The sequence below is a fragment of the Molothrus aeneus genome, chromosome 17, assembly GCF_037042795.1.
Source record: "Molothrus aeneus isolate 106 chromosome 17, BPBGC_Maene_1.0, whole genome shotgun sequence".
Lineage (NCBI taxonomy): Eukaryota > Metazoa > Chordata > Aves > Passeriformes > Icteridae > Molothrus > Molothrus aeneus.
This window is the reverse complement of record NC_089662.1, coordinates 7,901,492-7,967,749: the sequence shown is the minus strand read 5'-3', so window position 1 is coordinate 7,967,749 and position 66,258 is coordinate 7,901,492. Positions and strand designations below refer to the sequence as shown.

Sequence of the window (66,258 nt, the reverse complement as noted above, 5' to 3'; positions counted from 1 at the left end):
GGGATGCACTGACCTTGGCTGGAGGGGCCAAAGTTCTGGTATTGACATGACCATCCAGCCCCAGGGCAGGAACGGTGCTGGGGCAGCTGGACCTGGGCATTCCCAGGGCTGCCACTGCCCTGGCATCCAGGATGTGGGGCTGGATGTAGCCCTGGCACCTTCAACCACCTGGCACTGCACTCTCATGGGTGCTGGGAGACAGACACAGCTTTTTTATTGCTCCTTTTGTTTATCATCAATTAGTCCTCCACTGGGGTTTATAACCTGAGATCAGCAAGTTGCATACACCTTTGTACAGCCTTGGACTATACCCATGACCTGTGGAAGCCCTGCTGCTCGAGGGATGGGAAAGCAACAGGCACAGAGAAGCTTGTAGGGGATGTAGCTGTCCTCCTCCCAGCCCTGAGCTGTGCTCCCCTCACTCTGCACTGCAGGAAGCCCATTTCTCACAGCTCAGGCACAGATTGCTCTGGACACCATGCTTTCAGCTCATTTCTCCTGGGAAATTCCATTTCTTGTGATGAAAAGATAATTACTTGACAAGGCCTCTGTTAACAGCACTGCAGATGCAGAAGCAGGACACCTTGCAAACCTTGTCAGCCAGAGCTATTTTATATTTCTCCTCACTCCCAGGCTGGGCAGTGAGTTCAATCCTGTATCCAGCCGGTTCTCCGCCAGTTTCTCCCTGCAGCAATATTTGGTGCTCAGGGCAGGTGGAGGTGATTTTCACCAGCACAGCTGGACTCACACTTGTCTCACTGCTCACATTTGGAAATGTTTCTCTCGATTGAACAGCTAAATAAGGCTTTTTTTTTTTGTTTTCTTTGTTAGTTTGTTTGTTTGTTTTTGTGATTCCTGCGATTTTAGATCAATTTCCTATCGACAGGGTGCCTTTAACTCACAGCTGCGGCACTGAGAGGAGCGGGTGGGAGAGCGCCAGTTAGCAAGGGCAGCTCCCAAGGGCAGGACGCTGAACCATGAATAAACAGCATGTGCCTGTCCCCAGCACCCTGCTGACCCGCTCCTCAGAGGAGAAAACGGGGCAGTACATAAATAAAATAGTGCCCATCCCCTCTGCCCCATGATGCCGAGCCCCACGCACAGCCCAGCCCCGCTGAGCAGGGGGTGCAGCACCACCGGGCTGGGGTCATACAGGGCTCACAGCGTGTGCTTGGTGCTGGTTCCTTGGGATTAAAGGTGTTGGGAAAAGTTCCCCCCTTCCATGAAGGAACTCGCTGTGACCCCCTTCCCTCCACCTCCCCGAGCAGCTGTCAGCTGTCCCAGCGCAGTGTCCCTGCCTGTTTCACCTCCGGTGTTGCTCTGCCGGCAGATAAACAAACAAACAAACAAACGAACAAACAAAGAGCCGAGCCCTGTGCGGGACGCGGTGCCGGCAGGTGAAACGCCGCTTGGCACGGCAGAGGCAGCCGCCAGGTAAGGGTCTCCCACCTCCGGCACCGGACGAGCCGCCCGGGCATGGCCGAACTGCAGAGCAGCCGCCCCAGCGCTCCCCGTTACCTGGCTCATGCCGTTCCCCATGGCCGACGGCGGGCGCCGGGGGTGGGGACGGGACGCGGGTGTCCTTGTCCCCAATGCTGCCGTCCTCCCCGTCCCCGGGCGCAGCTGCCGTCCCCGCTGCCTGGTCGGGTTTCCGTCATGAAGAGCTTGGCTCCCCCGGGATCGCTGCTCGCTCCCAGCGCGGCCAGGCCGGGCCGGTGGCTGTGCCGGGGCAGAGGGCACCGCGGCCGCCGTCCTCCGCGGCTCCTGCCGAGGCCCTTCCCCGGCTGCTCCGGCGCTGCCGCGCACCGGCTGCTGCCTGGCCGGGAGCAGACAAAGGAGGAGAAACTCCCCCCCTGCGCCGTGGCGTGGGAGCACGGGGCCGCGCTGGCTGCTGCCTGTCGCCGCTGCCCGCGGCCGCACAAGGCTGCACTGTTGGGAGAAGAACAAAACCTTTGTCCTGCTTCATCAAGGAAGGTCTGTGCGGCCACGCGGCGAAGCGGCCGGCAGGATGCCCACCCCTGCCCACGCCATGCCCACCCCTGCATGCACCATACCTATCCCTGCCCTGCCCGCAGCGCGTCCACCCCTGCTCGCACTGCGCCCACCCCTGCCTGCACCACACCCCTCCCTGCCCTGCCCTGCCCGTGCCCACCTGCAGCCAGGTGCCGCAGGATCCCTGCCCTGCCCGGGGAGCTGCAGGAATGTCCTGGGGACTTCGCAGGGCCGCAGGATGGGCAGTGCCAGCGAGGAGCAGGGCTGAGGGGTTCCCCAGCAGCGCCTGTGGCCGGCGGCCCGCAGGGAGGGTCAGTCCGGGGGTCGCGGGGCCGGGACAGGCCGGGGATCAGGCCGGGGCCGCGGTGGCCGTGTCGGGGTGCGGGTGCCCAGAGCGCCCCCTGGCGCGCAGCCGCGCCGTTGCCATGGGGACGGGCGCGGGCTCCGGCGCCCTCGGAGGCCCGGGCGGGGGCCGGGGGTCGCGGCCCGGCTCGGAGCGGGGCCCCGAGCGTTCCCGGTGGGCTCCTGGTTCTGTATCCCAACTCCTGCACGTCCCCGGGGCAGCATGTTAAGCCCCATACGCTCTGTGTGCAGGCGAGGGCAAGGATAGCCCCCCCCCCCCCAAGCTTCCCACCGTGTATGGGGAGTATGGCTGGTATCTATGGGCAGGTTTGGATGCTACAGGCATAATAGAATTAATTAGGCTGGAAAAGACTTCTGAGATCATGGAGTCCAACCTAGGACTGAACACCACCTTGTCAACCAGACCAGGACACTGGGTGCTATTCCTAATCTTTCGTAAAACACCTCCAGGGATGGTGATTCCAGCATCTCCTGGGTAGCCCATTCCAATGTACAAACACCGACAGCCCTGTCCCCTCCTGGGCACTGTCTCCTGCAGCACAGTGGCTGAGCAGGATGCGATCCCACCAAGGAACCTTAGCCCTCACCAGATGTGGATTTGAGCAGCCTGCTCTAGTGGAAGGTGTGCCTGCCCATGGAAAAGGGATGGAATGGGATGAGCTTTTAAGGACCTTCCCAACACAAACCAGTCTGTGACTCTATGGAGGGAGGTTGAGGGTGGTTTGTAACACTGGGTTGACCAGCAGTGGTTCAGGAGTGCTGTGGCTGAGCTGCTGCAGAGTCACTGTGGGCAGCTGCCTGCCCTGGAAGGGGGATGCTGGCTGGCTGTGCAGGAAAGCTACAGCAGAAATGGTGGAACATGGACTGTAAGAGTTGCTCTGTCCTAGCTCCCAATGTTCATGCAGAGAGACAGAAGATTTAAATTGATCCTCTTCCATCAGCTATCAGTGGTATCCACATTTATTTATTTTCCTCTCAGAATATGTGATGCAGTTGATCCCCAGAAGCTTCTCAAGGGCAATTAAAGCAAGTCATACTGTGGGAGCATTTGTTATGCTAAATCTTGTATTTTTCTTTCTACCCAGCTGAGTCAGAACAGCTGCTTAGCAAAGGATCTGAAGAGCATTCAGAAGCAGAAAGGGAAGCAGGAAAGCCTGAAGCAAGAAAATGTGCCTTTATTCTGAAGACCCTCAAAATGCCTTCAGAGTACTATTTGTTTGTGGAAGAATTTTGCAAGAACCCTGGCATCACTTGGGTTATGAAACTGGTAAGTGTGTGCTCTCCCTAGGAAAGTGAGAGATGAATGGGTGCCTTCGTTCTTCAGAGGGAGAGGAAAATATGCAGGAAACCCTCAGGAAGAATTGGGCAGAGAAAGGTAACATGGAGCAGTGCTCCTGGCCAGGTTTCTGATCAACATGTACCACCAAAACACTGCTTCTTGTGTAAGAGTTTATTTCAGCAGCCAAAAGTCAGCTCAGTTTATTTGTAGAACCAAAGTTAACTCAGTGGTGAAGGTATAAAGTGCAGAGCTCTGTGTGGAGGAACAGACTGCTCCCAGGGGTTCTGGCTGAGTTCATGCTCTGAAATCTTTCAGTTCAGCTGCAGGTGTGCAAGAAGGTGCAGGACAGGTGGCTAATTGGGCTTCTGGTTAACAAGCATTAGGGCAGCCCCCAAAGATGGAGCTGTGAAAACATCTGTTTGGATTTAGAGAAATCCCACTGTGTTAGATGTCAAGTCTGGTGTAAACTTACTGGGTGGAATTCCATCCTGAGACTGTGAAGAGATTACAGGAGGCTCCGTTATCACAGAAGCCCAGAATGGTTTGGTTTGGGATGGAGGGGATCTTAAAGTTCATCTCATTCTACCCCATTGCCATGGGCAGAGACAATTTCCACTAGACCAGGTTGCTGAAAGTCCAGCCCAATCTGGCCTTGAACACTTCCATGAAGGAATATCCATTACCAGTCTGGGGTGGATTTGGTTGGCATGAACTTCTCTCTGTCCTGCAGGTAGAGAAGGGCAGCCTTATGCTCTGAGCCATGTTTGTGCCCCCAAACCTGGAGCTGTGCTGAACACTGCAGCTTCTACTTCAGCCAGTGATCTGGGGATTGAGGAAAAATTGTGTTTCCCTTAGAAATTCTGACAATATAATGTGACACTGAGAAATGCCTTGCCTGTGCCAGAGGATTCAAGCCATTTAACATCCTAAGTGTTGTGTGGAGCATAATTAAAAACACACCCCTGCGAGTGAGCAGTCCCTCTGTTTTGTGCAGCAGGTCTGGTGAGGAGGCTGGGACAGGAGGATTTGCCTTACCCTTGTGAGAAGTGACTGGGAGGTAATTATGCAAACTAACTCGTGAATTACAACCAGGAGGATAGCAGCTAGTGATTATCTAACTCTACAAATGGGAAGTGTTAATTGGCAACAAAACCCTTATATTAAGCTGATTTTCTGCCCCACAACCTCAATTAACATGGTAAATAACCAGAACACAGTAAATAAGGATATGTGAAAAGCCTGTGATTACTGAAATTATACCAACAACTTAAATAGATTGTGGCTGACCTCAAAACTTGCAGGCAAGTAAAAATAAACTCCGTGTTGCTCCTTCTGTTGTTCTGTGCTCTGGAGCAGCCCCCTGTTGTGACGTCCTGGGTTGTCCATTCCCCCACTCAAGAGGCAGCAGTGGGTCAGGATGTGCCCAGTGCCACATCTTGGGGCTGGAGGGAGCTGGACCTGGGCAGCAATGTGGGAGCTGTGCTCCTTGGGGGCCTTATCTGGGCCCCTCCTCACCCTCTTCTATGCAATGTGCAGCCTAGGCTGTCTTCAGGGTTTTTCTGCTCATTTGCCGTAGTTCCTACCACCTTTTTTGTCTTTCCTGTTTAATTAAGTTCTTCTGTAACATACACAAATTTAAAATGGGACTTAAAATTCCCAACAACATATGTTGCGTTACGTGTATTTCTGGAAGCGTGTGACAGAGTTTGTTTATTTGGTGCTGTGGGAGTTCCCCATAGGCTGCCTGCTCTGCCTTTCCTCCAGGAATCTTCCAAGCACAAACATGAGGGGGTTTTTGTTGAATCTCCCTGCCCCCATAACCTTAAATAAACATGCTTGCACACGAGCAGCTGATGAATCAGGTTATGCAGGTCTTCTGCAGTGAAGTTCTGGAAAACTGCAGGAAATGCTAACGTTAAAGCCACTAAGTCTGCTCTCCCATCTGTAGGTTGGCAAGTCACAAGGTGGAGGAATGTTCCTGAAAACTGAAATGTATAATTGATTGAAGAAGGTGAGAATGACTGTCTTTTCTTTGGGAATATCCAACAGGCATTTTGTTCTTTTTTCATCCTCTCCTTCTGCCAGTGCTTGGTCTGTTCTCCCATGCTGCCCTCCTGCCATGTTCCTTCACCATTCTCCAGGCTAACAATAAAGGTATTTACAATGGATTTTCCCAAATAGATGGATACTTCTTTTGGGATGTGATTTCTTACACTTTGTGCACATATTTATATATTAACTTCCAATCTCAGGTACATCTAGCACTAGGCAGCTACTGGATTTTATGATAGATAGATAGATAGATAGATAGATAGATAGATAGATAGATAGATAGATAGATAGATAGATAGAATGTACACATATTTTATAATATATTTATACTATAGATTCTTTCGGTGATTCTGCACAGGGCCAGGAGTTGAACTTAGATCCTTGTAGGTCCCTTTCAACTCAGGATTTTCTAAGATTCCAGCAGGGTAAGAAAAGGAGTGTGCAGTTCTACTGCTTGGCATTAGATGCATCAGATGAACCCTGTCACTTCCAACTCCTGCAAACACCTACAGGACTCGTCCAGCCCGTCACTGCTGCAGTCACCCTGTCTCTCTCCAGTCCTTTTTCACTGGAAAACTGGTGTCATCAGATCACTGGAAATGTCAGTTTGACAAATCAGCTCAGAACAAAGCTGAAATGTCACTCCTGGTTTTACTGTTAGTGGTTGAATTTTGGCAGCCTTTCTTCTTCCTTGGGTTCCCAGAATGTAAGGACAGGGTGATTCACAGGAGAGAACTATTTGATTTTCAATGTGTCACATTTGCTGCTGTATTGAGTTTGATAGCTTTCATTTGATTAACACATCTTCCCAAAAGTTATGCCACCTCAATTTGATGGTTTAGGAGACAGAAAAATCCATCAGTTCTCTCTGTGAAAGTTCAGCAGAGTTCACACTCACTCTAAATGATCAAAAGCCTTTCCAGAGTACCAGGTGCAGAGTACCCTACCCTTGGGGGAGGGTGTGCCAAGGTTTGCAGGCATGGTGATGTGAAGATCTTGTTCCAAGCCCCCTGCCATGGGCAGGGACACCTTCCACTACAGCAGGTTGCTCCAAGCTCCATCCAACCTGGCCTTGAGCACTTCTAGGAATGGGTGTTAGCACCCACCTTTGAGTGGTAACTGAGGTTCTTGTTAATAGATCCCTTGGGGTGAGTTAGAATGAAACAACACTGAATGACCAGTGTACATATATGAGGCAGGTTTGTTTTAAAACAACTTAAAAGAAAAGGAAGCATACAGCTGTTTTATTTTCTATAAAAATATAAAAGTGAAAACATAAGAGAAAGAAAAAAAGAAAGAATAATAAAAGATAGGGGAGAGGAAAAATATCACTACCCAGGTATCCAGTGATGAGATTTGATCAGTGCAGTTTCACTGTCCATGGTCTGCATGATGGTCACAGTCTTCACCTATTAGGAGCCCACACACAACAAAGACTTCTGTGGGTTAAATGCATTCAGTTTTAGGGGAAAGGCCTCGATATCTTCCTTGGTGGGGGGAGTTTACACTGTCACATGAAGCTGTGCCTTACAGGGAGGGAGGAAATTGGCATGACACCAAACATTAGCCCACCTCTGCAGGATCTGCTTATCTGCCTTTTCCCTTATCTGATGCAATAACTTTGTTGAAGTGGGTTATCTGGGAAACAGTAGATTGAAGGGCTCAGCCAATTTATCTTAGCAAACTTTGTTTTTTCCCAAGGAGGTGTTCACAGCTTCTCTGGGCAACTTGTTCCAGTGACTCACCTTAAGGTACAGCACTAGCTCAGGGCAGTTGTTCTTTCCTTTTCCATTACTTTGTTGATTACTTCTGATTTTTACTATTTTTGATCAGATAGCATCATGCAGTGTTGGATTTCAGCTCAGGTGGCTGAAAACTGGGAAAATAGTTAGGGACAGACAGGGAAAATAATTAATTGTCACTGGGGCACAGAGGACTGTCAGAGTGAGAATTGCATATTTGCTTGCTCAGTGTCTGTTTGTTTTGGATCTTTATTTCAGCCCAGATGCTCCTCTCACAAACGTGGCAGCACAAACCTGCACCTGACTGCTCCTGGCCAGGGAGGGGACATGCTGCCTGCAGGCTATTCCCTGCTGCTGGCTGTGGCATCTCTGGCAGGTGCAGGTGAGCTGACCTCACCCTGGCAGCTGCCACGTGTGCTGCAGCCACCTCACTGTGCTGCCTCTTCTCCTGACACACAGCCAGGTGATTTCCTTGGTAGCAGCTTTAGGCATGAGGCTGGGCCAGCCTTCTGCTTTAATGCCACTTTGTGCATCTATAATGTGGATCTTTTTTACTTTAAACTCAGTAATGGTTAGTGGTTAGTGCACTCCTGAGAGGTAGATGTATCTTAGCCCTTTGCTTCTGAGGCCTCAGAGGGACAGCAAGGCTGGCATTGCTGTACACAGCTGTCACTGTTAAGCTGCCTCTCTCAAGAGGTGGCAGCTGAGGGAGAGAGAGAGGGAGGATGGAAGGAAAAAAATAGGTTGTCAGATTCCTCATGAATCTGAGAATGGTGTTTGAGCATAATGGAGGATGGTGTTGAACATCCCATTTTAAGGGCTGCTCCCTTCTATAAATCTCTCTTGTCAGTAGGGAAAGGAGAGTTTTTGCAGTACCCTGATAGCAGAGAGGATGTCAATTGCTGCTGGGGAACTTCTGATGGAGACCTGGGGACTGTTTTCTCCTGTAGGTGCATAGCAGTTAACCCTGGAGAATTTACTGCTGAGTGTGGCTGGGGGCCCCAAGCTTCTGATCTCTGGCCTTTCTCTCAGAATTCTTGCTGGGCTGTGGAGATTATGATTGGAAACAAATCACGTGGACTAAATGTGTGCTCATCTGTTGGGAATGACTTTGTGTAATTGTTTGGATGTCTCAGGGCTGCAGGTGGGTGATCAAGCAATTTGGACAGTGCTTGACTCCTAAGTGTGGGCTCATTGGAGGTTCTCATTGTGGATATGGACAAGCACTTTCATCAGAAGGGGATTAGCAGTGACAAATGCTACTTTGAGCTCCTGGGCTGTGATATCCCAACCCATCAGGACCTGAAACCCAAGAATGTGTTCTTAAGCAGACAAGGGATTATAGTGCCAGGTCACCCCTGGTACAGGGGTGTCTTGTGATGCTTTCACACCTTGCAGGTAGGGGTTTGCAGGCTGAGTGAGCTGGTGTGGTGCAGCAAGTGAGATCTACAGCTGTGTGAACTGGTTACATGAAGGAAGCTGCCACCTGGAAGCATATAGCTGCTTTTAACCAGAGTTTCAGACTTCAGCTGGGTGCAGCACCATATAACTGTCTCATCTCTAGCCCTGTTGTGAAACCCTGCCAACTTGGCTATTTCTGGAAGATGTTCCCCTCCAAGTACCAGCAAATCACAAGTATCAAAGCACTTGCCAGAGATGGAGGGTTATGATCATCTCTCCTGCTTATGTGTCCCACAGCACTGCCCCATCAGCACTGATAAACTTCTCCCCAGAGTGGTTTGGCTGCCAGCAATGAACATCACCAGGTCCATGGTGCACTGACTGAGATGCAGGCCAGGAACTGAGGGTACTTAACAACAAAAAGCCCTTTTAAAACAAAATTTTACTCTGTTGGTTTTGTTTGTTTTTTAACACAGGTTTTCTCCCTAGTTAAGTGAAAAATATTTATCATGAAATTCAGCTGAAATTCTCTGAAATTTATCTACTACATTCGCAACCCAAGTATTGCAACAGCAGGAACCCGAGAACGCAACTGATTTGTCATTACAAGAGTTGAGAGAAGCAGAAACAGCAAATAGCACTACAGAAATGACAAGCAAAAATATGATTATTATTCTTTCAGTCTTAGTCATGTAAAGAGCAAGCAGAAGCATAGGTAAGGCCATTTCCCTTAGAGGTGACTTATGTTGATGGTGCTCTCCTATGAAATGTCTCTAATTTAACTCTTCCTTCTAACAAGATGTGGTCACTGGTATTACTTGTTACAGCACTGTGTCCTGTCAGCCCAGTATTTCACATGGTGCCACTGGGGACAGTTTTATTTCAAATGAACAAATAAATTAAGCTAATTTCTGGTCTGGGATAGCTCTAATGTGCACAATCTACTATGTTCACAGCCTCAAACAAAATTACTGCTAAGGCAGCCTGCAGGTAAAGGGCCAAAGTAACTTCAGTTAGTCAGGAAAGAAACTAATTAGAATGAAAGTCCTTGATCACATAATCACAGTGCTGCTGGGCTCTCAGAGAGATATCTGAACACTCTGCTGGGAACCTGTTCCCTGCAGACACCCACATCTGCAATTAAAAAGGGTTAATGCTCATTCTGTGAATCTTCCTCATCACTTACTGCTTCAGCATGAATTTTTTTTTCACTTTTCTTTCTGGAAGCCAAAGGGATTTTTTTTTTCTTTAGTATCATCAAGAACAGGAATAGAAACTTTGCAACAAGCTCAGAATGTTCTTTGGCTCAGCACATGGGAAAGAGATTTAGGGTTGGATTTCCTATTGCTTCACACTCACTCCTGCCTGCTAGCAGGGTAATGATTTTGTGGGCAGGCATTTTTCTTAATGAGCCATTGGTAAAACTGTCTGTTTCTCCCTAATTTACTGTTATATCTCCTCAGCTGGGTTCTGGAGGTAAACACTTCACCTTCCCTCACTGCCAGCTGCCAGCGAGACTCTGAACTCAAGTTCATCTTCTGAAAGACTCACTTTGCATTGTGATCAGGGAGAGCAGGGGGGTGAAGATGTTTATCACTTTCTGAGGGGTTTTATTACAATGTTTGGGATGGATGGTCTGGTTTCATGATTTTCTTGGCAACTGATCATAATCCTCTAACCTTCATTGTGATTAAATGACAAATATCCAGAAGCAGAGCAAAGTAAGGAAGCAAGTTGCCCCTTCAGAGTGAGAAAACAAGGCAGCATGGGGCTGCCAAGGGACTGGAGCCCATGTTGGAGCCAGGACTTGCACAAGAGCTCTCTGTCAGAGGTCCTTGTGCACTGTGCCTCCTACTCGTGCTGCTGCTGGAGCACTCTGTTCCCAGCAGCTGGTCCTGCAGCATTTTGTCATTGACTGCACAACCCCAGATATTAATAGCAGAGAGATGTACCCTGCTTTCAGCTGTTCAGCTGTGTCCCTGTTGTCTGGGAGCTGATTCCTGCTTGCAGCTGGGGTATTGTCATTGCTCAGGTACTTCAGGCCATGAGTTTGATGCCGTAGGCTGACAGGGAAGGAGCAGCATGGTGGAGGCTTTGACCTGGGCTGGAATGACAGGCCTGTCAGCAGAGGGGAAGATCTGGGTGTTCTGTGAATGAGAACATCATGGCAAGCTCACATTTAGGTGCAGAATTCATCCAGTGCTAGCAGGTGTCCTGCTGGGTCCTGATGCTGTTGGCACAGGAGGGGAATGCACATCTTCACTGGGGAACAAGAATGGGTGTGTGAGCTCTTATAGAATTAGGACACCAAAAAGACCAAATATTTTCCAAAAATGACTCTCTGCAGTCGCTGTGACTATTTATTGGGCACTTTCCTGAAGCTAGTTGTGTATTTTACTGATGGGAAGCAGTATTTGGATTCTCCATACTTGGAGAAGCTGACACACACTGTTCCTTTTGCCATGCACACCTCAGTGTGTCCAGCATCATCTTTGGCTGTGGATTCTAACTAACAACACATGAGCAGAGCTTCACCTGAAAGTGAAACATCACCTCACCTCTACAGGCAGGAAGAGGAAGGTGCTGTGTAACCTGTCTGTTAATGCTTTCATTGTGGCTGCTGTGCCCTAGGAAGAAACAAATGAAGCACCTTTTCAGGAATCTGGCTGCACAGCAGAGTGTGTGGTGCTGATCCCAAGCTTGGGGTGGGAGATGCCCTCATGGAAGAAGTCCACTCTCCCCTCGTGTCGGGCAGCAGCAGTTCCACTTCTCTCTGGACACCACTGGCTCAGCACAAGGCATTGGCTCCCTTGCTTCTGAGAGTTTCCCGGTTTGGAAACTGCAGTGGGCTGGAATGAGGTATTTTAGCTGACACAGGGATGCTTGGCTGCTCAGCTGGCCCTCTGCACTGCAGAGCTTAGTTCTGTTCCATGTAAGAAAGCAAAGGGGCTAAACACATTCTGCACAGCAAAACAAAGCTTTTAGGGCAGGCAAGCACCTGATCCTCCTCCTGCTACTACTATGGAAACATGTCAGAGCAGAAAACCTGTTGCCATGAGACTGTAAAAATAACCCTGCCATCACATTATGGAGACACGGACTGGCTGCACCACATGGCTTATGTAAGAGCAGCTCCTGCACTGGGATGTGGCACTGTGAGCTGCCTCCTGCTCCCAGGAGACAGGCAGCCTTCTGAAAAAGCTGCAGGCAAGACAGTTCGGGTAGTAAGTCTGTTATTTTTAGTCTGTGTGTCTGAAATATCAGCCTGAAGTGGACAGAGACACATTTAGGGTATGTAGTGTCAGCAGGAGAATTTTAAAACTAGGACCAAGCAATGGTAGTTGGGTTTTTTGGTTTAAAGAAATCACATCTTGGTTTTAAGGGGTCAGACACAGGGTATTTTTTGGAACTCTGTGTAATTTGAAGCGTGTGTAGAACTGGCCAGGGCAGGAGAAGGCCTTGCTGAGTTGGAAGGTGGTCAGGGAGCCAAGGAAATGGTGATGCTGTATTTGAAAAAGGAAAGAGAGCAAATGACCAGGCCCAGGAGCCAGGCCCAGCTCTGTTGCTCATGCAAGATTTGGCAGAACAAGTGAGCAACCTCAGGGCTGGAGAAAGGACAACAACTATGTTTACAGTTCTGAAACTCCATTCAGAAATATCTCTACAGAAGTTCAAAGAATTAAGGGCTTGGCTGGACCCAGACACTTCCCTGTATGCACAAAAAGACCCAAACTCACTTGTGCATTCAAACAAGTGTGTAGTCATGTACTAATTATCATTATTTTTTAAGAAACTTATGCTCTTGACCAAGTTAAGCACTTGGGGGAGCACATTCAGAGGGGGGAGGGCAGAAAACAGCAAATTTCAAAACTTTTGCAGAAACTACTACTGGTTACATCAATTGTCCTTTTACTACAGGACAAACTCAGTGACTATTCCTGCTCAGCTCTCCTCAGGCTGCTTTTTAAATATACCCAAGTTTTATTCCTTCATCCAGTCCTGAAAGCCTCATTTCTGTCATCTCTTGCCTTCCAACAGTGGAACATGTTTTCCCAGCAAGACTACAAGGATGCTGCCTCCTCCTGCTCCTCCCTACACATCCTTAGAGATTCCTGACATGCCTCAGATGTACAGCTTTGCTTTGTTTGAATGCACAAGTCCTCCTCTGTGCTTCAGGCATGTGGAGGATTCCCAACCCCTCCTACTCCTGTTCCCAACGTGACAAAGGAGCAGCTCTGAAGCCAAACCCCACAAGAGTTCACATAAACCCCCAACAAGGAACATACACATGGAGTCAGGAATGTCCCACTGCTGTGATTTTAATGATTCCCCTTCCACCCCAGCTGGGAGCTTTAGCCCAGCACTGTGTCCAACATGGCTCTGCCACCCAAGGTCCAGCACAGAGCAGGAAAGGGTTTGTGGTCCAAACAAACTGCAGAGTTGTAGCTGAGGAGCCAAACAGTTCCCACCTCACCTGGGGGGGCTCTGGACACACCAACATCCTGCAAGTCCCAATGCCTGTGGCTACTGAAACATGAGCCCCCAGTGACAGCCAAGCACGCTGAGACAATGGCACGGCCACCTCAGCTCTCCAGGATGCGGTTGATGAGCTTCATCTCCTCAGCAGACATGGGGTTCAGGTTAAACCCCTTCAGCTCAGGTTTACCTGAGGAAAACACATTGAAAACATCAGGATTTTGTCACCAAAGAAGTGAAGCAGCTCGTGGTAAACTCGAGAGGGGCTGTGGGGAGAGCAGGGACAGCCCTGGGAGCTGAAGTGGGGTCACCCCATCACAGGGTCAGAGGTGGTTTAGGGTGCTGGTGGGTGGCTGCTGGGGCAGGGAGAGAACTGCAAAACCAGGGGAAAGGAGGCTGCAGGAACACATGGAACTGAGGAATCTCCTGATCCACGAGTCTGCTCCCAGGCAGGTTCCAGTGGAAGAGTTTACCTTGAGCTTCATAGAGCCGGTTGACCTTCACCCGCAGCTCTTTCCGGAGGTTGTTTATCTCCTCGTCCAGCTCTTCCTGGTCTGGGATAAGAGGTGGGAATGAGGAGGACTGTGGTGGGCTCTGGGATGAAGTCTCAATTTCCCACGGGACACAGCCCAGGCACAGGGGGCTCCCACCCTGCCTCCGCCACCCCCGGGGCCGAGCAGCTTCCACATGTGCTTCCCAGGGCACAGCACGGACCAGAATCAGCCCCTCGAGAGGCTCTGGGCACCTCAAAGCCCATCCCCGGGCAGAAATCCGTTAATTGAGCCAACATCTTATTAATTATGGTGCTTATTAAAACACTTATAGTTACACGGAGCCCTCGCGGTGACCTCACCCTGCCGCAGCATCTCCCGGGTCTTCGCCTTCGGCAGCTCGATGAACATGCCCCCGAAGCACACCATGGCCTTCTCTGGGGAACAGGGGGAACGGAGGGGAACGGAAAGAAACGGAAAGGAAGGGAAAGGAACCGGCTGTCAGCGGAGCCGTTCCGCGACCCGCGGCCACGAGGTCACGGTGGGCGCAGCCAGCCCGGCCTCACCGTCGGGCTCCGGGTCCTTCTGCAGCGCCCGCAGGGCCTCGCGGTTGCGGTTCCGCTTCACGTCCAGGTCCACGATCTGCAACGGGAGCGAGGGAGGCAGGAGCGGCCGGGACTGGGGGCTACCGGCGGCGGGACAGAGCGGGGCACGGGGGGCCCGCCGGAGCTGGGTCGTACCTGCTGCCGTGCCGCCAGCACGTCCTCGGCCAGCTCCTCCACCTCGGCCAGGTAGCGCAGCACGAAGGCCGGGTCCCGGGCCATGGCGGGGCCGAGCGGGGCCGCCACCGGGGCCGCTCCGGGTCCGCCGCCGTTCGGCTCCGGGCCGCAGCCGCAGCCGCGCGGGCGGGTTCCGCGGCGGGAAGGGCCGGGCTCAGCGCGCCCTCTCGCGGCCGCCGCCGGGAGCGCCGCCCGGTTGGGGCGCCCCGGGGTGGCGGCGGCTCCGGGGCGGCGGGGACCGAGCGGGGCTGCGAACGCGGCGGGGACCGAGCGGGGCTGCGAACGCGGCGGGGACCGGCCGGGCCTGCCGACACGCGTGCCCGGGGGCGCCAGAGCGGCCGTGAGTGGCCGTGGGCTGGGAGGGACGTGGCCGGTGCCAGCGCGGGATCTCGTCCGTAGTGCGGAGTAACGATCCCGTGGCTGGCTCCGGGCTGCCTCTGCACCGCCCCGCAGAAGGATGGAGGGTGCGGTGTGGCCGTGTGGCGCTGAGCCCCAGAGTGGGGTCCTGGCCTCGCAGCCGGCCCCCAACCCACCCCGCTCGCCACAGCCCTGAGGGACAGCGGCTGAGAGCCCTGCCTTGCCTGGTCCCCTTGGGTGTGAATTATTTATCGCTTTTCACAGCCTCGCCCCCAGCACCACCGTCTGTCTACTCTTCCTCTCTGCTTCCCAGCACGGTATCGCTGTTGGCAGCTGGGCCCTTGGAGCATCAGGTGACCTCTCTGTCATCCCAGAAAGCAATAAAGGGCACTCAAAGCGTGGGGTGATTAGCTCAGGTTTCCTTTGGTGCAGCTGGTGGCTCATCTGTAGCTCAGCGTCCAGGACCTGCCATCCCCAGGGACTGGAGCCAATTGTGGTCTCGGCAGCTTGACTCACCCTCAGCCAGCCCCGATGCCCCCCGGTCTGTGTCAGGCAGGGGCTGGTCCCGGGAAGGCTCTGGCAGGGGACCGTATCCATCTGCTGCCCTGAATGACCCCTGCTGCAGGAAGGGAAATATATTGCCCCTCAAAATGCTTTTTATCCCTTTCTTTCTGCCCCATCCAGCCATGAGCAAGAGGAGCTGGAAAAATGGGATGTGGAAGATGCAGGGAGACCTGGCACTGATGATGAGCACTGGCAGATCCTCACCGTGTGCACTCTGCATTGGGAAAGGGGCCCCAGGAGCCTACCCAGGGCTGGTGGGTAACAGGGGACATGGGTTCTCATGTCCCATGTCCCTGCTCTGGACAGAGCCCTGAAACAGAATTGCAAGGTTCTGAATGCAGCCTTGTCCCCAGCTGTCCATCTCTGCCACCCTGTCTCTGCTGCTTACCTGGTGATGATGGTGGGGGGACCTCTGATCTGTTTTAGGTCAGTGCTTTGAAAGGAGGGAGCCCCAAACCTGCCTGAAGCACAAAACAGGAGCTGGGGAGAGGGGGACCCCCAGCACTTGGGGACCCTGGCACATGCACTTCATTAAATTTGACAAGGAGCTCCCCAAAAGTGATGACCCCAGTACTGTGGCCCCTCTGGGCTGCCTGAAATGAGGACCACAGGGGACAGGGATGGAGGGAGCGAGGCAGCAGCTGGCTGGTGGTCACCACACTTCTGTGGGCAAATAATCCCTTAAGGGAGATTACCCAGATCGGAAGATTACTGGCCCTAATCCCATAAGGTCATTTGTTTCAGTTAACTGAGATCCCTGTCTGTGGCAGCATCAAATGAAGTACAGCAGCTTCAGGGAGCAGTGGGAGCCAGTGCTGGGGCACACACAGGCACTCCAGGCTGGGAATGATCCACACTCGGGTTAGATTCCTTCCTGACATCAACCAGAAAATGTACTGGGATTGGGGCTGCGTGCCAGTGCTGGGAAATGCTCATTTGTCAGTGGGAGCAGCTGGCTGGAGATCTGAAAAAGCAGGAAGGAGGGAGGGAGGGCTTTCAGAGTCTGGGCAGGAGGAGTGGGGATGGGGATGGGGATGGGGATGGGGATGGGGATGGGGATGGGGATGGGGATGGGATGGAGATGGGGATGGGATGGGGATGGGATGAGATGTGGCATGGGAACAGGGATGGGAGCAGGCTGACAGTGTCCTGGCAGAAGTGGAAGGCAGCAGTGACTCTGGGGTTGCCAATGACAGTGCAGTGAAGGCAGGGTTTTGGCAGGAATGTTGGGCTGCATGGAAGGGCAGGGACTGCTCTCCCTAGGAAGGTGGGGCCCAGCTCAGCACAGCTGAGGGATCACTAAGCCATGGGCATCTGGAAAACATTCTCAGGGCAGTGAGAAGTGGCTGGTGCTGCACTCTGCGGCCGGTCCCCAGCCAAGCTCTGAGCCAGCCACAAATCATCATGGATTTCTCCTCCTGGAGCCAGCGCCAGGGGCAGACATTCTGCCTGGAAGCTGGACTCAGACTGGAACCAGAGGTCCATTTGGACCAGTTCCCCTGGGAACTGGGCAGTCAGAGGAAGCAGCCACCCGTCCACTGCCGGGAGCTGCTTTGCTTTGCTGTGTGTTTTGTGGAAAGAGCAGGTTTGGTTTCATCATGTTCCTTTTTCTTCCTTGCAGCCCTTTTCTGTATGCAGCCAGAAACCCTCCCTGCCTGCTGGCAGCTGCACAGGAAGCTTCAGGGATGTTTATAAGGTTTTTTTTCTCTCTTCTCCTTTCATGTGGCTGCTGGGGCCTGTTGTTAAGATAAATCAGACTTCAAACCACGGTCTCCATGTTCTCAGGCTGTGGATCTTTAACTGCTGCTTCAGAGGGGGTGTTTCAGGGTCAGGTGAGAAAGGTGGGTCTGTCTCTCCCTGATTTCCAAGTCCCCTCTCCCTGGCACTGTGCCCACCATCATGGCAACGTGGTTTGTGCTCCATCACCCAGCCAAGTCAGAGAGTCCCCAGGGACCAAGCCCAAAGAGGTCTGGAGTGGCCAAATGTTGATAGGAGCTCTGGCCAGTGGACCCCATCCCTGGAAGGGGCCCTGCCCTGCCTGTTTGTTGATGAAAGGCTGTTTTCTTCAGGCTTTGGGATGCTGGGAGCATCCCCTCCCCCAGGCAGGCATTTGTAGAGGGGATCTGTCAGGAGCATCTCAAGGTGAGGTGTTTCATTATCGATGCTAATACATGCAGCACGAGGAGAGCCTTGCCGAGGGCCCGGCCACTCCCTTGTGCTGAGTAACATCTTCACCCCCTGGATTTCATCCCAGGAATCCAGATTTACCCCACCCCCCGGGTTGTGCTGATCCCTCTGGCCACCTGCAAGGCAGGATTTGGAAGTTAGCTGGGTTTCCCAGGATCAAACACACTCCCCCTCTCAGTATGCCACGGTGTGCTGACCACGGGCCAGGCTCCAGCCAGGTTCCTCCGCAGCAGGCTGAGCCTCGGGGGCTGAGCCAGAGCCGGAGCCCGGCCCCGTGGGCTGGGGGCTGGGGCTGCCTCCAGCAGGCAGCTGCCCGTATGCAGTCACCGTCCCTGGAGACCCGCCACAAAGGAGAGAAAGCCCTTTCCCCTTTCCCTCGCAGCCGTGCCGGGGATGCCGGCACAGCGCTGCCCCTCGTGTGAACACGTATCCCGTATCCCGGGGTGCGGCCCCTCGCTCTGCCAGACACATTGTGTCCAAACTCCCGCGGGCAGCAAGCGCAGGAGAGGCGGAGCAGGCAGACTCCAGTGGCCTTGGTACTTTCAGGGACGTTCCCAGGGCTGGGGAATAACATCTGTAACTCTTTCACGAGTTTTATTTCGAGATCAACAAAAGCCTGCTACAAAACCCCATCACTGGTCTTCTCAAAGAGGATACAACTTCTTTGAGCAGCCTGGTCTGGTGGAAGATGTCCCTGCCCTTGGCAAGGGGTTGGCACAAATTCATCTTTGAGGTTCCTTCTAACCCAAACAATCCTCTGATGATTCTATGCCTCTCCCTCCAAAGCAGGGCTCAGGTCCTGCTGGGACCCTCTCTGGCTGTGTCGGGCAGGGTTTTGGTGGTCCTGCGGTCCTGTCTCAGCCCAAAGAGAAGAGGCACCCACACCTCCACCCACCCGGACCTCAGGCCAAGCCTGCACCCACAGTCAGGGTCTTGCCTGGACTGAGCCTCGGGGCTGGGGGCCCGCGGGGGTACCCATGAGCTTCCCGGGAAGCCCCGGTGCTCGGTGTGCTGGGAAGGGGAGGTCGGACAGCGCGGGGAGCGCGGTTCCGCGGGGACGGGGTGGGTGCACCGTGCGGGGCTCGGCGGGTCCGGGCGGTCCCTGCCGGCGGGGACCGGGGCTGGGGGCCGGCCGGGGGAGGGGCCGGTTGCCCTTCCCAGCGCGGGGCGGCGCCCGGCGGCACCGAGCGCTCCTCCGGGACCCCGCGGCGCCGGCGGGGGGGCGGCTGCCCCTTCCGGCGGGGGAGCGGCGGGACCCGCCGAGGGCTCCCGGCGCCGGGCGGGGGGGAGCCGGTGTCGGCGGGCGCGGGGCGAGGCCGGCGGGGGCGGGCGCTGCCGGGGCGGGCTCCATCCCTCCGGAAGTCTCTCCCGCTCCCTCCTTTCTCCTCCTTTCCCCCGACAACATGGCCGCGAAGTCGGACGGCGGCGGCGGCGGCCCGGCCGTGCTGCTGGAGAGCCCTGAGGGCGGCGGCGGGCGGCGGGAGGCGGGCGCGGAGCCCCCGGCGCGGCGGTACCGGCTGCGGGACGGCTGCTGGGTGTTCTGCGCGCTCCTCGTCTGCTTCGCGGACGGTGCCTCGGACCTGTGGCTGGCGGCCCATTACTACGTGCGGGGGCAGCGCTGGTGGTTCGGGCTGACGCTGCTGTTCGTGCTGCTGCCCTCGCTCGTGGTGCAGATGCTCAGCCTCAGGTGGTTCGTCTACGACTTCGCCGCCAGCACCAAGGACAGCGGCGGCGGCACCAAGGACAGCGGCCCCCGCGGCTGCTGCCGCCTCTGCGTCTGGCTGCTGCAGGGCCTGATCCACCTGCTGCAGCTGGGGCAGGTCTGGAGGTACGGGGGTACCCGGGGCGTGGGGGTGCCCGGGGGGTGGGGGCACAGCGGGGATGGGGCGGCTGCAGGGCCTGATTCACCTGCTGCAGCTGGAGCAGGGCTGGCTGTATGGGAGGTATGAGAGAACAGGGGGCACATGAGAACAGGGGGTATCGGGGTGATAGGGGTGCTGAGGGGATGGGGATGCTTCTGGGCTTGACACACCTGCTGCAGCTGGGGCAGGTCTGGAGGTACGAGGGTACCTGGGGGTGAGGGTACAGGGGGCTGGGATGGGGCTGCTGCAGGGCCTGATCCTCCTGCTAAAGCTTGGGCAGGGCTGGAGGTATGTAGGGAGGGGGGCACATGGGGGTCATGGAGCCAGGCAGGGCCTGGAGGGAGCGGCACAGTGCAGCAGGGACATGGGTGGAGGCTATAACAGCATGGAGACTTCAGGAGGGGTTGGCAAGGCATGGGGAAATGGGTGGGGATGGAGAGGTGAAAGCAGGGGCCCAGGCAGCTGGGGAGGCACAGGGATCAATGTCTCTGCAACCCCAGAAAGATGGGTGGTGGAGAAGAGCTCTCAGCCATGGGCACAGGGGGGTGTGGGTAGCAGGTGTGGGTGTGGGTAGGAGCTGTGGCTGTGGGTGAGGAGGCGCAGCCCAGCTCAGTGCCACAGCCCTGCCATGCCTGCTGCCAGGTGGTGCTGGGCCTGTTGGGGACTTGCCTGGCCATGGCAGTGTGGTCCTGGGGGTGTGAAGTGACCATGCTGGGCCCTGAACACCTCGAGGCTCCTGTCCTGATCTTACTGGATATGTGGGGTGGTGGGCAAGGAGGTGCTGGTGGTTCCCAGCCTGTCCAGGCTCTGCTGCTGCCCCATCCCAGTCCTGGGGACTGGCTGGGGGTGTGGGCAGGGCAAGCAGCAGACAGACAGGCTGGGGGGGATCAAGGCCCTTCACCCACCTCTCTGCAGACCCCCCAGCTGCACAAGGTGATGTTTTCTTGGCACCTTCCCCGCTGTGCTGCAGAGCCAGCCCCGTGCCCTCCCAGCTCCAGCCCCGCGCTGGGGAAGAGCCGGGCTGGGCACCAGCAGCTCTGGAGGAGCCGGGGCCGAGAGGGCAGACAAAGGCAATGCCCGGAACAATGCCTGGAGCCAGCAGCACTCCCTGCTCGGGTTTCCATCCTGTTTCCCCTCCTGAGTGCTGTAGTAGAGGCTCTTTGCTTGTTCCCTGTTGGTGTCTGCATGTTCATTCCTCTGCTGCTCCTCCTGGGATGCTCTGGGTGTTTAACTTTGTTTGACAGAGCAGCATGTGCCGTGCTCAGCACACCTCCCTCCCCATCCCCCTGACAACAGGGCCACTCTCAGGGTACTCTGGCTGCAGGGTGGGTGCAAAACCCACATTGGTGTGTGAGGGAAGCTGGTGAGGGAGAGGACAGGAGCTCTCTGGCCCTGCCTGCAGCTGGAGTGAGCCTGACACACCTGATCCCAGCCCAAGCTGGAGCTGAGCCGCAGCCGGGGGCTTCACTCCTGGGGGTGTCAGTCCCGCTCTTGGATCGGCTGAGCCATGGAGACTCCTAAGCCAATTAAAGCGGTAACTCTCAACACTCACCCTCCAGGACATGTTGGTCTCAAGCAGCAGCTGAGACTCTTTCTAATCTCTGGATTTGGGATTAGTTGGGGGTGACCAGTTAAATGCAGTTTGTTAAACCCATTAGTGGGGTTGGATCCGGTGCGGTGCAGGAGGATGTGGCAGTTAAAGAAGTGTTGGATAAATGCTGCAGGTGGAAGAAAGGATTTTCCCTGGTCAGAGCACTCTGCCCCTTGCCAAACATCTCCCCCTTCGTAAATTACCTGCCTTCTCCCTCACCTCTGCAGATGCCACCTCTACCAACCTCACTGCACAGCCCTGAGCCACACCTGTGATAAAGATCCCAATCCCCAAAAAAAAAAGGCTGCTTCCCACCTGCTAAAGCATCTCTGAGCACTGGCTCTGTGGTTATTCCTAATTAAATCTGTTGAAATTAGCAGTCATTGGTATGTTCATGGTGCACATGCACAAGCTCCATCACGGGTGGTCTCTGGAGATGCTGCTGGTGGCATGACCATGTGCCCGTGTAAGCAGCAGCAGCAAGCGCCTGTCCCCAGCTGGTCCCACACCATCACTGTGCTTGTGGGCCATGCTTGGATGGTTTTGCAGCTCAGGAATTGTTATCCCCTCACAAAGTCCCCAGCTTCTTCACCAAAGCAGCTCTGCAGGGCAGGGATGCTGCTCATGCCAGTGTGCCTCCTGCCTGGAAGTGTGCCAGGGTCCCCTGCCCCCTCTGTGGGCTGGCAGCTGGCCAGAGTGTGCTGCAGGTCCCACTGGCCTGGGGACAGCCCTATCAGTGTCTGTGTTAGCCCAGGGTCACACATGGTTTGGCTGCCTGGGGTCACTGGGGCCAGACTGGCAGTTCCCTCTCTTCCTGAAAGCCCCCATCAGCCCATGCACCCCCATCCTCTGCTGGCTCAGGGACCCAGTGCCACCCCTCAGTCCTGGTGCCAGTCTGGTTGCAGTCCAGGAGGGCAAGGTCATCTTGGGTGGGCTCATGAGGGGTGGCAGAGCTGGGACCTGCAGGTTTCCCCACCACTCTGCTCCCTAGAGCTTTGCGCTGTGTGTGTGGGGGCAGGAGCCCTCCCAGCTCTTGGGGCCCCCAGCTTTGGGGTGTCAGCTTGTCCTGCTGCAGGACCCAGTGCTGGCAGTCCCCACCTGGCCCTGGTGCAAAGGACAAGGGGTTTTTAGGGCCAGACAAAGCCTTTCCCTCAGCACAGGTGCCCTCAGGTACTTCCATCTGCCCCGAGTAGCCAGAGCATCTTGGGGTGTGGGGCTGGTGGGACAGTGGCTGCGGTGACATGGGCACATGTGCAGCTCTCCCTGATGACCTGACTTGGTAGGATGTGTAAGGGATTAAAATGGCTGTAACTGAGAAGCAATTTTCTCCTTGTTTAAATACAGGATTAAGGGATGAGATCCCAAATTATCTTCTAGGAAAATCACACTTCCCTTTGCTCGCTCTGGGACCAGAGGGTCCCTTATCCTTTTCCATCTGAGGATGATGATTAGGGGATTTGTTTGCAACCAGATCTAGGCTTTTCTCCCCATTCATTTCTTCCAACACTTGAGAACTGGACTCAGTAGTTGGGAGTTGGGGGCAAACAGTGACACTGGTGACAAATCCAGCTGTAGTGGGGCTCTGACAAAACCAGGGCCCAACCAAGCCACCACCTTCCTGCTGCAGGGTTTTTGTTGGATCACTCTTTGCAATACAAAGGAGGGAGCAATTAGCCCTGAGAGCTCTTGCTGTCGGTTTCTGCCTCATCATCAGTTTTTTTGAAAATTAAATGATTTTTTTTCAAGTGATTGATTCTGTGTTTCCCGTGCAGCTGCCGTGGCGCGGGGCTGGGGAGTGCCCGCCGTGCTGGCAGTGCCGGGATCGCTCGCTGGGCTGAAACACCACGGCATGATCAAATGCAGAACAAATAAGAATCAACATTTCATTCGGGAGAGTTGATGGGAGATGAAATCTCATTTTAATGAGACCTATGGAACTGGCAGACAGAGGGATAATTGTGCCCTTGCTGAAAGCTGGGGAGGCCACGGGTCACTTGTTGCACAGTGCAGGACCCAGGGCTGGGGCTCTGTATTGTGTGTGGGGGCTGCTCTGTGCCGTGGACAGTGGGATCACTGATGAGCCCAATTATCAAGACTAATTACAGGGACAGGATGAGGTCACCAGCTCCCAAACCTGGTTCATGCATGGGCACCCTGGGACAGCAGTGATGCCCTGCAGCAGCCAGGGCTTTACATTGCCTCCCCTGTTGTTTCCCCATGTGCTGTGCCTTCCTCCCCTGGCTGCCCACTGCTTTGCTGCCCACCAGAGAGGAGGGTCCTTCACCCAGCCCTTCTGAGAGGCCGTGGCCCTGGTGGTGCCACAGTGGCAGCGCTGGCCTGGCTGCCGTGAGCAGGTGGCACTGGGATGTAGATCTGTGCCAGGGGCCAGGAGCCAGGTGGCCACAGCCTCTCCCCACCCCAAGCAGTGAGGGACAGGCTGCAGCAAAGGCTAAAATTAGGTGCTGCCCCGGAGGTGGAGGTTAAAACGTCACTTTGACACCAGCACAGAGAAGCCGGTGGGGGCTGGGAGCAGGGCTGGCAGGGCAGAGCAGATGGCAGCAGGGTGTCCTGAGGGCTCGGTGGCCCCAGCTGATGGCCCTCAGTGTGCTCTCCGGGCTGTGCAGCCCCGGGGGTGGGAGCACTCTGCTGTCCCTGCAGCGGGAGCAGGGCTGGCTCCTGCCTCCTCCTGCTGACAGATGAGCTGAAAGTGCTGTGATCAGGCTTTCTCCCATGCTCTGGGCTGATGGAGTTGTCTGGCAGCACATTCTGGAGCTGATGGAGAAGCCGTTGCTCTGCCAGAGGATTTTATTCTCTGGGAGGAATCTGTGGCCCGATGTCCTCCTGCTGCACCTGTTTTCCTCCTCACCCGGCTCCCTTCTCCTCCTCGCCAGCAGAGCCCTGGCCGTGGTGCAGGCAGGACTGCCCGGGGAAGCCCTGCCTGGCCAGCCCTGCGGCCCCTCCCGTGGTGCCAGATCTGGCCCGGTGCCGTGGGGAGGGTCCCTGGTGGCGGTGACTCAGCCGGGCGTGCGTCGGTGCCACGCACAGCTCTGCTGACCCCCGGCCGACCACCAGATGGCCGGGACCAGCGTGTGGCTGCGCTCGCATCCCTGCCAAGAGCCCAGGCAACACCGGCATGAGCGCCAGGAGCTTCCTGTGGGCAGCACGGCACAACCAGCTGGTTCCTCTATCCTGGCCGGGGCAGGAGGAAGCACTGTGGGCTCTGCGCCAGCTGGGACCAAAATATCCCTTTTGAGAAGCAGCCGGATGTGGTGCTGGGTTGGGGCAGCCTGAATCCATGGGTGGCTGGAAAGTGAAGCTGGGGATGGGGTTCCTGTGGGGCAAGGATTGGGGTGATGGGTGGGTAGGCACTATATGGCTGGGTGGGCAGCATGGTGAGGCCCAGGGCTCTGGGGTGCTGAGCTGGCTTTGCACAAGCTGCCCCTTCCCAAATTGGAGCCCTGGCCTAGGACAGGGATGTGTTTGTCATTGTTGCTGCCCTGCAGCTCCTGGCACCCCTGGCCTAGGGGGGCTTTCCATGGTCCCAAATCAGCAGGAAAGGTTGGCAGTGGTCACAGGGGCATTCCTGGTGTGGACAGAGTGGGGTGAGCTCAGGTGGCAGCGTGCGCTCACCTCACCCTTGGCATGCCCTGCACAGGTACCTCCGCACGCTGTACCTGGGGCTGCAGAGCCGGTGGCAGGCCGAGCACCGCCGCCGCCACTTCTACTGGCGGATGATGTTCGAGAGCGCGGACATCAGCATGCTGCGGCTGCTCGAGGCCTTCCTCAAGAGCGCGCCCCAGCTCGTGCTGCAGCTCAGCATCATGGTGCAGCAGAACAGCATCGAGCCCCTGCAGGGTAAGGGACAGCGCTGGAAGGGGACAGGGTGGGGAGAGGGGAGAGGGAGGTCCCGGCTCATGTGGGCTCTCATGGCCGCTCCCCGCAGGACTCTCAGCCTCGGCCTCGCTGGTCTCGCTGGCCTGGATGATTGCGTCCTACCAGAAGGTGCTGCGGGACTCGCGGGAGGACAAGATGCCCATGTCCTACAAGGGCGCCGTGGTGCAGATCCTCTGGCACCTCTTCACCATCGCCGCTCGTGCCATCGCCTTCGCCCTCTTCGCCTCCGTGTTCCAGCTCTACTTTGGCATCTTCATCGTCACCCACTGGTGCATCATGACCTTCTGGATCATCCAGGGCGAGACGGATTTCTGCATGTCCAAGTGGGAGGAGATCATCTACAACATGGTGGTGGGCATCATCTACATCTTCTGCTGGTTCAACGTCAAGGAGGGTCGGAGCCGCTACCGCATGTGCATCTACTACATCATCACGCTGTCAGAGAACGCCGCCCTCACCATCCTCTGGTTCCTCTACTACGACCGCAAGGCCACCTCCGACTTCAACGCCTTAATCCTCGTCTGCGTGGTCAGCTCCAGCTTCGCCCTCGGCATCTTCTTCATGTTCATCTACTACTGCCTCTTGCACCCCAACGGCCCCATCTTCAGCCACCGCTCCGTGGGCTGCATCTTCCGGCAGGAGCCGCCCCCGGTGGTGCCGGGGTCCCCCGTGGAAGCCGTCACCAGCCCCCCGCGCTCGCTGCCGCGGACTACAGGGGGCGAGCGGGACGGGGCGCCGGGCGAGCGGGACAGCTGCGTGCCCGTCTTCCAGGTGAGACCCTGTGCCCCGCCGGCGCCGGCCGCCCGCGCTCCGCGGACAGAGGGGCCCGTCATCCGCATTGACCTGCCCAGGAAGAAGTACCCGGCCTGGGATGCCCACTTCATCGACCGGCGCCTGCGGAAGACCATCCTGGCGCTGGAGTACGCGTCGCCCACCACCCCCCGCCTGCAGTACCGCACCCCCGGCGCCCCGCAGGAGGTGCTGGAGTACGAGACCACCGTGTAGGTTGCGGGGCGTGAGGCTGCGGCGGGAGCGCCGGTGCCACCCAGGCCACCCTGTGTCTCCACAGCTGTTTGCCTTCCTTCGGGTTTGCCGGCGCTGCCGTGTCGCCGTGCCAAGCATCTCGTGGGCGGTGGCCGGGGAGGTCTCTTGGTGCTATCCCCTCCCCGCGCTGCCTTCCCGCAGCCCAGACCCGTCCCACCCGACGGCGGCCGCCCCCACGCCCTCCAGGGCTCGTCCTTGCCAAAATACCTCACCGGTGCCTGAGCCCAGGCGGTGGGTGCTGTGGCCCATATCAGTGGTGCAGGATGGGGACCGGGGGCCCCCTGGGATGCGGGCTGGGGGCTGGCAGCTGCCAGGGGCATGGCGGGGCACGGTGGGGCACAGCGGGCAGCACACAGGTGCCTGTGCCCCGGCGGAGCCGTGGGGATGGAACGTGGCTGCACTGGGGTGTGCATGCGGCTTGTGACCCCCAGGGAGCTGGGGCAGGGACAGCCGGGGTCCATCCAGCCCCCCCCATGTCTCCCACTTCCCCCAACTCTGCCACATCAACCCGAAGTGAGCCCCTTCATATCCATCCTCAGTCCCCCGGCTCAGGGTTGAGTCATCTCCCCAACTCCGTGGGGTCTCCAATATCCTGTGGGGAGTAGACCCTGGCCTGGGGGGGCCCCTCGTGGGTGGGCACGAACCTTGCACCCCTGGTTTGGAGCTGGGTCCCCAGCTGAGGCCAGGATGGCTGCACCCCATCCTCCCCCCCATCCCCACAGGAACTGCTTCATCTCATTGGGTTTGTTTTCACCTGAATGGTGACATTTTGTGTGACATTTTCTACCTCCGCTGGGGCCGGGGGTGGCAGGGCCTGGCTGGCACCACTGAGGGGTTTGTGCGGGGCCGCCGGCGTTCCCCGGATCCCCCAAAGTGGGATTCACCCCCAGCCGTTCTCCCCTCCTGGGCTGGCATCCCTTCCCAGCCGGGAGCATTTCCATTCACTCCTTCATCAGCATCACCCCCCTCCAGCTCTGCAGTATAAACCTGAGCTGGGACCCTCCCTCCCCTGACCTCACCCTGTGTCCCCCCTGCCTGTCCCCAGCCCCTGCCCCGCCTGCCCCTGGCTGCTCCTGCCTCCCCAGAGGAGTGGGGCTGCTCGGGCTTTGGGTTTGAATGTGTCCCTTGTCCTGCCCAGATCCACCGGCCCCCACCGAGGGGCTGTGCTGAATGTACCCTGTGCCCCCTGGCCGGGACTGTCCCAGGGGTGTGTGTGTGTGTGTGTGTGTGTGTGTGCGTGCGTGCGTGCAGGGGCTGGCAGGGGTTTGCAGGGCAGGGGAGCTGTTGGACCCCCCAGCCTTGTGCTGCCCCCCTTGCCCCCCACACCCACGGCCCCCGTGCCTTCCCTGCATCGCCTGTGCCCCCGCCACGGCTCCAAAGGGTTCTGGCCTCTGGCTGCCCTGAGCCACAGTGCCAAAGGGCCCGGGCTGGGGAGCGTGGGCAGCACTGAGAGCCCCTCTATGCCATGGGGCACTGTGTGAGGCACTGGAGGATGGGAGGAGTGGGATGGGAAGCTGCACCTGGGAGCTGTTGGGATGTGGGGTCCCTGAGGGCCAGTGTGGGTGCCCAGCCCTGTGACACGGCTGGGCTGGGAGGGGTGTGGTGGCAGTGGCAATGGCATCACGTTGCTTTTGTTTCCCATTTCTTGGTAGCTGGGGTGACAGCAGGCTGGGCTGGCCATCGCTGGGTTCACTGGTGCTAACTGGTGCTAACTGGAAGCCTTGGAAACTCTCTAGGAGGAGGGTGCAGAGCATGGTTGGGGCTGGGCAGTGGGCTGGGGCCCTGCCACCTGCACCGCTCCTCCACTGCCACCGTCACGGCAGCCCCGGGGGTGTGCGCTGGTGGGGCTGGAGCTGTTCCGGGGGTGTGCGCTGGTGGGGCTGGGGCAGCCCCGGGGGTGTGCGCTGGTGGGGCTGGAGCTGCCCCGGGGGTGTGCGCTGGGGCAGCCCCGGGGGTGTGCGCTGGTGGGGCTGGAGCTGCCCCGGGGGTGTGCGCTGGAGCTGCCCCGGGGGTGTGCGCTGGTCGGGCCGGGGCAGCCCCGGTTGGGGCGGCTCTGGGGCGGGGTCTCTTTTCCTCAGGGAAGGTGGGGGCAGCAGCCAGGGGTACGGAGGGCTCAGCGCTGCAGGCATCAAGCAGTGTCACCGCAGCCCCTGAGCGGTGCCCAGGGGGTGGCAGCTCCTCCCTGGGTCCGGCTCACAGAGGATCTGGGGAAGGGCCATGTGGGGACTGTGTGCCAGCACGGGGCTGCTCCTCTGGGCTCCCCCTGCCCCTGTCCACCACAGGGTAGAGACGCCATTTGGGCATGCCCTGCACGCCGGGGTTTGTGTGGGGACCCCAGGGCCACGCTGGTGGGTCAGAGGGACACTTTTCTATGCACTCAAGCCACGGTACCCTCAGCCCTGGGCTGCTCTGGGCAGAGGATTCTGGCCACGTGTGGGGTTCGGGGGGACCCCTCAGTCTCACTCCTGCCCCAGGCCACCCCCCTGTCCCTTCCTTGCCTGTGCCACAGCAGCAGCAGCCAGACCCAGCACCCTGTCCCTCCCTGCCTGCCGGCGTGGCAGCGCCTGGCATGGGGACATGACCAGGGGCCAGGATGGGCACAGCTCCAGGGGTGCTCGAGCTCCCACTGGGGATGGCGAGGTTCTGGTCCCTGGGGGTGTCACCCAGGGGTGGCAGCAGGGCTGCTCCAGCTTCAGGGAGTGAGAGAAGTTCGTTCTGGCAGGGGCTGCCGCGGGGTCTCAGCCACATCCCTGCACCCCCTGGCGCTGGGACCCGGCGGCTGCTGTCACGTACTGTAAATACTCTGTGTGCCACCTTCTTCTCTGGGACCCTCGGCGCGGGCGGGGGCGAGCGGGAGGCCGGGGTCCGTCCCGAGACTTTTTTGTATACCACAAACTTTTTGTATATTTTTAATTTTGCTGCAACATGAGATATTAAATTCATTTCAATAAGCCCTGCCTGTGGGATCCTGTCCTTGTCGGCACCTCCAGCTCACAGCTGGGGCTCCAAAGCAGGGCAGGATGGTTCCTCTCTGTCCCGGACTGCTCGGGGACATCATTAGCAGAGCAGGATGGCTGTAGCAGCGCTGCCTGCCTGGTGTCGGTGGCCCTGGCGTGGTGGCCGGCAGGGAAGGGGTGCGCAGGCAGGATGCAGCATCTCGGGGAGGAAACTGCCGGACACGGCCACTGCCGGGCCAGCCTCCTCCCTGCCCCTGCCGGAGGCCCCGATCCCCGGCAACCCCCAGACTCACGGTGGGTTCAGACCCCGCGGGCAGCTGTGGGGACAGAGTGCTGGAGGCAGCTGTGTGGGCTCCTGCCAGCACTGCTCCCAGTGCCAGGGCCATTCCGAGTGCCAGGGCTGTTCCCGGCGCCAGGGCCCTGTGCAAGCAGGACAGGATGTGGGCAGCGAGGGCTGGGAGCCCCCAGGGCTGCCCCATGAGGACGGGGCTGATGTGGGGTCATAGGGAAGCAGAACCAGCCCAGCCCCAGGAAAGAGCCCCGCAGTGAGGGACAGGGGCTGCTCCAAAGTGGAGTCCCACAGGCACCATCAGCACCTGCTTTGGTCCCAGCACCTGCTCCAGTCCCATCTCAGCCCACTTCAACCCCAGTCTGCCAAATCCCAGCCCCAGTCTCGATATAAATGTGAACCCCAGCCCCAGTCCCAGCACCAGCACCAGCACCAGTCCAAGTCCCTGCTCCAGTCCCATCTCAGCCAACTTCAGCCCCTGCTTCTGCCCAAGGAACAGCTCAGCCCCTATCCCAGTCCCAGTCCCTGTCCCAGTCCCAGTGCCAGCCCAGTCCCAGTCTCAGTGCCAGCCCAGCCCAGCCCAGTCCCAGCACCCCCCAGGAGAGGCAGGAACTCGCATCCCAGCGATCCTGGTGGAGTTTCCGACACAGGAAAGCGCCGCGGCGCCGAGCGGGGCAGAGGGGCGGCCGCAGCACCGCGTCCTGCCATGGACAGCGAGGCCAAGAAGGGGAAGAAGGTGCGTGGGGCTGGGGCTGGGGTCCGGGGGGCTGGCAGGAGGGGGGGAACAGGTGACATGCACAGGTTTGAGAGGCCCCGCACCCCTCCCACAGCACGGCGGGGAGAAGTGGAGCCACCCAAATAGTGCGAAGGGCCAGCAGAGAGGTGCTCAGCTGTTGTCCCCCCCCCGCCCCAGGTGCTGGGTGCCACGAACCCCGTGTGTGGGGGCCAGGGTTGGGTGGCCGGTGCTGACCCGTCCCCGTGCCCGTTCCCCTGCCAGGGTTTCGTGTCGCCCATCAAGCGGCTGGTTTTCCCCAAGGCTGCGCGGAGGGCAGCGCTCCGCAGCAGCGTCTATCGGCGCCCGCTGCACTCCGTGCCCCTCTACCCCCCCGACTACCTGATCGACCCCCAGATCCTGCTGCACGACTACGTGGAGAAGGAGGTGAAGGTAAAGGGATCCCCAAAATTGCCCGGGGTCACTGCTTGCTTGGGGTGGGGTTATGAGGCCACCACACCGTGCTGAGAGCCACACTCAGAGTGGCCAGAAGGGTCTGCGTCCCCTCCCAGCTCAGACAAACACCCAGGAAGGATGAGGGTGCGCTGGCGGTACGGGGAGGAACCCCTAAGTGCAGGATCTCCCCGAACCCCAGGGAGATGTGTCCTGACCTTGGGGCCATGCCCCAGCCTCCCCAAGCTGCCCTGGGCTTTCCCTCCCCAGTTTTTAGGTCATCTGACATGGGTGACATCGTCCCTGAACCCCTCCAGCCGGGATGAGGTGCTGCAGCTGCTGGACACGGCCAGGGTAAGAGGGGTCCCCACTCCCCAGAGGGTGGGCACCGGGTACCCCACCCTGCCGGGTGCCCCATGCAGCCCCCGCGCTCTGTTCATGCAGCAGCTGAAGGAGCTGCCGCTGCAGACCACGCCGGAGCAGGACAGCATCCTCAGCCTCTCGGCGCGCTGCCTGCTGCTCACCTGGCGCGACAACGAGGAGCTCATCCTGCGAATCCCCACACACGAGATCGCAGCCGCCTCCTACCTGCGCGACGATGCCCTGCACCTCCTCATCCTCAAAACCGGTGCGGGGGTTCGGCCGGGGGCCACCAGCCGAGCCCCGAGTGGCCGTGAGGGGCTGGAGCACGGCGGGTGATGGGTGTCAGAGTCTATCAGGGCGGCAAAATCCCGCCTTGTCCCTGTCTTGGTGTGTCCCACCCTCTCCTACATGCAGAGTCCCGAAGGGGTGTCCCCGACCCACTGGGGCTCCCACATCCCCATCCCTCTGCATCCCACTGGGCTGGAGGGACAGGGAGGCCAGGGCAGGGGCTGGGGACCCGGCAGGGTGGGCAGCGCAGCCCCCCGCCCTGACGCCCTGTCTGTCCCCGCTCCCCCAGGCCTGGGAGTGGACCCGGTCCCCGCCGGGGCGCACCCCGAGGCGGCCCCGGCCGGTTTGCCGGAGGCGTTTCCCGCAGAGAAGAGAGCGGGGGGCTCGTGGCCGGAGGGGCGGCTCGGGGGCGCGATGGAGCGGCGGCACACGATCTGCAGCCTGGACTGGCGGGCGGCGCGGGGCGGGCAGGAGGCCCGGCAGGGCGGCAGCCTGGAGCGGCGGCGGGGCGGCAGCTGGGAGCGGCGGCAGCGCGGGCGGCCCTCGGGCAGCTGGGAGCGGCGGCAGCCGTGCGGCGGCAGCTGGGAGCGGCGGCGGGCCGGCACCGCCGGCGGCAGCTGGGAGCGAGGCACCGGCTTCGGCAGCTGGGAGCGGCGGCACGCCGGCAGCAACCCCCTGGACCCCCAGGAGCCCTGCCCTGACGCTTACTCCAACCTCATCATCCTCGCCGTGCCCAACAGGGTGAGCGGTCCCGGCGTGTGCCACCCACCGGGGGCTCGCCCACCTTGCGGCACTCACTGCCCGCCGCCCTCCCCGCTGCAGGATGCTGGGGAGGAGTCCTGTGCGCTCATCTGCCAGGTGTTCCAGATCATCTACGGCGACCAGAGCATCGAGTGCGTGGACAGAGCCGGGTACCACTACACCTCCACGCCCACACGGCCCTGGCTCTCCAGCAGGAGTGAGTGGATGTGGACAGGAGTGCGAACATCAAGTGGAGTGTCCTGGGGCTGACGGATGGGGGTACGTGGACACATTGTGGGGGGTTTGTCTCTGCTATGAGGTCTCTGCTCTCTCTCCCCAGGCGAGAGCTGCCGCACAGATGGGACATACGGCTACGATGCTGACTACAGCTGCTGCAGCTCCTTGTGAGTCTGGCTCCCCCAGCATGCCCTTGGATTGGGGTGGGTCCCCCAGGGTGCCCCTGGGTGGGTACCCCTGCCCTTGGTTGGGTGCCAGTCCCCACTGCAATGATGCTCCAGCCCCATGTGATGGTGGGTGCTGTGCAGTGGGTGGCGGGCAGCTGGGCACACGGGGGGCACAGGGACACACTGACCCGTGTCCTCCCCCAGCAATGGCTCCCATGAGACCTTTGAGGCGTATTACAGTGGCACCTCCTCACCCTCCTTCCACCGCTCCCACCACAGCCTGGCCACCGCCTGCAGTGGCAGTGACCAGAGCGGCGCAGGGCTGGAGCAGCTGCAGGACTACATGGTGACGGTGAGGGCTCAAGGATGGGCACAGGGACAAGCAGCAGGCCAGCAGTGCCAGCAGCTGGGGCAGGAGAGGAGGCAGGTCTGGGCTCCCTGTGCCATAGAGCAGCAGTGGGACACAGGGTGGGGGGCTGGGGACTGTGTGCTGCTGGTGTCCCCAAGCCAAACCCGTCCCTGTGTCACCACAGCTGCGCAACAAGCTGTCACCACAGGAGATCCAGCAGTTTGCCATCCTGCTCCGTGAGTACCGGCTGGGCACGCCAGTGCAGGAATACTGCACGGAGCTCCTGCGCCTCTACGGGGACCGCAGGAAGTTCCTCCTCCTGGGTGAGTGTCTGCAGCCACCCTGTGTCACCCTGGGGATGTCTGTGCATCCCCTGGGGACATGGGGCTGGCGCTTCAGGGCATGTCAGGACCCTGTTGCTTACTGGGGGCAGGATGGGACAAACCAGTAGGGCTGGCATTGCCCCCCTGGGCAGCCCCCCGAGGCTTACAGTGCTTCTGACAGGAATGAGGCCTTTCATCCCTGACCAAGACATTGGGTACTTTGAGACCTTCCTGGAGAGCATCGGGATCCGGGAGGGCGGGATCCTCACCGACAGCTTCGGCCGCATCAAGCGCAGCATGAGCAACACGTCGGCCTCGGCCGTGCGCAGCTACGACAGCTGGTCCCTGCGCTCCGAGAACGAGTCCTTCAACCGCATCATCACCGACATCACCCACGACATCGAGGCGCTGGCACGGGATGAGGAAGAGGAGGAGGAGGAGGAAGAGGACAACTACCTGTGAGCCAGTGCCAAAACCCAGCTGTGCTCTCTCTGGTGCTGCATCTCCAGGAGCAGGCTCAGCAGGTGCCCAGCTCTGCCCCAGAACCAGCGAGGGTGAATTTGTCACTGGGAGGGGACAGGCCTCTGCACTGCCCTGTCAGCTCTTGTCAAGGCTGTTGAAATCACAGCCGTGGCTGTGGGGGAGACACATGTGCTGTAATTTCTGCAGATTTCAATTAAATGCTGGGGCTGGGAGCAGAGCAGGTCCTTCCTTGGGGAAAGGCCCTGCCAGAGTGCAGGGGTTGCTGTGGTGTGGGGGTAGGGGCTGCTGGTCTGGGCTGGGCACCTGCCCACTCCAATGTCACCTGGAGGTCACCACCACTGTCAGGGTGCTGCCGGCTGTTCCTGGCTGGCACCCGGGGATGCTCAGAGCAATGGAGGGGGTCAGCAAGAATGTGCTGGGAGAGGAAAGGGCTGGTGGCCGCAGCTGGCCCGCTGCTGCCTGCGACGCTTGTGCGACACTCGTCCGGCCGCGGGCTGCGGGTGTTTCACAAAAGGAAGTTCCTGCCCCGGACCCGGCTTCCTGCAGTCCCGCCCTGCAGCCCCTCCGCCGCCGGGGGACCGGGCAGTGCTCCCGCCTCCCGATGGACCTCAGCTGATGTTCCCTGCCCGCCATCCCCGGGCCGATTCCCCCTGACCACTGTACCCCAATATCCTACGGCTGCTGACCCTTGGCTGATGGCCCCGAGCCAACACTCCCTGGCCCAGCGTCCCTTGGCGGGGGCTACGGGACAGCGCTGCAGCCCCAGGGAGCTCTGCGGGCAGCAGACTCTGGGGCTACCGGAGCAACTTATTTTTTCTTAAAAAAAATTTACATATGCAAACCCTCATGAGGTGTGACGCTCTCCCACCCTGGCTGCTTCCTCTGAACGCGAGCAGCCCATGGTCAGGGTCACACAGAGCCGTGAGTCCCCTTGCTCATGCTGCCTCCATCCCGAATTCAGGGCCTGTCCAGGCAATCCCGAAGAAAGGCTGGAACACTGCGGGGCTGGGTAGGGCTCCGAGAGGAGCTTTGGCACGGGAATAGCGGGGCCAGCAGGGACACCACAGAGCCGGGGATACCCGGACGTCTCTGAGCTGTGCTTCACAAAGCCAGTCCCACGCACCCCAGTGTGCCCTGGACACCCTCATGTCCTGCATCCCATCACAGATGCTCAGGGCTTTCTTTTCTCCTTCCTGGGACAGAGACCCAGGCTGAGGCGGTGTCCTGTGCTCCCCCGGTGCCCCCGCCCTTCATGGCCCTGCATCAGGCGGGTAAACATCCTGGGGCTGCTCCGGGGTGCGGGATCCAAACCCGTCCGGTGTCCCGGGGACGACAGACGGACAGACGGGCTCTGGCATCCGTCGGGGGTCCCTAAGGGCAGTGGGATCAGTCAGGCTGGGATGTCCCTGCGGGTGGGGTTCGTGGGATGGTGTTCCCCGCTCGCAGCCCGGCACGGGAGGCACCGGCCGCACCCGCCCCGTCGGAGTCGGGGGCGGGACCGCACCGGGAGGGGCGTGGCCGTACCGGGCAGGCGGCGGGAGAGCAGCGGGGCAGAGCGGAGCGGCGGCGGCAGCCGGGGCGCCGCGACGGGGACTGGGAGCGGGACCGGCGGCGGGGACGTGCCCCAGGGCGGCAGCGAAGGTGAGAGCTCCGGGATCCGAACCGTGCGCGGAGCCCCGAGGGCGGCGAGGGAGCCCCGCAGCCGGTCCCGGGCAGCCCGGGGGGTCCGACCCCGCGCCGGGCCGGTCCCGGGCAGAGCGGCGGACCCTGGGTGGCCGGGATGAGGCGATGGCCGGGAATCTCAGGGGTCCCGGTGCAGCCCCGACGAGAGGGTCCCTGCCGGTGGCTTTGCAGGCGCTGTCGGGGACCGAAGGCACGGGCAAGGGCAGGGGGCTGCGGGCAGCCTTGTGCCGGCAACGAGGGCACCTTCTTCCAACCTGGTCCTCAGGGCTGGGGACACCGCGTGAGCCCTGGGACCTGACTCTCCAGGGTGGGACACATCAGGAATGCCAGCTATGCCACAGGAGCCGGGGGGAATGACCCTTGGACCGCCCGCCCGGAGTTTTTGTGCTCTGTAGGGCTGGATGGAGTAGGACAGGAACAGCAAATACCTGCATAGTGATGGTGTGAGCCACGTCTGAGTTTAAACTGGGCACCAGTGGGTTTGCCAGGATGGATCTGGCACAGTCCCCAGCCTGTGCCCAGTGAGGGAGATGAGCTGTCCTGTCTGCCGCCGCTGCTCCTGCTCTGCCCTCGGGAGCAGGCCTGACCCAGGCTTTGGCAAGCAGGGAAAGACAAGGAATGACCATGGGCTGCTGTGGGGGTGACAGTGATGTTCCTCAAGAGCTGTGCTCTGCACGTCGAGGGTTCAGCCCTGAGCTTCCTCCTTCACTGTCACTGCCAGCACCTTCTGCTTTCTCTGCACCCAGGTCTCCCCGGCCAAGGGAAGTATACATTTGCAAGGGGTTTACCACTCTTGCTGCTTCTTGCAGCTTTATTTCCCACTGAATTTCTTGGTGTGCTTGAGAAAGCTGAGCATTTGTCTTTGCCCTGGACTGGCTGTGTGGGGCAGCTCCCACCCAGCAGAGATCAGGGGAGCACAGTGTGGAGTGCTGACCTGTGGTGACGGGAGGGCCATGGGCACCAGGGGTGCTCTGTGGGAATCCCCAAGCAAAGCTCACCATGATCAGGGCCCCTCTGTGCAGAAGATGCTGAGTGTGACTCTGCTGCCATGGTGCCCCGTGCCTGCCCCCTGTCCCGCATCCCCCAAAGGGCAGGGAAGCTGCTCCATGGCTGCTGCTGTTGTCTCCCCAAACTTCGACTCCAATGACATCTCCAGGAGTTCCCTTTTCCTGTGGAGTGTCACTGGGCATCCCAGTGCCCTGAAGCTGTGGGAGGAGCAAAGTTTCCCTGTCACAGCAGAGCACTGGGGCCCTGTGCTGTGGGAGCTGATGGGAACAGGGCTGGACTGGGGCTGGAGTGGGGCTTTCACCTCTGTTGCAATGGCCTCACTTCCCTTTCCTTGGCTGCAGCATGGGTTGTGTGAGGTCAAAGGAAGCTGGTGGCCAAGAGAAGATGACAAAAACTGACCCTGACCCTGATCCTGGCCCCACCATCCATCAGGGCCACTATGTGAGGGACCCCACAGCCACCAACAAGAGGGTGAGTGATGAGAGATTTCAGGGCTCAGCTGTCACAGGGGCTTCATCCCTCTTCTCAGCAGTGCCACCAGCACTGAGAGTGGAGCCGGCTGAGGGCACTGGCAGTGCCCTGGGACAGGGACTGGGCTATGGGGTGGGAGCCCAGGCCACACTGAGGCAAAGCACAGAGTGGACCTGATGGGAATCCAGGAATTATGGAGAAAGGGAGAAAAAGGAAGGTGTTGGGAGGGGGTGGAGATGCTGGTGCTGGGTGGGTTGTCATGCCAAGTGGTGCTGGTGCTGCCCCTCGGGTGCCCTCCTGCTCCTGCCATTGCTGTTGGGGCCAAGACCCCCCATGGGAAAAGGGTTCTCTGCCACCTGTGATGTCACTCTGTGGTTTTGTTGCACTTTCCAGAACACCAATGTCCCCAGCATGGCTGTGCCCCTGCCCGAGGATGGTAGGTACAAGGGGGCTGCAAGGGGGTGCAGGGGGTTGGAGGCAGCGTGGGGCAGATCCTCTCTGACCTAGGGGTGAGCACTGCCAGTCCTGGAGGGATGGGAGCTCTGGGCTCCCCTGAGGGGCCAGACATGACATGATGAAGATGGAGGTGTTGGGGCTGTGGGGGTCCTGGCCAATGTCCTGGCCAGTGTTCATGGCAGGAGTGGCTGGGGACCCCATCCCAGCATGGGGAGGGTGCCCAGGGAGCTCCCTCGCTGCAGGCCTGGGGGACAGTGTGGTGCTGGCGCTCTACGACTACGAGGCCATGAACGCTGGGGACCTCAGCTTCCAGAAGGGCGAGCGGATGAAGGTCCTGGAGAAGTAAGTGCTGCTGGCAAACCCCTCTCCTCATGGCTTGTGTGGCCCTGTTGGGATTTTTTTCAGGAATTTGCCCTGGAGGATCTTCTGGTGCCCAGGTCCAGGTGCCAGGAGCCAACCCAATGCCACTTCTGTCACAGGTCAGGGGAATGGTGGCAAGCACGGTCGCTGGTGACAGGACGTGAAGGCTTCATCCCCAGCAACTACGTTGCCCAGGACAACTCGCTGGAGACAGAGGAGTGAGTCCATCCCTTTGTGCCAGATCCTGGCCCCATGCTGTCCCACCCCTCCCCACTGCCACTGTCCCTGTTCCTGCCTCCTGTCCCGCCCCCAGCCCTGCCCCACTCCAGCACGGCTGGGTTCCCTCGTTCCCTGCTGCAGGTGGTTTTTCAAGGATGTCAGCCGCAAGGATGCGGAGCGGCAGCTCCTTGGCCCTGGGAACATGATTGGCTCCTTCATGATAAGGGACAGCGAGACAACCAAAGGTGTGAGGGGTGTCCATAGCACAGTGGTGGGGAGCAGCTGCCCAAAGGGCTGCCCTCATCCACCTTTGCCTGGAAGAGGAGCTCCCTCCCCAGCCCTGGGGATGCGCTGTGCTGCAGGGAGGGACTGGGGGGCCCATGCTCTGCCTGGAGCTGCCCCTGCAATGGCCTGTGGTGCTGCCACATCCACCGCAGGGCAGGGATGGGGGATGTGTCCCTTTGGGGCTGCTTTGGGTGTTTGGGAGCAGGCCTGGGGCTGAAGGGGTGGTGGTGGGACGGGTGCTGCTGGCTCCGCTGGGCGATGCTCTGTGCAGCCGGCATGGCCAGGGGCAGCAGGAATGTGATCCCGGGGGAGGTGCCAGCTGTCCCCTCCCCGCAGGCTCCTACTCGCTCTCGGTGCGGGACGGGGACGAGCTGCGGGGCGGGGCAGTGAAGCATTACAAGATCCGGACTCTGGACAGCGGTGGCTTCTACATCTCCCCTCGGAACAACTTCAACACGCTGCAGGAGCTGGTCCAGCACTACAAGGGTGAGCCCTGGGGTGCCCGGCCCCCCTTCCCAAAGGCAGCCGGGCAGCTGGGGGTGTCCAGAGGCTGAGGGGCTCCTGCCCATCACTCCTGGTCTCTGACTGCAACATGCAGTGACTTCCAGACCTTCCCCTATTGCCATGGCTGGCTGTCACAGCTGTGGTGCTGGTGTCCCTGCACACCCAAGGTGGCCAGAACTCCCCTTGAAGCACAGTGTGGCAGTGAGACAGGCTGGCTGATGGCCCTGGATGCTCCCCCAGGTCAGAGCGATGGGCTGTGCCAGAAGCTCACCCACCCCTGCCGAGTACCCAAACCACAGAAGCCCTGGGAGAAAGATGCCTGGGAGATCCCTCGGGAGTCACTGAGCCTGGAGAGGAAGCTGGGAGCCGGGCAGTTCGGAGAAGTGTGGATGGGTGAGAGTCAGGGGGAGGTGGCTGGGAGGATGATGAAGGTGATGGTGAAGGAGGAAGGGTGGGGGATGTGTGAGAAGGTGGAGGGATGGTGGGGTGGAAAAGGCAGGGAGGGAATGGCCTGAGGGAGAGAAGCAGAGGGACATGGAGATGACCCCACCTTAATGCAGGGGCTGGTTGGGGCTGGGCATGTGGGGACAGCCCTGGGCTGTGTGTGGCCTCCAACCTTCCCACAGCAGCTCAGCAGGGCTGGGACTTTGGCTCCAAAGCCCAGTGCTCCCGGGGCAGTGTGGGAATGCTCTGTTGTGCCACCCCCAGCCACCTACAACAAGCACACCAAGGTGGCAGTGAAGACCATGAAGCCAGGCAGCATGTCCGTGGAAGCCTTCCTGGAGGAGGCAAACCTGATGAAGACTCTGCAGCACGACAAGCTGGTGAAGCTCCATGCAGTGGTCACCAGGGAGGAGCCCATCTTCATCATCACCGAATTCATGGAGAAAGGTGCAATCTGCATCCTGAGTGAAGTCTGTGGGCACTCAGGTTCCCTGGGATGGTGCAGGATCAATCCCTTCCACATCCCCAGGCTCGGCTGTGGGCTCTGCACCAGCTCCCAGGACTCTGGGAGCAGTTTCTGCTCCTGCCACAGCTGTGGGGCAGGGCGCTGGGAGAGGGGATGTGGTGACAGCACTGGGAGAGGAGGGACACCTAAGAGGGGACAGATGAGTACAAGCACTCTGCAAAGCAGGAGGGAGCCTGCACTGGTGCTCTCCCCTCAGCCTATCCATGGGAGTGGGATGGGGGATCAAGTGTGTTTCCAGAGTCCCCTTGTCCTGCTTGGCTCCTTGGGACCCTGTGCCACCCTAAGGGTGGGTGCAGGCTCCAGCTAAACCAACAGCCCTGGCACCTTTCCCTGTCTGCAGGGAGCTTGCTGGATTTCCTGAAGAGTGATGAGGGGCACAAGCTGCCACTCCCGAAGCTGATTGACTTCTCTGCCCAGGTGAGGAAGGAGCAGACCTTCCCTAGCTCTGAGTGCCCCTTGCACCCCTAAAAAGCGTGAGTGAGGAGCCTGGGAACTTACCTGGAGCTTGTGCAGGGCCAGCCAGGAGCCTAGCCTGAGCAGTGCTGGGGATGCAGTGAGGTTTCCTGTGGGCAGCCACTGCCTGCTCACCATCCCCATCCCACTGGCCTCACAGGAGCAGGGCTGTGTGAAAGGAGAAGTGGAAGCTTCCCCTCACCACGCCAGTATCTGCAGCACTCAGCCAGCCCACCTGCACCTGAGCAGTGCACAGCAGAGCTGCACAGATCCTGGAGAGGATTGGCTACTGACCTCTATGTCTGCCACGGTTCCTGTAGCCCTCACAGCCCATGGGTGACTCTGCTTTGTGGAGAAAGTGGGGATGAGGATGGGGCTTGTTTCCACAGCTCACATTTGCACAGTCCCTTCTCTGGAATGTGCTGGTGCTGGTTGGTGTGGCCCAAGCAAGCCTAGGGCAATGTTATCAATTTCTATAATTGATAACTATTGATACTGGTAACTATAATTTCTAATTTGCTGCTGCTGTGGCACTTACCTGCAAATCTTACCTGCATACTTGGCCAAAGCCCCACAAACCCAGCATGGCCACACACCCACCCCACCCCCAGCACTGCTTCAGGACAGCACCACCGTGGTGTGAATCCCTGTGGGTTTAACAGGAATCCTGCAGCATGATCCTGTGTGCTCCCAATACCCAGGAGGCTGAGCCAGTGGAGGGAGCATAGCAGGCTGTGTTGCCCCAGGGGAATGCCTACGGAAGGGCTGTGGTTCAATAAAGTCACCAGAGGGCTGTCACAGCAGGGGAAAGCAGCTGGAGAGGCAGGAGGACTCAGAGATAATTATTCCAGAGATATTTTCAGGAGCTGACTTTGAGTACAGCAGAAGGGGCTGTTAATCACTTCACGTGCAGCCTTTTGCACAACCACTGAGTCCCTGCTGCTTCTGCAGTGCCCCTGGGTGAGGACTGAACCCAGGGACCCTTTGTGCTGAGCTCCAATATTTCATAGAGGCACCTGAGCAATAGGAAAGCCAGGATGGGAGCGCTGTGGGCTGAGACCAGGTCACTGGCTGCTGGAGCTGGCTGTGCTGGGGTCTGAGCATCAGCTGTGCACTCCTGCACCATCTGCTCTCAGCAAGCTGCCTCGTGCCAACCCCAGCTTGGCCCACGGCTCTGAGGGGCTGCTTGGAGCAGCTCTGGGGAGCAAAGGCTGAAGGGCTGTCACAGGCAGGCAGCAGCCTGGCCCCTGTGCTGGGGCTGAGTCACTGCGGGCAGCAATGCATCTGTGGTCATGGAAATGATCCTTCCGCTCTTGCCTGGCTACTTCTGTATTTAGTGGGGAGAGCTCTGTGGGAGCTGCACCTCACCCACAGCTTGTGTGGCTGTGATAAGGAGGGAGGGTCTCCCCTCTGGCTGCTCCAGCCCCTTCACATTCTGGATTCTGGTCACATCCAGAATGGGGTAACAGGACAGCTTTGGAGTTTGGTTGTGCACACACCAGGTCACCTCTGCCTGATCAGGCTGAGACTTGCACACACAGCACTGAGTGCAGGGACTTCAGAAGGCACAGGGGTGAGGGGGGATTGTCAGGGGCCATCACAGCCATCCTGTCCACAGGCAGAGTTGACTCTTCAGAAACTAGTCTGGAAGAACTCAGACATCTTCCCCTATGCTTTTCTGCCCCGGCTAAGGAAGCTCTGGAATGCTGACCCTTTCCGCAGCAATTACTGAGCCACTGTGGGTGTATTTGGAGACTGGTCTCATGTCTTCCCTGAGGAGAGAATTATTTACTCCTCCTCCACATCCTCATGGCTGTGGATGAAGCCCACTTACACCTTGCCCTGCAAACACTCACACACTCTGGTGATTATATGATTTTCTCACACAGCAGCTTAAAGGTGTCATTGTTGGGCTGCTCACCCAAACCCCAACCTCTTCTGTAAGGGATTTCCTGCTTGGAAAGCAGTTTCCACACAGGAAAGTCACAGAATGGTTTGGGTTGGAAGGAACCTTAAAGCTCATCTCATTCCAACCGCTTGCCACAGGCAGGGACACTTTCCACTAGACCAGGTTGCTCCAAGCCCTGTCCAGCCTGACCTTGAACACTTCCAGGGATGGGACATCCATCTCCTGCCGTGGCTCAGCCTCCTTTCACCTTTTCTGAGAGCTGGCCAGAAGCAGTTGACTTTTTTGGTGCTGAGGGTGTGTGTGTTATTTCAAGCAGCCTGTTTGCATTTGCCTTGTTCCCCTGTGGCAGATTGCAGAAGGAATGGCTTTTATTGAGAAGAGGAACTACATCCACAGAGACCTGAGAGCTGCCAACATCCTGGTGTCAGCAGTGCTGGTGTGCAAGATTGCAGACTTTGGGCTGGCCAGGGTCATTGAGGACACCGAGTACACGGCCCGGGAAGGTGCTGGGGGTGAAAGGTTGGGGGTTCCCTTAGGGCCCCTTGGCCACCATGGTGGTCCTGACCCCAGGAGGGATGTTCTGGGTACATGGGCAGAGGGAAGCTCCTCTCATTTGCATCACTTCACTTGTTCCTCTTCTGTTTGTTTCTTGTTCCCCATATTTCACCACCCATTTCTCAGCAGTTGGGGTTGGGCTCATGTTTCCCATTGGATCTCTTTGCCCAGGTGCCAAGTTTCCCATTAAATGGACTGCACCAGAAGCCATCAACTACGGATCTTTCACTATAAAATCAGATATCTGGTCCTTCGGGGTCCTCCTGACTGAGATCGTTACCTATGGACGCATCCCCTACCCAGGTAAGGAGGTGAAATGCCTCCTCTAATTTGATTCCAAAAGACACATTCCACCTTCTGTGCCCCATGCACGTGACCTGAGCTCCTCCAGCTCCATGGGAAAACCCTATAAATCCTTATAATTAGGCACCACTCTGTATTTTATACTAATAATTATTTTGGTATCTTTTTCAATGAGGAATTACTCTGTAAATGCTACCACAAATGGACCATGGTGGATCTGGGGTGGCACAACAGGCTGCTCTGAGGAGCAGCTCTGCCCTCAAACTGACTTTTCATTGGAAGCAATGGCTCATCACAGACTTAGCATTTTAATTTATACAAAGTGATTTTAATTTATACAAAGTGATTATAAACCCCATCTGTCCTGTGGCACAAAACTCCATCCTACAATAACCCAGCATCTCCTTTGTCCATGTTTGCCTGACCAGGAACAGTTCCCCCTTTCCACTAACCACTTTTAGCCTCTCTAATAACTTTTCCTTTCCTGGAAACATTGCCCAAAAGGAGAGAAGTTTTGGGTTTGGGAATTTTATGGCTTTTAAAGACACCAGTGATAAAGCAGGTGATGTTCTCCTGTCGCCCCTGTTTTCCAGGGATGTCCAGCGTGGAGGTGATCAGGGCTCTGGAGCGTGGCTACCGGATGCCCCGCACAGAAAACTGCCCTGAGGAGCTCTACGACATCATGATGAGGTGCTGGAAGATCAGACCCGAGGATCGCCCCACTTTCGAGTACCTACAGAGCGTTTTGGAGGATTTCTTCACTGCGACAGAGAGCCAGTACCAGCAGGAGCCCTAGCATGGGCTGCTTGGGGCGGACACTTCCAGCTCTTTCCTGTTTCACCTGTGCCCTGCCTTCCCTGCCAGCCTGGCCCAGGAACTGGAGGAGCACATGATGGAGGGAGAAGAGACGTGGCCACACCTTGTGCCCTTCCCAGCAGCCTGAATGTCCGTGGGGCAGTGGCTCCAGGAAGTGCTGGCGGGACAGTGGATGCCCAGACCCCAGGAGGATGGACAGGGATGGGGCCAGGCCTGCTTTTGCTGCAAGGAAAAACCCAGATCAGTATTTTTTTTAATCCTTCTGAGATTTTATCACATTGTTCTGCAGAAGTATGTGCCTTAGGTGCTGGCCTTGGGGAAATGCCCTGCAGTGCCTATGCTCCCTGTGTGATTGATCCCAGGGGATTCCCCCAGGACACGCTGCAATGCAGCCCCTGGGCTCATCATCAGCACAGGTTGGGATGTCACGGACCCTTGTCCTCCTCTCTCCCTCCTGGTTTCCTTCCCCAGTATTTTCATGGCAGCCCCTGTGCAGAGGGCAGGCTTCCTGAGGCTGTGCCACAGGGCCAGATGGACATAGACAGGACTTTTCCAGACCATCCCTGCATGGATCCCCCTCCGCTTGCCTTGGGAGGAACCTCTGGAGCCCAAAGCTATGGCAAAAGGAATCTTCTCCCCCATGGCAAAGCTTATAGGCAGCATTTGTTGTCTGCTGGGGCATTTGCAGTGTCAGCAAGGGCCGGGTGCTCCCTGCACACTCACTTTATGTTACTGTTTATTTTTAGTACTTCATTAGGTTATTTGGAGAAAAGGAGTAAACAGTATTTTTTTAAGACAGCCGTGTACCTCTTACTGGAGGGAGATTGGTGCCTGTGATAACATTTTTGATACCAAGAGGCAAACGCCATCGCTTCTGCTTTGGGATCTTTTATTTTGTAATCAATAAAATATTTATCAACCTTTCCTCACCTGGCCCTTCCTGCTGCTCCGCAGCCCGGGCGGGGAAGACGCGGATAAGCCGGGGCCCGCAGCCGGGCAGACCCGCAGCGCCCTCTGATCAGGCCCCGGGCCGCGGACCGCCCGGGTGGCACCGCAAGGACCGGGAGGAACCGGGAGGTTCGGAACGCTCCGGGCACGTCCCGGCCCCGCCGCCCTCACCAAACATGGCGGCCGCAGCGTCGCGCCCGCTCCCCGCGCAAAGCCCGCTGCCCTCAGCAAAGATGGCGGTGCGGCCCGCCCCTTCCCCGGCCGGCTCCGCGGGGCCGGAGACCCGCTGGGGACCGGAGCGGAGACCCCCGCCCCGACTCGCCCGGCAGGAGGGCTGTGCCGATCCGGGGCTGCGCTGGGCCCGGCCCCGGTAGCGCGGAGCGCGGCCGCCCGGCGCTGTCCTGTCCGCCCGCCGCGGTCGCCATGGCGATCGGCCCCGCAGCCAACCGCGCGCCGCTTCCGGTGACGTCAGCGCCGACACGTGGATCCAAGATGGCGGCGTCGGCGGCGATGGTGAGTGCGGCGGGGCCCGGCCCGGTCCCGCGTCCCGCCCGCTGTGCCCGGCCCGGACCGGCGGCGCTCCCGGCGCGGGGCTCGCTTCGGGGGCTGCGGCCGGATCTGCACCGCGCTGGGAGGGATGCGGGCCCGGCCCCTTGGCGGAGGAGGCTCCCCGGTCCCGCCCGGGGCCTTGCAGCTGCCCCGCGTCTCCCGGCGGTGTCACCTGTGGAGGGCAGGGCTCGGGCCGCCGCTCGGGGCCCAGGGGAGCCCAGAGAGCTCCTGTCCCGCCTGCCCCGCCTGCCCCGCGCTCCCTCGGCAGCAAAGTTGGCTCCCTTGTGCTGTTCCAGGCCGTGTCGGGGCAGGAGGGGCCGGGTGGGGGCTCGCAGCCGTGTGGGTTGCAGGGAGCACCGGCACGTCCTTTGCCTTCCCTTCCGAGCTGCCAGCCTGGGCCCGCAGCTGGTGCCAAGCACGGAGCCTGTTGCTCTGTGTGGTTTCACAAATGTTTGGTGGCGGTTGTCGGGTCCGGGTTTGAGCAGCTGCTTGGTTTCCCGCGTCCCAGCATCCCTGTTATTACCATTGAATTATTCCTTGAATGCTCAGAAACCCGAAGGTGTTCCTGGTGGGCATCAGTGCCACCTCACAGAGCAGAAAACGAGCTGTTGAGACATTTGTTACCTGCCTTGAAGTCTTGTAGGAGTCAAACGGATTTCCTCCTTGCTTTCATAGAGGGTATTTTTGTGGCAATGCATTGCAGGAATAGCGGTGTGGATAAAGGATGTGTGCTGATACAAAGGTCGCTGCTGGCTGGGCTGTGAGGTGACTCATGGAGAGACTGGGAGAGCCAAGGTTTTCCTTTCATTTGCTTTAAGCATCTTCATACCCTGCTGGCTTTCCCCCAGGCACGGGGGAGGGAGTGCTCAGCTGGCTCTGAGAGCTGGGGATGGTCCTACTGGGAATTTCCTCGTGGCTCTCTGTTGTGTGAAGGGCAGAGGAGGCTGCCAGCAGCTCTCCTGGTGTCAAAGGAGCTCTGAAGTCAATGTGAATGCAGCACTTGTCTCCTTCTGAAGGGCTCTTGTGGCTCCTCCAGTGCAGGGTGAGCAGGGCAGGGATGTAATAAAGATGTGCTTATCCAAACAGGTGTCAGGAGGCAGCCCATGGAAAAGGGGATGAGGGTCAGGGTGCCATTAGCACTGTTCTGTCCTGCTAATGTGCCTGAGGGCAGAATGAAGGTTACATGTGTGAGAGAGCTTGTTGGGTTTTTTTGCTCTCACAGAGTAGTGGGTTGTGGCTTTCCTCCCTTTCTGTGACCATTTTTAAAAGGGCTTCAGGAAGCAGAATGGAATGGGAGAGCTGTGTGAATCCATTTGGACAAATGGCTCTGCACAGGTAGTTTTCCCTGTTTTTCTTCAAAGCTGTCTTTGAAAGTTAACAGCTCTTGATTATGGCTCTTTGATGTCCCTCCTGCCTTTCTCTGCCAAAAAGAGATGGGACAATTCATGATATCCATCACTGTCACTTCCTACTTCCTTTTCATGTCTTTGAACAAATCCTGTGTTCTGTTCTTCAATTCCTGTGTGGATTGTGAAACTCTTAACACCTAAACCAGCCCTGGTACAGCACTGGGCTCAATTCTGCTGCTTGAAATTGCTGCTGCTTGAGAGTTTCTTCAAGTTGTTGACAGTAACCTGGGCAGGGATGTCCTGGGTGCACATGGCCAGGCCATGGACCCTCTGGAGCAGCTGGAGCTGTTGCAGAGTGCCCCAGGGAACAGCTGCTGTTTCCCCTTTCCCTTAAATAAATGTCAGACTCTGGCAGTGGTAGCTGGAGGGACCACAAGTCCTAGGGAGGGACAAGTGTGGTAATAACTGGATATTTTAGGGCCTCTTTATGCTTGGTCAGACTGGGGTTTAGAGAACAAATCCTCTGTTTTGGCAGTGTGGTTTGTGAGCCCTCTGTGAATTCACTGTTTTAAGTCTTTCTGAATGGGATAAACCTGGGGTTGTCTGCAAACCCCAAGACTGGTGATAATTATCCAGAAGGGCCTTCTTGGAGAGGGTTTGTGTGTGAACTTTTGATCTGAGGGACAGGAATGGGTGATTGTGCTCCTGCAGTTACTCCTTTTATTTAGCTCATATTCTCCTAAGACAGGGTGTCCCTGCATGTCTGCATATGGGAATATAATCAGGCTTAGGCAATCTGAACTATTTTTGCCTGCTTGCAGCTGGGTTTTTCTCAGTCTGAGGTTATGCATATTTGTTGCACCATGACACGATTTCCTGGCACCTCAGATGCAAGATTGTCATTGGAGGGGGTTTTTTGCATGGTTTTGAAATGTAAATGGAAAAGGCTGTGAAGTTGTGTGTCCTGTTTGCTGGAAGTCTGGGCCTTTCCAGGGCTCTGTGACTGAACCAAAACAGAGCTCTCTCCTGGAAGTTCTGACCTGGCCCAGGAGAGAACTCATCTTGCAGGAATCCCCCGTGTGAGGCAATCACCTGGCCAGGCCCATGAGTCACACAGATGGTTTGGGGGGTGTCCATGTTGCCATTTCTAAGCTGCTGCCTTTGTTTGGAGAAGATGAGGCACATTTGTCAGTACAAGAACAAAGGTCCTGATGAGTAAGGCCCCTGGCTTCAGCTTCCCTGTGCTCTGCCAGCTCAGGAGCCTGCACTGGGCATTTCCTTCATATTTCATTCCCAAAGCTTTCCCCACCTGTTGCATAGCAGCTTTCCCCTTTCTTGCTACCAACTGTTCTTTCCTGGCAAGGCTTTACAGAGTCACCCTCTTGTCTTTCCTGTTGCTGCCTGAGTCATCATCATCTGTATGCAAAGACAGCCTGATTTCTGCCAAAATTGTCATCAAAAATTTCATCTTCTGCATGCTCATGTGTCTCCTGAGTGCCTGCCAAAGTTCTGTCCTGGTCTTTTCACCTCCCAGCCTGCTGGGGCACAGGTGGCATTGGTGTGGTTCTGGTTTTGGAGTAACATTGTGTAGGTCTGTCACTTCAGTGACAAATGAGAAAAGGGCTGCAGGTTCCTGGAGTGCAGTGAGGGACAAAAGTGCAGATTCCTTCCACTGCTTCCCCTGTGCAGGAGACATTTTCCTACTCTGTGGAGAGCCACTTAGCACTCCCTTTAAAGATTGGAAAGGCAAAATTTAGTGAAGCACAGAAAATAAGCCCCATGTTGCCTGAAGGCAGATCAGTACTGAATGTCAGGCACTTTTAACGAGAGTGTTTCCAAGCTGGGGCTTTATGCCTGCTCCAAGTGTATTTGGCTATGCTTAGAATAGATCTGAAAATCCCCTTTGTAAGCAGAAAAGATCACAATCACAGCGTGGCTTGGGTTGGCAAGGTCCTTAAAACTCATCTTGTTCCATGGGCAGGGACACCTTCCACTATCCCAGGCTGCTCCAAACTCTATCCAACCTGGTCTTGAACACTTCCAGGGATGGGGCAGCCACAGCTTCTCTGGGCAGTCTGTGCCAGGGCCTCACCACCCTCACAAGGAAGAATTTCTTCCTAATATACAATCTAACCCTACTCTGTCAGTTTAAAGCTGTTCCCCCTTGTCCTGTACTCCATGGTTTATAGTCTCTCTCAATTTTTCTTGTAGGATCCCTTCAGGTACTGGTAGGCCACATGTATCTGATGATTCAGTATTCATATTTTCTGTAGGTGCCTAGCATTTGCATCTTAAATTTTAGACTTTCAACCCCCTGATATTTCTGCCTTTTTTTTTTCTCATCCTGTTCAATTCCGCTAATTCTGGATGCTCTGGCTGGGGTCCAGGTACTTTCCTTGCCTTAAAATGAGACAGGAGGAAGGTGATGAAGAAGAAGGGGTGTGGGGGCAATAAACACAGATTTTTTTATTTTTTTTCCCCCAACCTGAGGAAGGATCCCCATTGCAGAGCTGCTGTTTGTCATACCTGGCCTGTGGAGTGTTCCCTCTGGTGCTGTCAGACAGACTGACAGTGCTGAGGACACACGGGGACAGTGGGGATTTGGTTTCTTACATCTGCAGCATTAGCTCAAGAGTTGTCCCAAACCAGGTTTTGTTGGTTTTCCAGCGGTGCCATACACACAGGGAATTCAGGAGAAGGGACTGAAGTCAGTAGTGCTCTGAGATTATACCAGAGCTGATGTCCTAATCCAGGCAAGCTGCTGCTGGCTAATACTCTTTAAAGCTTGGTTTTCATTTCACAGCCTTCCTGCCCGTGCTCAGCTGGGTTACCTGAGGTAATGGGAGGGGCTGAGGAGCAAGCAAGGTGTGTTAAATAAAGGGTTTGCTGTGCCTGTGTTAGGGTCTGGGTTCTCCTGGAACCCCCACAGTGCTGATTGAACCTTCCAGCCTGACTTGTCACCCTGCTCCCTAAAAAAGAGCTGAAAAAGTGATTTACCATGTTACTGAGCTGTGCTGTGGCCTGGAGGGGTGAGGAAAGCAGAGTGGTGATGTGACTGTCCTTTGGTGCAGTTACTGGTGTCACACCTGACTCCACAGTGACTGCTCTTCTGCAGGTAGTGGCCTGTGAGCAGCCATCTGTACTCAGCTGCAGGGTAGCTGCTGCTGTGCAGAGCTGACACACTCCAGAGCCAGGGCTACAGCCCTCTTCTCTATTAATCCATGGAGTTTTCTAGCACAGGGAGCTCAGTGGGGGTGAGCAGAAAAGTAAAGTGATGGCCTGCTTGATGCCCCATGGTGCAGATAAAAATGGCATTTTTCTTATGGTTGAACAAAGCCAAAGTTTTCCTAATTGCAGATGAAGAGGCAGAGACATGCTGAGTGGAAAGTGACGTGATGAGGGTCACAAAACAAAGCTAAGAACAGCTTTTGTGAATTTAATTTCTGTTTAATCACCTGACTGCACAGCCTTTCTAATGTCTGGGATGAACATTTCCAGTGCCCATCTCTAATGCTGTTCCAGTGTTTCTGTTGTATTTTACTGTTCCTTCTCCTTTTTGCAGGAAAGGCTGAGATGTGTGCTGGGTCTGCTGTTGTTGTTGCACAGCACAGACTCATTCTATGTACCTGGGGTGGCTCCCATCAACTTCCACCGCAATGACCCCGTAGAAATAAAGGTAGGATAAACTCAGTGCTGTGAGTCTGTTTGCTTTGGGGGTTTTTTGTCTTTTGGGTTTTTCTTTTTTATACCATAGCAGCTAAGATGGGCTGCAAAGCTAAATTTGGGGATCCTGTTGCTCAAATTTTGTGTTCAGATATGTCCTCTGTTCACAACACTCAGGTCCCACTATGATTCCTGTTCTTGCCCCTGATCTCTTCTACCAAATTCCTTCAGCAGTTGCACCAAAGTCCTCAAGATATTGCTCAGTTTGGGAAAAGGGTCCCTTTCTCACTGTGGCTTTGAAGTGAATTTAATTTCTCCAGCATTATACTGACTCTAAAAGTACTTATGCAGATTGTGCCTTTGGGTGGAAGGTGGATGGTGGAATAAGGTTTGAATCAGACCTTCTCAGTACCCAGTTTGCTCATGTTGTGCTTTCAGGGAAATTCATGAGAAGCTCTTCCCAGGTGGAGGTGTTTGTCCTTGAGCCTTGCAGATCTTTCATCCCAGCCTTGCTGAGTGCTGTTCCTGTGCAGCATTGCTGGTACTCAATGACAGAGCTGCTGCACCTTCCACAAGGAAGCCAGGCTTTGCTTTCAGACATCAGTGATTTATAGCCCATTTCATTTATTTTTTAAAGCTGTGGCCTCTGTCTCAGCAAATCTAGCACCCTTGGGGCTGCTGAGGTTGGCTGCTCTCACGTGAAGCACGGCACAGTTTTCTCTTTGGCCACAGACTGCCAGACATAGGCTATTTTTAAGCAAATGAGACTTGCCTGTGGCTACAGTAAGCTTCCCAGAAGAAGAGGGTTTTGGAATAGCTGTTCTCAAAGGGATTTCAGGAGCTAAATGCTTCCTCAAGTGCTTAGGCAAGTCAGTGTGTTTGCCAGCACTTTTCCAATAAACAAGCTTGGCTGTGTTACAAAACACTTCTGTTTTTCAGAGCAACTGTGGTCTTGGCTGTTGTAGTATGTCTCTGCACTTCCCTTGTACCCTGTGATTTGTGGAAACTCTCCAGGAATATTTGTGGTTGGTCACCTTGTCTTCCCAGACTGATGGCTCTTTGGCTTTCCTTGCAGAGATTAAAATTGCTGAACTCTTCCTAGCACAGGAGGCCAGACCTCTAGGTCCAGTGGGATATGAATTTTTGTTTGAGGAAATCTTGTATGAAATGTGATTCTTGAATCTCTTTTGAGCTCTTTGTTGTTTCTTAGGACTCCACTGAGACATAAATTTGTGAAATCACCATGTTTTGTTCTTTGAGTGTTTCTCTGAGAATGAATTGCTACTGGAAGTCTCTCAGGAACATCTGTCTCTGTTACTATTTTTAATAGTAGTAGTAGTATCTTCTGGAAGTGGGCTTTATGGAAGGTGTCTTGAAGTAAGCATCAGCTTCTGGATGATGCTGAGAGGACAGGAAATTATCTGGAGTTTTTCCTGGGGATAATCCTTCCATTCTTCCTGCAGGCTGTGAAGCTGACGAGCTCCCGGACCCAGCTGCCCTACGAGTACTACTCACTGCCCTTCTGCCAGCCCAGCAAGATCACCTACAAGGCTGAGAATCTTGGTGTGTACCTGTCAGACAGTGGAGGGGGGTGTTTACAGGGGTAAAAGCAATTGCAAATGTCCCTTCTGCTGAGCTGAGAGAAGGTGCTTCCTCTGATTCACTGCATGATGGCTGTCTGCAAACAGCAGTGTCCATGTGTTGGACAGAGGAGGTGCCTGTCCTGATGGAGAGGGTGTAACCTGCTTCATAAGCAGGGCTTGATACTTCCACCAAAGTAGCTGTACTAATTTGCAATCTCATCGTTGCACCTGGGCTAGCAAAGGAGCCTTGCTGTGGTCCCTGCAGCTGCACAGTGCCTGGCAGCAGGATCAGCAGCAGGAAGCCTGTCAGTCTCCAACTCTGCCTGTGTTTTCCTCTTTTCCAGGTGAGGTTCTTCGAGGGGACCGAATTGTAAATACACCTTTCCAGGTTTCCATGAATGTGGAGAAGAAATGTGAAGTTCTGTGCAACTTTCCCAACAAGCCAGTGACTCTGACAGTGGAGCAGAGCAAGCTCATCGCCGAGCGCATCAGGGAGGATTACTACGTCCACCTGTGAGTCACTGAGGCATGGGTTTGTGTCGGGGGGATTCAGTGCTGTGAACAAATTTGATCTGAAATCTGTTCAAATTTGATCTTTTCAGCATTGCTGATAACCTCCCTGTGGCAACACGGCTGGAGTTTTATTCCAATCGTGAGGAAGAGGAGAAGAAGAAGGAGAAGGATGTGCAGTTCGAGCATGGATATAGGCTTGGCTTTATGGACGGTAACAAGGTAGAGAACTGAGGTGCTGTGTGAGGGTGCCTGGAGGAGATCTGGGTGTCTGTCAGAGGTCTGCCAGAGTATCAGAATTGGGAATGCAACCAAAAGGTTTTATTAATAGTGAAAACATGAGAGAGGGCAGAAGAGGGTGGGTGGGAAGGTGGGAAAGCTAGGAGTCCTTGCTTTTATTCACTATGCAACTTTGGACAGGCTCATGCAGTGGCTTCCCCTCAGCAGAGCAAAGGCACTGTGCCCCCAAGACTGAGTTTTCCCTCACTGAAGCTGTTTTCTGCAGTTGTTGCTTCTCAGCTTTGCCTCTTCCTCCATAGGGTGCTGATGTTTTCTTTTATGTCACTGTTTCAGTTCTACCTGCACAACCACCTCTCCTTCATCCTTTACTACCACAGAGAGGATGTGGAAGAGAGCCAGGAGCACACCTACAGGGTGGTGCGCTTTGAGGTGATTCCCCAAAGCATTAAACTGGAAGGTAAGAGACCCTTGAGGAGGGCAGCAAAGGGGAACAATCTCCTGTATGGACAAAAAGCCAGTGATGTATCATAGTGCCAATTGTTGCTTCACAGGGCACAGAAATGAGTCTAAATTACAAGAATAATAAACCACTTTGTTATTAAGGAAGTTCCAACAATAGAGATGTATCCATGAGCTGCAATCCATGGAAAATCAATTCCTGTAAAAAAATCTGAGTTTGAGGTTTTGGGGTTGGATTTTTTTTGCACTGTGTCATCTGGTATGAGGCATGTCTGGCATTCTAGCTCTTGCTGTAGCACAGATCTCCCTGACTGGGACACTCTGTGCTGGTTCAGGGACACACAGGATGTTTGGAACTGTTCTGGGGAATTGAAAATTAAAAATAATGGTTAGGGGAAAGCACTCCTACCTCAGTGAGCCCAATGGAAAAGGGTGTCTAGAAGGGCAGTTGCTCATGGTGTGGATCACCCCATGCAGCTCCCTCTGACAGGGCAGGCACTGCTACAGAGGTCTTGTTTCTCACCATATCATATGGAATAGAGGATTTTTTCATGGTCTAGATCCTTGGCTTCAGAACCTCTGGCTTTTATCCTTCCAGTTAAGGAGAGCCCTGTGCATAGCTTTCCTGAAAGCTTGTTAATGGTGCTCCACTGCTGGTCAGGAGAGTAGTTTTGCAAACTGCAGAGCAGGTGAGCAAGGAGCGAGTGCTTCCCCACCTGGAATTACTGCAACCCAATGCCCTCAGGGTGATGCTCAGTGGGAGAGGTGGTGCCTGAGGGAAGGGCTCACTGTGTGCTCTGCTTTCCTTTACAGACTTGAAGGCTGATGAGAAGAGCATGTGCACCCTGCCTGAAGCCACGGGCTCTGCCCCTCAGGAAATAGATCCTACTAAAGAGAACCAGTTGCTCTTCACCTACTCTGTGCACTGGGAGGTGAGGCAGTACTAGGGGGCTGGCTGGCAGTGATGCTCCAAGTGTCTGTCACTGGAGTTGTGGAAGACATTGGGAATGTGCTGGTGTGAGAAGAACTCTCCTGTTCTTTCAGGAAAGTGACATTAAGTGGGCTTCCCGCTGGGACACGTACCTGACCATGAGTGACGTGCAGATCCACTGGTTTTCTATCATTAACTCGGTTGTGGTTGTCTTTTTCCTGTCAGGTGAGTGGATGTGTGGGGAGGGGAAGGCTTTACCATTATCTGCAGGGAATTTTCTTTAAGCCTTAGCTGCAGGTGGCTCAAGGAGCATGTGGCCACATCTGAACCTGGTCAGAAGGGGCAGGAGCCATTTAAAGCCTCCCAGTTCAAACAGTGTCCTGTGGGGTCAGGCAGTTACCAGCCTTCCTCATACTGGGGTCATTGAGGGAGTAAAAAAACCCACAAGAAAGCCACAATGCCCCATTTCTGCTGGAATATTGCCTTCCCTGCTCCTTGGGGTTTTGTTTCTTTCTTTGCTGATGACTCAAGACCTTCTCTCCCAGCCAGAGCAGAGTGTTGGTGGGAGCCATGTAGTTGCACAGCATGAGAGCAGCACAGCCATGTGGGAGCCTCTGAGCTGAACTCTGTGCTTGTTTTCAGGGATTCTCAGCATGATCATCATCCGGACTCTGCGGAAGGACATTGCCAACTACAACAAAGAAGATGACATTGTATGTGTTTGTTCCTTGGGCTGGGATTAGAGGGAGGGAAGCACAGGCCAGGAAGGATTCAGTGTGCAGACTTGGCTGTATTGTCTCTTCCCTTGCCCCTGTTTTCCTTTGAGCCCTGGCCATAGGATGGGCAGTTGTGTTGTGCTGTCACACACCTTTTTCTGCCTGAACAATCACATACTAGTTAGGATATCTTCAGACCTAAGGAGTGACTGCAAATGTAAATGTAAAAGCTCTGTAAATGTGTGTCCTGGCACTGACAATTCAGGTCTCAGCTGTTTTTAGCCCAGGAGGAAAGAAGTTTCTTGGCTAGAGTGGTAAAATTCATAGAGAAACTGGATCCAGGAAAGTTAACCTCTTAGACTAGCTGTGGTAGGACCTTAATTTCCACTAGTGTATCACATCTAAATAACCTCCTTTTTCTGTTGTTGCTATAGGAAGATACTATGGAGGAATCTGGTTGGAAACTTGTGCATGGAGATGTCTTCAGGCCTCCACAGTATCCTATGATCCTCAGCTCTCTCCTGGGTTCTGGAATTCAGCTCTTCTGTATGATCCTGATTGTCATCTGTAAGTGACACATGTTGCACGGGGCGGCTGTAACACGAATGATGCTCGAGGATGTTTGACTTCACCCTGTGCTCACCTTAGCTGGAGTGAGGCCCACGAAGCTGCTTCCTGTTGCCATCAGCCTGGGCAGATACTGAACTGCTGGATGACATTGCCCAGCTGAAGGCAGCTTTGTGTGATTTTATTTCCTTTGCCAGACTGGGATCCCTGGCTGATAGTGGGCTGGGGGACTTTTGCACAGGTGTGCCTTGCCTGCTGAGCTGCACCTGCTCCCATCCCTGGGGAAGCTGAGGCTGAAGCATGGTCTGTAGCTGAGATCAAAGCTGTGCCTTCCTCTCGGGCCGGTGCTGGAGGCTGTGGATACATTATGCTGTGAAGGAAATCAGGCTGTGCAGGGATTGCAGGCAGCTGTGGGCTGCAGATGGGACAGGCCCCTGTCCTTGAGCTGCTGCAGCACATGTCCCTCAGAGCTGCTGTTCCTTGTCCTGTTTCCCTCTGCAGTTGTTGCTATGCTGGGGATGCTGTCGCCTTCGAGCCGGGGCGCGCTGATGACAACTGCCTGCTTCCTCTTCATGTTCATGGGGTAGGTGCCTCCACAGCTTCCCCCTGTGCTGTCCTGCCTCCCCCCAGCTACAGCAGCTCATTGTCATTGACTTGGCTTGTTTCTGTCCAGGGTTTTTGGTGGATTCTTTGCTGGCCGCTTATACCGGACTCTGAAAGGCCATCGATGGAAGAAGGGAGCCTTTTGTGTGAGTCTTGGATATTCTGTGCTGTTTATCCAGGTTTGCTGATGGCAAAATCTGTGGATAAGCTCCACACGTTTGTGGTAGCTGGACACAGTCTGGCTGTGCTGCACATTTGCTGTGGGTTGAATCCTTGTAGCTGTACAGAAAAGGCACCACCAGAGCATGTACTAGAGCAAAGAGGATTGTCCAAGATCCTCCCCACAGCCCAGCTCTGTGTCCTTGTCCTGTATCAAAAAGGACACTTCTCCACATGTGCCTTGTCTCAGGCATAGACTCATTCCATAGGAACATCTGGCTGATGAATCAGGTGCTTTCTCTTACCCTGTGGTTCCTCTTGCAGACAGCGACGCTGTACCCGGGCGTTGTCTTTGGCATCTGCTTTGTCCTCAACTGCTTCATCTGGGGGAAACACTCCTCTGGTGCGGTAGGTGCCACCCTCAGCCTGGGGCCTGCTGGGTGGGACAGGGTCACTGGGCTCATAGGGACCCACTTGGCTTCCCAGACCTTTCCAAGTGGGTGACAAGTTGGCTTCGCCAATGACATCAGTCCCCAGGGCAGGAGAGCTGTCAGCCTCACTTCTGTGGCTCTTGGTGTGATTCCAGGTGCCTTTCCCTACCATGGTGGCCTTGCTCTGCATGTGGTTTGGGATCTCCTTGCCCTTGGTCTACCTGGGTTACTACTTTGGATTTCGCAAGCAGCCCTATGACAATCCTGTACGGACAAATCAGATTCCCAGGCAGATCCCGGAGCAGAGGTGGTATATGAACAAATTTGTGGGGTGAGTGATCAGTGTCTGGGAAATACGGTGAGTTAAGCCCCCTCCCCTTGGTCCCCTTGGGTTGCTGAGTGTCACCTGCTGCTCTCTGGACATGGACAGATGGCAGATTGGGTTTCTTGAGACCACATCAATAATTTGGATGTGGTATGAAGGGTACTTGTAGCCATGGTATGTGCTCAACAGTGGGAGCAGCTGTGCCATTGCCTGTGAAATTTAGTAATCTGGAAACGTAGAGTCTTTACTTTGACTGTTCTGTTTGGTTACAAGGATTTTTAATGTCCAGACAGTTATATTGTGCTGCTTATGGTTTTTGTTTCTGCTCTGTAGGATCCTCATGGCTGGTATTCTGCCTTTTGGAGCCATGTTCATTGAACTGTTCTTCATTTTCAGTGTAAGCATTTAACCCACTTTCCTCCTCAATGGGATTCTTCTCATGCCAAAGCTTTTGAAAGGGATGGGCCTTCCAGTGGAGCAGTCTCCTATTCCTGTGTTCTCTGAAGGGGGGAGCTGGTTTCTTCCAGGGCATTCAGTAGTTTCCAGGGAGAGCTACGGGATTCTCCTGGTGGTTTTGTGGTGAAGACAAAATTTACTGTAACATTACATCAGGGAGGGGTCCTGGTCTTGAGACAGTCACTGTTCTGCTGCTACCCATTTTTCACCTTGTATGGATGGGGAAGAACTTGCTGTTCCATTGCTTGGGAGATAAAGGGGAATGAATAAGCTATCTCAGAGGTCCTTGTGCCCCTTCTTGCAACCTGAATCCTCTGAAGTGACATTGTGAAATGCATTAGATCTGTCTTTTCACTTGGTGAGGCTGAGGGGGCTCCTCATTTTCCCCTGGCTGGCTGCCAGAAGTTAGTCCCATGTTCAGTGATTGATCACAGTAACATGGAAATCAATTCCTGCTGTGTGTTTATTTCAGGCAATCTGGGAGAACCAGTTCTATTACCTTTTCGGCTTCCTCTTCCTGGTGTTTATAATTCTGGTGGTATCCTGCTCCCAGATCAGCATTGTCATGGTGTATTTCCAGCTCTGTGCTGAGGTGAGATTTCCATGTTTGTAATTTGGGTAGCAGAGGGTACTTGCTCCTGGAAAAGCACAGATCACATTATTGCTGCTGCTCAGCAAAGATCAGTGTGGCCCAGCTTCACAGGTGTGATTGTTCCCAATGTCTGTGCACTCTAAAGGGAATTAAAGCTCCTTGGTTATCTGTTAGGCTGGGAACTGTGCTTTCATACCAGGAATTTTGCTGGGCACAGGGTGTTTTGAGCTGTTCCCAAACTGTTCCATTCCCCCCACATACAAAACAAAATGCAGGACCAAAGGTGAGCCACGTCCTTGGGCAGCAGGTGATTTGAGCCTCACTGTCAGCATCACATCTCTTGGTTTGGAAACACTTTTGTGACACAAAAAGTTCCTCAGACCCAAATTGTGGATTTCCTTTGAAGATGGTGGTGTTCTCCCTGTCCCAGAATGGTCAGAGCTTCCCTGAGGCAGTGCCTGGGGAGAAGAAAGTCCTGGGGGGATAATGAGGCTCTTTATCCTGTCAGGATTACCGCTGGTGGTGGAGGACCTTCCTGGTGTCTGGAGGATCTGCCTTCTACGTGCTGATCTATGCTGTCTTCTACTTTGTGAACAAGGTATTCCTCCTGGCTGAAAGTGCCACGTTTTTGGGGGTGACTGTGGTATTTGGGAAAGGAAACAGTGGGCCTGCTGAGTCCCAGCCTGCCCATGCCAGCCCAAGGCAGTGCTCACAGCCCTTCCAGACAGGAGAGGAGGATGTAGGTGCCCCAGGACTTGCGCAGAGCAGCATTCCCTGACCCCACCTCAAAGAGGATCTCCCTTCAGCTGGACTAAAATGAAAGTTTTCCTCCCTTTGCCAGAGCTCTCCTTGCAGAGGGCACTGGTTGGTTTGTCATCTGTGTGCGTTATTTCGCTGACTTTTTTCATCCTGTTCTCTTTCAGCTGGATATTGTTGAGTTCATTCCCTCCTTACTGTACTTTGGCTACACTGCCCTCATGGTCCTGTCCTTCTGGCTCCTGACGGGCACCATTGGCTTCTACGCAGCCTACATGTTTGTGAGGAAGATCTACGCCGCCGTGAAAATCGACTGAAGCTGGAATCCCCCAGCAGGAATCAGACACCTCTGAACACGTGTCCTCCCGGGAGGGACAGGGACATCTTCTCCCAGCTCTTTTTAAGGAAACAAAAATCCAGTGGGAGAGTCACAAGAGAAATAATTAACTCCTCAATTTGGAATGTAACTTTGGCACAGTGTACATGAATTCTGGGCTACTTCTGCGGGGAAAAGGGGTCTGTAGATACCTTACATTTTAACTTTATTATCCTGTTCCATATTTGAGGGAGTTTTTTAGCAGAGAAATATCCCTCTGTATAAGTAAACCCCCTTTTTGCTAATCCATCCTTTTTTTATGTTGATGATGAACGGATTTGAGACAGCAGTGGAAACGCTTGTGAAAACGTTTTCTTCCAGCCCCTGGGGTGCTCTAGGATTCAGGGAGATTCTTCAGACAAGTATCAGACTGGGTTTTTCTCCTGCCTTCGTGTCTGCACAGAAGAGGGAGCTTGACTGACAGAACAAGTGGAGCCTCAAGGCTCACCCAGCGGGAGCCCGGCGCGCTCCGATCGCCGAAGTCCCGGCTTTGGCTCGTTTACAATTTGCTGGAGGTGCCATTCCGAGCCTGGGAAGTGCAATTTCACCCTGAGATAGCTTGAGCAACCTTCAGCATCACTGCTCCCTCCAGCCTCGGACAGCACAGGCCGTGTGGGAGGGTGGGATTGCCTCTCCTGCAGAAGGCAGGACAAAAGGTCCTGGTGGAAGTGACGTGGTTGTGCTGGAATACAGGACTGGAAGGATGCGTGAGGTAACTACCAGAGTTTGTTCTGTCAATAGCTCTGCTCTGGATGAGTGAGGAATCAGGGCAGGCTCCTTCCTGGGAATGCCACTGGGATCCTGAAGAGCCTGCAGGGGATGGCTGTGGTGCCGTGGTGTTAGTGCCAAGTGATCTGAGGCAGTGTTGGGCCCGAGCTGCCCAAGGGCAGTGCAGGCCATGCTGGAGGGGCTGGCACAGGCAGGTGGCCCCATGAGCTGTCCCATGGCTGGGAGTGGGGCTCTCTCACTGGCCCTATGCTCTGACTGCCCTTGCTGCTCTCTGCTCCTCCTCTGAAATTCTCTACCTCCAGGGAACAGGAAAAGTGTACACCCCATAGCTGTATTTTGTTCTTTTCCACAAAAAACAGTCCCAGCTCTCCTGGATAGCTGACATGGGCTCTTCTTTTCCCATGGCTTGATGCCTGAATCAGACCATGGGAAGCTCTTTTTAAAAGAGGTTAAAGTTGGGTTGTGGTTTGTTTCCTTTTGTTTTGGTCACTTCAGTGATGTTTATCAGTAAAAAGTTTCCATGTTGCAGTGAAGGCTCCCTCCATCCCCAGACTCACTGGATTCAGCCAGGACTACAGAGGAGAGGGGTTTTTTTAGTGACATCTGTGAAAATTTTTCTTCTTGGAGTAAGGTCTTCCAATGACCAGCTGTCACAGGTCACATCATTCCAACCCAAAACTGTCCAAAGCCCTCCTTGCTCCCAGGGAGGCCTTTGGGGCCTTTTTGAACCCCAATTGCCATAAGTTTCCACCAGGTCCATGCAAGGGCCTGTGTCCCTTTCCATCGGCCCTGCCCGTCATGCCAAAGTCTAATCAGCCAGGAATCATGGATGGAAAAATGGAGGAGGGGATGTGTGAGCCAACTGTGCTGTGGAATCCTGTGTCAGTTCTGATTTGAGGTCCCTCTCTGAGATTTTCGTTGATTTTTTTTTTTTCCTTTTTTTCTTCTGCCCCTGCCCCAGTGGAGAGGCTCAGCCAGCATTGATTTCTCTCCCTTCCCTGAAGTGTTTTCTCTGTATTCTTTGTAATTTTTAATTAATGTATGTATTCTTTGTGTCCTATTGTAAATAAATCTGCCATTGTCCTGTCATCCTGCTCTCTTGGGTTCTCCTAAGCCACTTCTGGAGAATTTTTTTGTAACGCTTGGCCTGTTCGACACCTGTGTGGTCTGTGATGTGCAGCTTCAGCCAGAAGCAGAGCTTGGAATACTCTGGCTTTCTTTGTAATATTTTTCTCCTGGTAAACTAAAGTTTCTCCCAGTGTGGCATGCCCTGAATGCTGCCATGTATTGTGATCATGCCACCAGTTGTGGTATTTGGATCTGCTGCTGCTGTGCTGCTGGGTAAGATCGCTTGAGCAACTCGTGTCTGGTGTGGGACACGTTGTTTGACGTGTGGCACCGAGGGGCAGAGTGGCAGAACTGTTGGATGGCAGTGCTGGGCAGTGCTTCAGAGCAGCAGAGGGGAGAGGACAGCTCACGAGGGAGTTTGAGGAGTGCTGCTGCTGCAGAAGCTGAGCCTTCAGTGTTGGCTTCAGCTCCATTGGCTTCCCAGAGCTTGTGTGTTTCTGCTGGGGGGGTGTGTGGCAGGAGATCAATGAGCTCCTGCTGGAGTGCTGGCTGAGGGAGGCAAAGTGAATTCCCTTTTCCTGAGATGGTTTGCCCAGCAGAGCAATGGATGTGATTTCCCCAGGTTACAGAATCCAGTGTCAGGGGCTGCTGAGTGTCTGTGAGTGAGACCAGAGCTGGCAAATAATTGAATCAAAACTCAGAAATCATCAGAATAATCCCTTCTCCCTTTAAAAAGGCAAAGGAAGCTTCAGCTCTAGCACCAGGACAATCCATGCTGAAGTTATTTCTCATTTTTGGCAGATGAGTGTATTCATGTTCTGTCACAGTCCCCAGTGCCAGGGGAAAGCTGCTGAGGAAAGGTCATGTTTTAATGGTGGCTGAATTAGGAATGAAAACTAGAACTGAAAACTAGATCATTCTTAGACAAGCATCTAACACTGATCATGGCTGTCAGCTTTTTATCCATGTTCTGCAGGAGAATCCCAAGAGGGCCTTGTGTGCTTTGCCCTGTTTCGTCTTCAAATGCTGCTGGTGCCTGCAGCCAGTTGTAGCTTAAGCTGAGGTCCTGGTTCTCCTGCCTGTGGGGAGCAGAGCGTGTTGGGGTTATTTGGGAGGGGGAATGGGCTGAACTTGTCTAAATGCTGCCACATGGGCTGGAAATTTTAGTGAAACCAAGCGACCAGAACTTTCTGTCTAACAAACATTATTCTCCTTGACAGGGGATAATGGTGTCTGCTGTGGCTGCCTCCCCAGTGGGGGGCTGGGTTTTTTTTCTTGTGGGTCTAATTCTTTGCTTGGCAGAAATTTAAAAACCTCTGTGGCTTCATGTAGGCAACTGTGTCTTTGACCTGCCTTATGATTCTATCCTGTCTTAATCCAACCAAAACCCAAACTCCCCTCCATGAAGACACCTGGGCTAGATCCAAATGCTTTTAATAAACAACTTCATTATAAAAGATGCTTTCAATTTGAACTTCATTTTGCAAGAGCTAATTTTAGTGATGAACTCCTAATGGCACTTAATTACAATTTAAAAACCTTGTTTACAGCCCCCAAAACACTCCTTTAAAAGAGGTTATTCACTCTGTGTGAAAGTGCTAGAAAGTTTGTTTTTAGAAAACCAGTTGAGCTGTAACAATGGGAAGTTTCTGGCTTTGGCAGCTGTAGCTGCAGGGAGGGAGGTCAGGCACGGGGCCTGTCCAGAACCAGCACAAGAAGGGACAGTGGGAAGGGAGGGACGCTGTGGCTTTTCCTTCCCATGGCTGATCCCAAACCCTTCACCTTCCAACGGGATGTGTATAGGCTCCTGTGGGAGATGGCAGAGCTTGTGCTGGGAGAGGGTTCTTGGCATGACTTGTGGCTGCAGAGGCCACTCAGTAGCTTTTCTTCCAGCAGCAGTTTTGGTGCTTGGCTGCTCCCAGGGGTTCCACAGGTTCTTCTTTGTCCTTCTTGTAGTCACCCCGGGTCTCAAGAGTACATCAGCTGACAGCTCTGTGTTCTTCAATATCCTCATTCAAGGAAAACACTGGTTCAAATGTTACAAAACAATCTTTCTAAAAATTGCTCCTAGATACCAGGAATCACTAAAGTGGGAAAGCTCCACAAAGCATCAGGGTTGAGGCACTCAGAAGGGTGAGGAGATCTCAAACTCCAGAAAGGCTTCTAGCAGAAGTTCTGGGATGTGCTGTAGCATGCACCTGGCATGGCACCCTAAAGTGGGTTCTGAGGGCTGTGAGCCAAGCTTGTGTTACCTTCTTGTAAGACACTGACTACAGAGGGAGAAGGGCTGCAGGCAGGTCCCTGGCCTGTTCACCTGGACACTCAGCCAGCCTGGCCTGTCCCAGGTGTTGGAGGCTGTCCCTGCAGGCCCTGGAGCTGTCCCCAGTCCACTCAGTGCTGAAGCCCCTAAAACAGTTACTTTCAAGAGATGATGGGTTAAAGCATAGAATATAAAGCAGTTATGGGAAATATTCAATGTTAGGAAATCACATAGAGCAATAAATTGAGTAAGGTATGGAACACAATGACAGGGAAGAGATAAGGACAGACAGTGATAAGTTAAGAACTGCTGGGTAAAGCACGTTTAGGGCCAACATGTCAAATTGACCCTGAGACCCTTGCCAAGGCCTGGAGACTAAGCCAACTACACCGGGAATTGACCAAATTTGGGGAGAGGTTCAAAAGTTTAAAGAGGAAGACTCCTCGAAGCTGATGAAGGCCGACCGGAACGACCCCTGAGAAGATCCTCAAAAGAGAAGTCCCCGCCCACGCTCCGCCTACACCACTCCCCATATGTATATGCATGAATATGATGTAATCCCAAACCCAAAACTGTATAAAAAGGTACGCTTTTGCTGTAAAGATTTAGAAATCCCATTTTAGGATTTCTCCGACGTCGTAATAAAATACCTCCTGCTTATTTGACTGAGTCTCTTAAGCAGTAATTTCTCGCCTTTTGGGGCAAAAATCGGCATCATTTCTGGCGACCCAGATGGGACGAAGCAGGGGATCCAGGATCTGAGGAGTCCCCTCGCTGGGTCCGGGGCTGGGACCCTCTGGGCGCCCCTGACGACTTTTTGTCAGAAGAGACTCCCCCTCGGACCAAGCGCTCTTTGGTGGACGAAGGGTTCCCTGCATCTCCTGCTTCTCCTGCTCCAAATTAAAGAGGTATTTTTTATCATTGTTCATTGGTTTTAGGATAAAGCGCTTTATGGGAACACGGGGTCAGACGTGACCACCGGAGGGTAAACCAGAGGACGCTCTGGTAAAGAATCCCTAATTGGTATTTTTGGGTACCTTTTGGTAATTGGTGTCTTTGCTAACCAGTAATTGATGCCTTTGGTGGGTACCTTTTGGTAATTGGTGTCTTTGCTAACCAGTAATTGATGCCTTTGGTGGGTACCTTTTGGTAATTGGTGTCTTTGCTAACCAGTAATTGATGCCTTTGGTGGGTACCTTTTGGTAATTGGTGTCTTTGCTAACCAGTAATTGATGCCTTTGGTGGGTACCTTTTGGTAATTGGTGTCTTTGCTAACCAGTAATTGATGCCTTTGGTGGGTACCTTTTGGTAATTGGTGTCTTTGCTAACCAGTAATTGATGCCTTTGGTGGGTACCTTTTGGTAATTGGTGTCTTTGCTAACCAGTAATTGATGCCTTTGGTGGGTACCTTTTGGTAATTGGTGTCTTTGCTAACCAGTAATTGATGCCTTTGGTGGGTACCTTTTGGTAATTGGTGTCTTTGCTAACCAGTAATTGATGCCTTTGGTGGGTACCTTTTGGTAATTGGTGTCTTTGCTAACCAGTAATTGATGCCTTTGGTGGGTACCTTTTGGTAATTGGTGTCTTTGCTAACCAGTAATTGATGCTTTTGGTGGGTACCTTTTGGTAATTGGAAGAAAAAAGGAAAAAAAAAAAAGGAAAAAAAAAAAAAAAAAAAGAGGAAAAAAAAAAAAAGAAAAATAATAAGGAGAGTAAGAAAAAAAGAGGCAAGACTCTGATGCACTTGTTCTTCTTGTATTGATCTTGTTGGTTTGTTTGAAACTGTGATTTAAGGGTTAAAAAGAGTGGTCAGTTTTTGTTTTTATCTGAACTGAACTAAATTCCGGGACTCGGTCCAATTTTCTCCACTCCCTTGGAGGAACTTGGAAGGAGTGTATACGTTTTATACCTTTGTTTAACCCTGTTGTATGCTTTGATGTATTGACTGTAAGATTTTTGCAAAGGGACGAGTTTAGTGGTTTTTATGTTGTCTGAAATTTGTTGTGATATTATCGGCAAAACCGTACTATTGATTTACAGTTTTGCAAGTGTGTGACGGCCTGGAGCCGACCAATATCGGTATCTTACGGTCTGCCGGCGACATCTTGCAGTAAAGCAGTGTATTCTGATAGAACGGAAAGGTAGGACAGTTTGAATGAATTGGCACCGTGTATGAGAGAGTGTGTCTGAGACGCAGCCCGGCTGCGAAGCGAGTGGGAGTCCGGCTCTGCAGTTCCTGTCCCTCGCGAGAGGCCAGGTCAGAAAAGGACGAAGCGCTTGGATATTGTATGAATGAGGTGCTAAGATAAACTGGTATATAGTGCTTGTGGGAAGGAGATTTACTTGGTGAGATAAGAAACACCGACCCAGAAAATAGCAATGGGGAGTCAACCGAGCAAAGATATAAATATGAAAACCCCCTTAGGATGTATTCTGAAGCATTGGAAAGACTTAGGGGGGATTCCAGAAGGAAATATAAGTAAAAAGACACTCCTTAAATACTGCACGCAGTGGTGGCCGTTGTATAAATTGGATGATGGTGAGAAAGTAAAAAGACACTCCTTAAATACTGCACGCAGTGGTGGCCGTTGTATAAATTGGATGATGGTGAGAAATGGCCACCAGAGGGGACAATTAATTATAATACCATTTTACAACTAATGCTCTTCCTCCGCCGGCTCAATAAATGGGATGAGGTGATGTATGCAGACATGTTCTTCACCCTGAAGAATAAACCTGAGTGGCAAAAAGAGTGTAGAATTAATGCAGCCCCACAAGACCCTCTGGTACTAGCCCTGGAAAAGGATAAGAAAGGCTCAAAACCTAAAGAACGTTGCTGCGATGCATGTAGCATTGGGCAGCGATGTCTTAAGCTAACAAGGAGGGACAGTGGAAGAGAGAGTGAAATAAGCCTGTGGGAATACCATCCAGGGCCCCTCCCCAAACCAGGAGAGGAACGAGAGGATCCGACCCCATTAAAAGAACTGGAACGATGGTGGAAATCTAAGTTTGAGTGCAGCCCTGATAAGTTAGACAAGAGTTGGGGGAAGGCTAGCCCGTTAAGGTCGGAAGATAACAGGGGAGAAGGCAGCCCACAGGGATTGGATAGTCCGCAGGGGTCGGGAAACTACAGAGATGCTGGAAGCCCACCTAGATTAGAGATTGAGAGAGAGGAAGGCAGTCCGCCGGGAGCAGAGAGCCGAGGGGAGACGCGTAGCCCCCCCGAACTAAGCTTGTATGGGGACGGTAGCACACCCAGGAATGGAGGTGCTCGTAAAATGGAAACCAGCACACCAAAGACTGGGGACGAAAGCAACTCATCGGGAGGTGATGTCCCCAAATTGAGATACGGTGAAGAGAACAGTAATGAGACATGCGAGAGCGAGGCAGGGAGCAACTCACAGAGACTGAACATAGTAATTCAGATAGAGGATAAGAGAAGTGTAAGCGGAGTAGAAGATGAGAGGGACAGCAGCCCGGGACAGGATAAGAGCCGGCAGATACAAAGGAGGCAACAGACGCAGAACGAGAATCGGGTGGATTGTGTAATAGAGATAGGA

At 55.3% G+C, this 66,258-nt stretch overlaps 6 protein-coding genes across 6 annotated transcripts in view; 4 read left to right on the top strand and 2 right to left on the bottom strand.

Annotated features, from left to right (window-relative positions):
- Positions 1-2,357, bottom strand: part of DUSP15 (dual specificity phosphatase 15) — a 13,299-nt gene extending 10,942 nt beyond the window's left edge. Inside the window, exons 1-2 of the mRNA XM_066561864.1 lie at positions 2,153-2,357; positions 1,519-1,929 (exon numbers count right to left, since the gene is read on the bottom strand). Coding sequence (XP_066417961.1) covers positions 1,519-1,539 — 21 coding nt within the window. The 5' untranslated portion in view covers positions 1,540-1,929; positions 2,153-2,357. The remainder of the gene's footprint in view (positions 1-1,518; positions 1,930-2,152) is intronic.
- Positions 2,358-13,130: 10,773 nt separating this feature from the next.
- PDRG1 (p53 and DNA damage regulated 1) lies at positions 13,131-14,699 on the bottom strand. Its single transcript, XM_066561576.1, has 5 exons — positions 14,537-14,699; positions 14,363-14,438; positions 14,159-14,233; positions 13,779-13,859; positions 13,131-13,495 (listed from the first exon to the last, which is right to left on the bottom strand). The coding sequence occupies exons 1-5, from the start codon at positions 14,618-14,620 to the stop codon at positions 13,413-13,415; spliced, it is 399 nt and encodes a 132-aa protein (XP_066417673.1). The 5' UTR covers positions 14,621-14,699; the 3' UTR covers positions 13,131-13,412.
- Positions 14,700-19,086: 4,387 nt separating this feature from the next.
- Positions 19,087-27,943, top strand: XKR7 (XK related 7). Its single transcript, XM_066561526.1, has 3 exons — positions 19,087-19,511; positions 24,792-24,991; positions 25,080-27,943. Exons 1-3 carry the CDS (start codon positions 19,087-19,089, stop codon positions 26,033-26,035), a joined length of 1,581 nt encoding a protein of 526 aa, XP_066417623.1. The 3' UTR covers positions 26,036-27,943.
- Positions 27,944-29,568: 1,625 nt separating this feature from the next.
- On the top strand, positions 29,569-33,653 carry CCM2L (CCM2 like scaffold protein). Its single transcript, XM_066561605.1, has 10 exons — positions 29,569-30,056; positions 30,318-30,485; positions 30,756-30,839; positions 30,930-31,113; positions 31,426-31,877; positions 31,959-32,094; positions 32,218-32,281; positions 32,486-32,633; positions 32,815-32,953; positions 33,135-33,653. Exons 1-10 carry the CDS (start codon positions 30,027-30,029, stop codon positions 33,413-33,415), a joined length of 1,686 nt encoding a protein of 561 aa, XP_066417702.1. The 5' UTR covers positions 29,569-30,026; the 3' UTR covers positions 33,416-33,653.
- Positions 33,654-34,990: 1,337 nt separating this feature from the next.
- On the top strand, positions 34,991-43,676 carry HCK (HCK proto-oncogene, Src family tyrosine kinase). Its single transcript, XM_066561315.1, has 13 exons — positions 34,991-35,077; positions 36,469-36,598; positions 36,992-37,034; positions 37,297-37,396; positions 37,534-37,632; positions 37,775-37,878; positions 38,255-38,404; positions 38,663-38,815; positions 39,131-39,313; positions 39,733-39,809; positions 42,104-42,257; positions 42,481-42,612; positions 43,206-43,676. The coding sequence occupies exons 2-13, from the start codon at positions 36,470-36,472 to the stop codon at positions 43,406-43,408; spliced, it is 1,527 nt and encodes a 508-aa protein (XP_066417412.1). The 5' UTR covers positions 34,991-35,077; position 36,469; the 3' UTR covers positions 43,409-43,676.
- Positions 43,677-44,799: 1,123 nt separating this feature from the next.
- Positions 44,800-60,459, top strand: TM9SF4 (transmembrane 9 superfamily member 4). The gene is made up of 18 exons (XM_066561495.1): positions 44,800-44,889; positions 49,837-49,950; positions 51,401-51,500; positions 51,865-52,033; positions 52,123-52,252; positions 52,604-52,727; positions 53,543-53,661; positions 53,774-53,885; positions 54,303-54,373; positions 54,811-54,943; positions 55,445-55,526; positions 55,617-55,692; positions 56,030-56,113; positions 56,292-56,467; positions 56,795-56,858; positions 57,390-57,509; positions 58,018-58,107; positions 58,433-60,459. Exons 1-18 carry the CDS (start codon positions 44,800-44,802, stop codon positions 58,580-58,582), a joined length of 2,004 nt encoding a protein of 667 aa, XP_066417592.1. The 3' UTR covers positions 58,583-60,459.
- Positions 60,460-66,258: the final 5,799 nt, after the last annotated feature.

Excerpts from the sequence above, each read along its gene's own strand:
- PDRG1 (XM_066561576.1), bottom strand. The coding sequence starts at position 14,620 with ATGGCCCGGGACCCGGCCTTCGTGCTGCGCTACCTGGCCGAGGTGGAG. Across the intron at positions 14,439-14,536 it reads TGCTGGCGGCACGGCAGCAG|ATCGTGGACCTGGACGTGAA; the intron begins GTACGACCCAGC and ends CTCCCGTTGCAG. Across the intron at positions 14,234-14,362 it reads GAAGGACCCGGAGCCCGACG|AGAAGGCCATGGTGTGCTTC; the intron begins GTGAGGCCGGGC and ends CCTGTTCCCCAG.
- XKR7 (XM_066561526.1), top strand. The coding sequence starts at position 19,087 with ATGGCCGCGAAGTCGGACGGCGGCGGCGGCGGCCCGGCCGTGCTGCTG. Across the intron at positions 19,512-24,791 it reads CAGCTGGGGCAGGTCTGGAG|GTACCTCCGCACGCTGTACC; the intron begins GTACGGGGGTAC and ends TGCCCTGCACAG. Across the intron at positions 24,992-25,079 it reads CAGCATCGAGCCCCTGCAGG|GACTCTCAGCCTCGGCCTCG; the intron begins GTAAGGGACAGC and ends CGCTCCCCGCAG.
- CCM2L (XM_066561605.1), top strand. The coding sequence starts at position 30,027 with ATGGACAGCGAGGCCAAGAAGGGGAAGAAG. Across the intron at positions 31,878-31,958 it reads TCCTCGCCGTGCCCAACAGG|GATGCTGGGGAGGAGTCCTG; the intron begins GTGAGCGGTCCC and ends TCCCCGCTGCAG. Across the intron at positions 32,095-32,217 it reads GCCCTGGCTCTCCAGCAGGA|GCGAGAGCTGCCGCACAGAT; the intron begins GTGAGTGGATGT and ends CTCTCTCCCCAG.
- HCK (XM_066561315.1), top strand. The coding sequence starts at position 36,470 with ATGGGTTGTGTGAGGTCAAAGGAAGCTGGTGGCCAAGAGAAGATGACA. Across the intron at positions 38,405-38,662 it reads GCTGGTCCAGCACTACAAGG|GTCAGAGCGATGGGCTGTGC; the intron begins GTGAGCCCTGGG and ends ATGCTCCCCCAG. Across the intron at positions 42,258-42,480 it reads CGAGTACACGGCCCGGGAAG|GTGCCAAGTTTCCCATTAAA; the intron begins GTGCTGGGGGTG and ends CTCTTTGCCCAG.
- TM9SF4 (XM_066561495.1), top strand. The coding sequence starts at position 44,800 with ATGGCGATCGGCCCCGCAGCCAACCGCGCGCCGCTTCCGGTGACGTCA. Across the intron at positions 44,890-49,836 it reads TGGCGGCGTCGGCGGCGATG|GAAAGGCTGAGATGTGTGCT; the intron begins GTGAGTGCGGCG and ends TCCTTTTTGCAG. Across the intron at positions 49,951-51,400 it reads ATGACCCCGTAGAAATAAAG|GCTGTGAAGCTGACGAGCTC; the intron begins GTAGGATAAACT and ends TTCTTCCTGCAG.